We start from the raw sequence: 61,201 nt of genomic DNA, 5'->3' as shown, positions 1-61,201 counted from the left end.
GGAAGGCCTTCCGGGACCAGCGCCGGTGCTCCGCGGGCTCCCCGCGGCCTCCGCTGGTCCCTGGAGGCCCTCCAGAGTCTCTGGAGGGCCTCCAGGGACCAGCGGAGGCCGCGGGAAAGCCGCAGAGCAGCCGGCGCTGGTCCCTGGAGGCCTCCAGAGGCCAGCGCCGGCAGCTCCCTCCCTCCCTCGCCGCGAGGCCGCCGCCGCAGGCCCGCAGGACTCGCCGCCGCTGGACTCTCCGCCGCCCTGGAATCAGGTACAGGGGCCGAAAGCGCGGGGGGGGGGGCGGGGGGCGGCCTTCCTTTCTTCCCTCCCTCCCTCCCTCCCTCCCTTCCTTCCTTCCTTCCTTCCTTCCTTCCTTCCTTCCTTCCTTCCTTCCTTCCTTCCTTCCTTCCTTCCTTCCTCCTTCCCTTCCCTTCCTTCCTTCCCTCCCTCCTCCCTTCCTTCCTTCCTTCCTTCCTTCCTTCCTTCCCTCACTCCCTTCCCTTCCTTCCTTCCTTCCCTCCCTCCTCCCTTCCTTCCTTTCTTCCTTCCTTCCTTCCTTCCCTCCCTCCCCTCCCTCCCCCCCTTCCTTCCTTCCCTCCCTCCCCCTTCCTTCCTTCCTTCTTTCCTTCCTTCCTTCCTTCCTTCCTTCCTTCCTTCCTTCCTTCCTTCCTTCCTTCCTTCCTTCCTTCCTTCCTTCCTTCCTTCCTTCCTTCCTCCCTTCCTTCCTCCCTTCCTCCCTTCCCTTCCCTTCCCTTCCCTTCCCTCCCTCCTTATGTTCTTATGTGACACAGAGTGTTGGACTGGAGGGGCCACTGGCCTGATCCAACAGGGCTTCTCTTATGTTCTTATGTGACACAGAGTGTTGGACTGGAGGGGCCACTGGCCTGATGCAACAGGGCTTCTATTTTTATGTGACACAGAGTGTTGGACTGGAGGGGCCACTGGCCTGATCCAACAGGGCTTCTGTTATGTTCTTATGTGACGCAGAGTGTTGGACTGGATGGGCCACTGGCCTGATCCAACAGGGCTTCTGTTATGTTCTTATGTGACGCAGAGTGTTGGACTGGATGGGCCACTGGCCTGATCCAACAGGGCTTCTCTTATGTTCTTATGTGACGCAGAGTGTTGGACTGCATGGGCCACTGGCCTGATCCAACAGGGCTTCTCTTATGTTCTTATGTGATGCAGAGTGTTGGACTGGATGGGCCATTGGCCTGATCCAACAGGGCTTCTCTTATGTTCTTATGTGACAATACTGACTTTGGTGGACCCAAGCACTGATTCAGTGTAAGGGAGCTTTGTGTTTGTGACTGGAGTGGACAATACTGACTTTGGTGGACCCAAGCACTGATTCAGTGTAAGGGAGCTTTGTGTTTGTGTCTTCTGGTGCAATTTTGTTCTCAGATCCTGTATTTACTTCATCAGTATATGGGATAAGGCACTTTCTCAACTGTGCTGCATAATGCAGCCTATTTATTTTGTCCTGTTTGCTCTGTTGGCTCTATCTGCGCCACCTTCATCACTTTCGGGGTGCGGATCCCCCAGTGGGGTGGTCTCCCGACTCCCCTCCGCCGGCTGTTTCTGATAGCCCTGCGCCCCCTCTTTCATTTGATATGTGTCCCGTGCGGGTGCCACCCTCCCGCCGGGAGATGCCGCAAAATGAGCCCCCTTGAGGCTTATGGCGGCAGGGCTCGGGGGAAGCGAGCTAGACTGCTGTTCTTTTGAGGGGTTATAGAGTGTTTCGAGCCCGTCCTGTGGCATCGGTCCCATCATTGTAGGGCCCAGGGGGCCGGCGCAGCAGCCTGCTGAAGCAGCCTGTCGGTCACTTCCGGGTTCCTGTCCTGCATCTCGACCTGTGTTATTAGTGACAGGCTGCTTCGGCGGGCCGCTGCGCCGGCCCCCTGGGTCCCACAACGATGAGACCAATGCCACAGGGACGGGCTCGAAACACTCTATAACCCCTCAAAAGAACAGCAGTCTAGCTCGCTTCCCCCGAGCCCTGCCGCCATAAGTCTCAAGGGGGCTCATTTTGCGGCATCTCCCGGCGGGAGGGTGGCATCCGCACGGGACACATATCAAATGAAAGAGGGGGCGCAGGGCTATCAGAAACAGCCGGCGGAGGGAGTCGGGAGACCACCCCACTGGGGGATCCACACCCCGAAAGTGATGAAGGTGGCGCAGATAGAGCCAACAGAGCAAACAGGACAAAATAAATAGGCTGCATTATGCAGCACAGTTGAGAAAGTGCCTTATCCCATATACTGATGAAGTATATACAGGATTTGAGAACAAAATTGTTTCCGGCGGTGATATTTGGGGGATTTTTGGGGACGTCACAGGAAGTGCTGTGAAGTCACTTCCTGTTTCCGGCAGTGGCATTTGGGGGAAATGATGTCATTTGGGGGAAGTGATGTCAGAGGAAGTGATGTCACTTCCCGTTTCCGGCAGGTGACGCGGGGGAAATGATGTCACAGGAAGTGGTGTCACTTCCTGCTTCCGGCGGTGGCATGACATCACCGGAAGTGACGTCACGCTTCGCGCGCGCACACCCCTACCTTCCCCCCCCCCCCCAGGTGTCCCTGGCTGGCCTTCAGACATTATGGTCACCCTAGGTAAATGGAAGCTGTTGCAGTTTTGCACCTCTCATATTCTGTTTGCTAAGCTTGTATATGAGAGCTTCCCGATGCATAATGCTCATTGGCAACAAGCAGACCTGTATTCCTTTTGAGTTTCTAACAGCTAATTAAAGCATGTTACTCAAAAGCAGGGGTGTCGAACTCAACTGTTATGAAGTCTGGGTCTGACATAAATGAGACCTTGTTGAGCTGGGCTGGGCCGTGTTGGGCCCTGCCATGTGTGTACCTATTTAACATTAGGTAGCAGAGATATAAACATTTTTAAAGAACACAGACAAACATGACTAAAGATTAAAAAAAAAACCTTAAAAAAAGCATGTGTAAAACATTAGCACTTGGTCTTAAAGGTGCTTTCTTTGTATTTCTCCCATGGGACCCAGGGAACTGGGCAAAGGAAGCTCTGCTCTTTCCCTCCCACCCCATGGTACCAGGAGAGGGAGGAGCCTCAACCTATTTATTTATTATTTTCGATTTATAGCCTGCCCTTTCCAAATAGATGCTGAGCGGGGTAACAACAGTCAATAATACAAGGTTAAAATCAGATACATATAATAAAACAATATACAATAGAGAAAATTGAAGTTTTGCTCTGTAGCTCCTGTGCAATTGAGCAAACCTTGCAAAGCAAGTTGAGATGCAGAAGGAAGCAAGAGAGAGGGAGAAGGAAGCAGACAAGAGCCAGTTGCTTTGAGGCCTGATAGGAGTCTTCTAGGGGACTGATTCAGCCCCCAGGCTGTATGTTTGACACCCCTGCTCTAAAGGAATTGTACTTATTACAGTTCAGTACCAAACACATTTAGTCAAAAGTAGTCCACCTTGATTTCAATCACACTTTGTTTTAAAGAAAATATGTTTAGAATTGCAACCTAAAGATATATTCAGCTAGTCATTTCTCATTTTTTGTTTCTGTGCTGTTGAATCAAAAAGCAAATGGGGAAGGTGTAGAAATTAGGCACCTTGGAAAAGCACATTTCTCTGGCAGTGGAACAGCTCCCTACTATGTATACAACCAGTTCATACAAGGCACCAGTGGGAATAGAAGTGATGGCACCTACCATATCAGATAGCTGGGAATGCATTGTGGACATGTTTTCCCTTCCAAATCTGTCATTGATATTTTTAGATAATCTCATCATAGAAACAAAGGGGGGGGGGGGACACCAGTGCAACAAATAGACAGGGCTTGGCTACAAGCCACTTTTTATTGTTGTCTGGCTTTATTGAAAGCCATTCTGGGCTAAAGAATGAATATAAAAATAAGTAATGTAACTGGGAGGAAACATCCAAATAGATCCTCCACATCCTCTGTGCTGCTGCCATCACTCTTCCTCAATGTGTGGCAGGGATATCCTAGTGAGGACAGGTAAGAACAGTGAGTTCAGTGTATTATGTGGGAACACCTGATTCTGATTGTCAGAGCTAAACAAATATGGATCTGGTTGGTGCTGGAAGTAAGTGGGAGTCCACTAGGGCCTCATGTTTGCTGCTCTAAGATCTCTGAAAGAAGAGCTGAAGAGACCAGCCCATCTGTTGATTGCAGTCTGAACATTAAGCTTCCATTAGATTCCATAAGATGAAAATGACAAAAAGGTCGGGATAGAGCCTTTATTTCTGTAACCTCCAGGCATAATACCCTCTTCTTGTGAGGGCTGCAACTTTTGAACATTTCAATTTGTGCTATTTTGAGTGCTTTGAAAATGTTTTAAATCAACATTCCTCACAGGTGCCACAATGCCTACCCCTGGATTTCCCTGACATCCATTTGTTTCTTCCACAGAGCCAATTTTGGCTTTTCTCTACCTTAGTGTAACCCAGGAGAACCCAGGAGGTATTGCTTTTGTGTCTGCAACGAGTACCCATTCAGAAACACCTGCCTCTGTCACTGGAAAAGGCTTAGCCTGCAACCTCCCAACAATATGAAGCCGGCTTTTGTGATTGCACCTCATGGCAGCTATTGTCGTCATGTGTACTCCCCATCTTCAAAGCTGCAAAAGCATCCACAGGTTATAAAAGATCAGGGGCCCCTGATTTAAATCAACTAAAAGGGAACCTGTTTAAAAGAAGACTTTGCTATGGGTGCTGTAGGAACAGTTATCTTGGTCTCCCTTCCAGCTTCCCCTGATATGACCTCTTAAGTTGATCAAGATATTTCAGCTGTCCATACATACACAATTGATATCACAGCCCCAAGGTCAAGCAATCAATGCAAAATAAGCTCCATATCTATGAAGCCTCCATATCTCCCTGCCAACCCTCAACAGCCTATATGCTACCCTTGTCTTCTGTCATTTTTCTCAGCCCCTGGTGAATTACCTAAAGGAAGCATTTTATTAAAACTTTTGTCATTAATATAGAACTTCCATGCATCTGAGAGCTGACAGGGTAAATGAAACACTGCCAGAAGGTGTTTCTGTTTTCTAAGTCTATCCAATGCTGAACCGTCCAGACTGTTGCTGTTGTTTTTTTGTCTTGCTTAGGCCTGCTGTGAAAAAAAGAAATCCATGTAGAGAAGTTTCTCTGACCTGAAATGTTTGGTGACATTCATTTTTCAGCAAAAATACTTCTTTCCAAACTGTGTCTCCTGGTGTTCCAATCTCCAATGTGTCCATTACCACTAAGAAGTCTTAAACAATTATTAAGGCCCTCATAAAAATCTTCCATCAGTTTATTTATAACCAGTCAGTGGCGGAATAACTGAATGGACTTTTGGTGTAATCCAGCAAGGCAGTTTTTTGTGTTGCAATGTCTTAAATCAGACCACAAGCTTTTGCCTTTCTTTTTATCCCTCTATCACAAACAACAGTATGTTAATTAACCATAAATCCCTGGTGTGAAACAGCCTAAGGCAGTTGTTAAACAAACTGTAAACTGCTCCTTACCATGTATCAATCAATGAAAGACTGGCCCCTTTGCCCAACACATTCCTAGAATGTTTTTTTAAAGCAGGAAATAATAAAGGAAAACATCAATAAGACAGACATTGTGCTTGATCATGCTGTGGATGGACCCATTTCCTCAGGATGCCATAAAACCAGTCCACTGGACATGGGTCAAGCTCCATTTCTACCACCATTGCTACATATGAAGTTGGTGCCACATAGCTATCTGCCTCCTGGGATTCCTCAGCATTTCTTCCCAGTGGTTCTTCTCCATGCCAGTGGCATGCAAGCCAAGACTGCACTTGCCTAGTAAGTGGTTCTGCCCATCCCCATCCTGGCTTAGCATCTCCAGCTCTACACTGGAGGCACACAGCAGATCATGGGGCACCTCAAACATAATCATCTCATTCCAGACTGGGTTGATCTTGTGCTTGGCACGCTTTGTTTGCTTCTTTTTCAGCTTCAGGGACTGGTGCTTTAGAATCACTTTCACAGATATATCTGCAGGAACAGGGATGACATTTGGTTAGTCATTTCTGCCTAGCTGCCTAAAATCTTCATGGTTATTGGTAAATGCTAACATACACTAGCATAAGATTTTAGCGGATAAGAACCAGGAAATTACTATGAAGGCTGCAATGTTTGCTGTACAAGCCATAAGACTCCGTAAACAACTAATTGATAAAAAACATTTAAATGTTTATGAAATATTTTAATTTATGTTTTATAACTAGAAATGGAACTGAAATTTTATGTATAATATTTTGTATTGTGCCCAAGTTCAATTGTATACTTTTTTTAACACCACTTGTTACCTATTTTCTTTCTCTTTGGATGGATCTCTGACTGTATTAAACTTGACTTGACTTGACTTGACACTAGCACAGTAGCTCTCAGCCACTGGTACAAGTACGACTAGTGTGATGCAAAAGTAGTCTAGGTAGGTTACAGATTTTTCATAACAATCACAAAGCATTCAGTCTCCATGTCCACCTGCAAGTGTTATGAGCCATCTTCAGCCAGACCTACCTGCCAGGGATTATCCATTAAAGCCATCGCAATAAAATTGACTTCCAACAATGCTACTGCATTTTCGTATGTCCTTAAAACTTACTGTAAATGTTAAATTTCATAACAAAATGTCTGTAAACATATGCAGGTCCTTCTTGGGAAAGTTCTGTAATGGCAGGACCCAGGTTCTTCGACAGAGTGATTGGTGGGATGTAAGATATTAAATTAAGAACTATTGCTCTAGCATACATACAGTATAGCATATATTATTATGGCAAGTACTTTTATCTATTACATATAATTACACACACACATTGTACTTGTTATAAAACCATACATGGTGTTGAACATGGGACCTTCTGCAAGCAAAGCAGGTGCTCTTTCACTAAGCTACAGCCCTCCTGACTTGAAATTTGCCAGCCAACATTTGGTGCTATATGCATTAAGTACATATGCATTATCTGCCCTGACCTGGATGGCTCAGGCTAGTCCAGTCTCATTAGAACCTGAAAGCTAAGTGGTTAGTACTTGGACAGGAGTCCACTAAGGAAGTCCAAGATTGCTCCATAGAGGCAGGGAAGGGCATATCACCTCCAAATATCTCTTGACTAGAAAGCCTTATGCAGTCACCATAAACTGGCTGTGACTTGATCACGCTTTCCACCACTACCCTGTGCTGGATACTTTTAAAGAAAGGCAAAAGGTGAATAACAGCATTCAGTGTTCAAACCACTTCATATTCATTGTTACAGCATGTGAACACAGGAAGGAGATTCAAAGACTTAATTTGCAGAAGTTAGAGAAAGTTGTTATTATAAGCGGTTATGCTGACAAATGGAGAATATTACAATGCACATTGCTATGTGGGGTATGGCAACATGGTATTTCTGAAGCTCCGCTTGGAAACAGGGCAGTTCTACGTAGCATGGAAGGATGGCTATGGCTCTGGGTTTGCCTAAGACCCCCTTGGATGGCTGAACGGAGAGAGGAACCGGAAACATTCTAACTCACAGCTTACTCTGGTCTGCAGCATTCAACCAATACATATTTTATATTTCACTCACCCTTCCCAAGAAGCTCTTTCAGCTGTTTGGAATGAAGATTCTTAGCTTTTATGAGTACCACAAGCAGCCGGTTTGCTGCAGGCAAGTAGCTGATAGAAAGGAGAACTTCTCCATAGCCTGTATCAGGCTCCTGAGATGAATAAGAAAAGAATGGAAAGTTCATTTTCTAGTTTTATCTATGTAGATGAAACAACTGAAGAATTGTGGCTGGGGGTGGGGTGGGGTGGGGTGGGGGGAGTTCTAGTGGAATCTGCCTATAAAGTATAGCCTGTTACTCCCCTTTCCCCATTTTTCCCCCATTTTTTGCTTTAAGTTCCTGGCCATGTTTGAGAGCTATTTTTGAGCTGCCACTTCTTTAAGATAGGCCTTTTGAGTGAACACCCCCCCCCTCCCAGTGCTATTGATTTTTCTAATATTCCCTGTCACCCCTTAATAATTGACCTTACAAACCTGACCTCTGGCATGATGATTCTCTTATTACCAGACCCTCTGCACATATCCCAGAATAATCTGATGATAGTTTTTTTTTTTTCTCCTTGGAAATCAGTATTGCATCCTGAAAGGAACAGGAGTCAACTGGTGAAAGCAGAGGAAGGGAGAAAGAGCATGTGTATGTTTCAAAGGAGCACAAAGGAATTGGGACAGAAAAGGAAACAGAAGAATACAATTATATACTGCCTTATATAAGGAGAGAAAGCGGAAGAAAGAGCATGTTTATGTTTTAAAGGAGCAGAAAGGAATTGGGACAGAAAAGGGACAGAAGAAATACAATTATATACTGTCGTAACTTAATTATACTGCCTTAACTTAATCTTGTTGCAGAAATCCAAGTTTACTACAAATTGCAATACCAGCTATACCAGAAGGGTCACTGTGAGCTGATGTTCAACAAAGGGGCTTTAACTTGAACTGATCAGTTGTTTGGAGAAGGAGATGGTTATCCCCACTCCCCTGCCCATTGCTTGGGCTAGGGCTAGTTGGGCTATGGGGATGAGATGGGTTCCAGACATTTTACCTTAAGGATTACTCAGTTTGATGGTTCAGACACATGCAAGTGTCCCGCCCCCCAATGAGAAACATAAGTGAATTTTCTAAATATTAGTAGCTGTCAGTAATACTGGTATCTGCCTGGAATAACCCAAATTCACTTTTAAAAAAATCGTAGCCACAGAAATATAAATGAATAAATCAAATGCTTTGATTAAAAAGAATCACTGATGAGGCTTTTTCCTCATGACTTCAACTCAAGAATTGAATGCTGTCATAACTGCCTCCCAAATCTCACCTCTAAGCAGCTGTCTAGAATCTCTGTAAGGAATAATGCTTTTGTTGAAGCAGGAGATGGAAGGCATTGTTCAGAACTGATTGAATGCTCTGGAGAGCTCTGTTTCATATCAGTAAAAGAATGATTTCATAATAATTGGGGAAAAGAGAGCCAAGCTTCAAGGAACTATCAAAAAGGATGGGGAAGGATGAAATAATGCAAGATACACATGCATGATTATTTGCAAATCCAATTATCAGAGAGATGGATTTGCCACCCTGTTTATTCTGTGTTTCACTTTTCTATTAATGCTATGGAGTCCAGTTGCATCAGACTCTGAAAAGGATGTTACAGATCATAATGACTTAATACTAAGGCCGAATACGGGAAGTCCACATAGCATCTTCTCCATTATTTCTGCAGCACTACCCACCAGAATGTACTCCTGTACAAATGTCATTGAAATAATGCTCAAGACACTCCCATTCCTTCCAAGAGAGCTTGTACGGGAGAATTTTACAATGGATTGTGTCTGATGAGTCAGATCTCCCTCCCTCCTTTCCTCTCCTCCACCCCCATTCTGTACTCCTCTATGGTTCCTAATATATATTGGCTGAGGCAGTTGCATGTCTTATGGTTGAGCCACCCATGTACAACTCAATTTCAACTGAGTCTACATCACATCACAGAGTCAGAATCATTTAGATGTACCAGCACATCAGCTATACTTTTATTATTAATAAGCCAGCAGGAAAGAATGTGGGGGCCTTGATCCCCTATGATGCTTGCAGTTTCCATTACATGGCAAGCACCATTCTGTGTCTGCACCAGAAATGAATGGCCTTCTCAGGCTAGCTGTGAGCTCATCTCTAGGGACATACAGACAAACTACAAGAAGTCTGGCTCCCCTCCCTCCCCCTTCACTCCACAATGTTGCAGGGATATGGCCATCTTTAAACCAATCCAGAGAACCTCATTTCTGGAAATATAACAACAAAAGCATCTCTCTCTCTCTCTCTCTCTCTGATCATCCCCACTCATTCTCTCCTCCTCTAGCTCTTGATGAATGATTTAGGATGTGTTGAAATTCTCTGACTAATGGCTGGCTCTCCCAGGCTCCAAATGACGCAGACCCAGCTTTCTCTGCATATCTTCTGTAGCAATAACTGGGGCACCACTCTGAGCCTGTTAACCTGCTCTTTTCAGAGTGAAAAAAGAATTTCTTCCTTGTCGTCTCTATGTGGGTGGCTGTGAGGAAGGCTGAGCGTACTGCAGAACAATGTCGCTATCAGCCTCTCAATATAATTGGATATTATCTGCAGTAGTTACTATGCACAGGCAGCTTCTTGGCTTTCTTGGTATTTTATGTTCCCAGAGACCATCTGCTGAACTGACAGATGCCATCTGTTTCCAGTGGTGAAACTGGCTACCTACTAACTCTTAGTCCAGTTATGAATAGTAATTTGCCATGGGAGGCATTTTGTCCTGGCCATCACAAACATCTTTTTAAGAGGAGGAAAGAGCACCCTGGAAGTTATCTAACTATATTCTCTCTCTCTCTATATATATATATATATTCTATATTCTATATATAAGGCCAATGCCATGCTGGGAATTATTAGAAAAGGAATTGAAAACAAATCAGCCAGTATCATAATGCCCCTGTATAAATCGATGGTGCGGTCTCATTTGGAGTACTGTGTGCAGTTCAGGTCGCCGCACGTCAAAAAGGATATTATAGCATTGGAGAAAGTCCAGAAATGGCAACTAGAATGATTAAAGGGCTGGAACACTTTCCCATGAAGAAAGGTTGAAACGCTTGGGACTCTTCAGCTTGGAGAAACGTCGACTGCGGGGTGACATGATAGAGGTTTACAAGATAATGCATGGGATGGAGAAAGTAGAGAAAGAAGTACTTTCCCCCCTTTCTCACAATACAAGAACTTGTGGGCATTCAATGAAATTGCTGAGCAGACAGGTTAAAATGGATAAAAGGAAGTACTTCTTCACCCAAAGGGCAATTAACATGTGGAATTCACTGCCACAGGAGATGGTGGCGGCCACAAGCATACTTTGAACAGTTCCACAGGGCCTGCAAGACCATCCTTTTCCGAATGGCCTTCACCGACTAAAGAGAGAGACTGCTAAGCAAACTTACCATCTGTATAATAGCACCAACATATTTATATTAATTTTATTATTTTAGAATTTTAATAGAATTTTAATTAAACTCTTAAATTAGTATTGTTAAATACTGTACAATGTATGTATTGACTTGTGTTGTTAGCTGCCCTGAGCCTGCTTCGGCGGGGAGGGTGGGATATAAATAAAATTGATGATGATGATGAGCATAGCCACCTTCAAGAGGGGTTTAGATAAAAATATGGAGCAAAGGCCCATCAGTGGCTATTAGCCACAGTGTGTGTGTGTGTGTGTGTGTGTATGTATATATATATATAATTTTTTTTGGCCACTGTGTGACACAGAGTGTTGGACTGGATGGGCCACTGGCCTGATCTAACATGGCTTCTCTTATGTTGTTTTCTTTCAGTTGATGATTGAATAGATGGTTGATAGCTGCCTCAAGCCCTGCCCAAACCCAAGCCTTTGCCTGAGTTTCTGCACCTAAAATCCCACCCTTCTCAAGGCTGGGAAGAAAAAATGCAGTAACACTATCTTGCTGTCTACATAAACCTTCATTCTCTGCTGGGAAAAAGCCCCATGGCAGGAAAGGAAAGAAAAATGCCTAGGCAAGCAAATACTGTCATGAGAACTGAAGGGGAACAAAGCATTTCAGCAAGCAAGCACCATTAAAAGAATAGTTTGCACAGCTGATCGACACTCATGTTGCACTAATAAAAGGTTGGGTTGAGCAAGAACAGACTTTTCCACACTTCTTCCACATTTCTAAAGAGCACTAAAAGAATGGAGAGAATGGAAATGAGCTGAGCTGAATCTTGTCAGGATTAATTATAACTAATGTTTTAACAAATGTTCTTCCTCACCAGGGGTCATTTTGTAGAAAAAAATGGGTGGTGGAGCTCATCCAGGGATTGTTATGCAGCTACAATACTATTCAATGGACAAGGAGGTGGAACTCTTAGAAGGAGGAGGAGGAACTCTCAGACAGGTTCAGGAGTTGTGCTTCTGTGAGCTCCCACTGAATCTGAGGCCTGTTCCTCACCAACATTTAAATTCTGTTTTTTTATGTTTTGTGTGTTTTTAAAAATTGTTTTTAATTGCTTTAATGATGTGTTGGTGGATGATTTTAATGGTTTTAAAATGGGATTTTATTAAATATGTTTTAAATTGTTAGCTGCTTTGGTGGCCTTTGTAAGGGCAGAAAGGCAGGACACAAATTTTGCAAATAACATATAACAAGGCAATGTGTGAGCACGTACTGCACTCCCTTCCCTCTCTTAATGCTCAGTCCTCTTTTTCACAGAGTACTTAATATAAATACCCTTACTAATTATGTCCTTTTGAAGGAATATCGCTAAGTTAGGAATGCAAGGTCAACATTTCAGTTAGTCTAAGGGCTCCGATGTTTGGATCCAGACTAATTTTTCCATTAATACTAGACACTTCCAACAGTGGAATGGCTCTTTCCTGCCTCCTTCTTCAAACTACTGCCCAGTCTCCCCCAAATGCTGCAGCTGGGGGACAAGGACTATTTGGGGGGATTCAGTGGACTGCAGCAGGAGTAAGGAAGCAGAAAGTTCTGTTTCACTGAAGGAAGTATCTTTCATTAATAGAAACCAAACTTTGGTCTCCAATGACCCAGTCTGGTTCCATGCCTTCTATACCCAGCATATTGTCCTCCCCTATCCTAAGAATGTTATTTATGTCAATAAAGTCTTACTGAAGTTCATTGATCAATTACCTTGTCAGGTGTTTTCAGCCTCTCCCACTTCACTGTTCCATATGGCTCCCCCACATTAGCCAGACTTGGTTTAATTTCCCCAATAATGCTGTGCCTAGAGAACTTGTCACAGTTTCTCAAGGTGAGTGTCAGCACACCCTCAGATAGCTTCTCCTTCTTTAATGGGAATAGAAGGGCTTCCTCCCAGATGATGTGGGACTGCTTCTTTTTCAGCACAGTCTGGGCCTCTCTCATGCCAGACCCACTCACCCAAGTGCCCAGGATGTAGTAGTCACAGCCATTGTTTTGGTCTCCTGCTGTCATTTCATACATAACTGTAAGACCAGGAAAATAATTAAAACTGTATGACCAGAAAACATTGCAGTGCCAAAAATGCTTGAATTGCATTCCATTCTGAACTCAGTTTTCTGATTTAACGCAAAAAAGATGTACACCTTTACAAAAGAGGTAGATGTCGGCTATAAAGTGCAGGGGTGTTGAACTTATTTGTTATGAGGATGGGATCTAACATAAATGAGACCCTGTTGGGCTGGGCCATGTGTGTCATAAAATGTAATGCCAGGTAGTGGAGATATAAGCTTTATAAAGGACACAGACAAATATGATTATTTTTTTTAAAACAGTAGTAGCATTCATTGGTCTTAAAGGTGCTTTCTTTATATCTTTCCCATGCAATCCAGGGAACTGCGCAAAGGAAGCTCTGGCTCTTTCCTTCCCTCCCCAGGGGACCAAGAGGGGGAGGAACCTCAGCCAATAGAAGGAAGAGAGGCTTGGTTCAGTAGCTTGGAAAAGCCAGCTATTCCTCCCCTCAGCTTCCTCCCCAAGGGAAGAGCCTTAGCCAATGGAGAAAATAGAGGTTTTTCTCTGTAGCTCCTGTGCAAGTGAGCAAGCCTGGCAAAGCAAGCTGTGATCCAGAAGGAAGCAAGAGAAAGGAAGCAGACAACAGCCAGTTGCTTGGGGATCTGACAGGAGCCGTCCAGGCACCTGATCCCCCCCCCCCCCCAGCTTCATGTTTGACCCTGGTATAGTGGTATTTTTGGAAACTGCTGTAATTACTACTGCTTGGTGGCATTCACATTTCTAGGGTTTTTTTAGTGGCTTGGAGATTTTATTGCTTGCAGGGAACCAATGGAACTGGAGTTAACTTAAAACCTGAAATCTTAGATTCAAATCCTGGATGAACTTTGGATTCACTGAGTATCTTAAAGTCCCATTCTAAGCTGTCCACTGAAATCTGTGGACTTAAAAGGGTGTAACTTGGCTTAGGATGGCATTATTTAATCGTCACTCTCGTCCAGCCTGTTAGCCTCTTGTAATACCAAACCTGAGTCAGAAATAGTTTGTACTTTCCATATGAAAATTCACTAGGATCAATGACATTCAAGGACATAGAAACACCTTACCTTCAAGGGAAGCCACACATAACACATCTTTCTGTTGGTCATAGCCAAGAGAATAGTGAATCTGTGAGATCTGGTTGCAGCCAGCAGCTGTCTCAGGACTCAGGCGTTCAGTGACACACACATCTTTCATTCCACCTGCAATCCACACCATTGTGTTAAGAAGAAGAAAGGATTTCATACGTGAGTCAAATGCACTATTTGGCTTCATTGTTTTATTTTTGCTTTTTGCTATGGTCAAATACAGTTCCATCTTCAACAATGAGACCGATATTTTGGAGCAGTCTTGCTATTAATGGTACTAAGAACTGTCTCAGATTTGTCCAGGACTCTGGGTTAACTAGAATTATCAAGGTTGTAACTGAGGCCCAAACATACTATTTCCAAACAAAAGGAAATTTCTGGAAAAACCTGAGCCTACTTTAGCAGGGAGGGCGGGATATAAATCCAATAAAATAAATTAAAAATAAAATAAATTTAGTGTACTTATACACAATCCTTAGGACACTTTCCTGGGAGTAAGCCCTATTGAATAAACCATAGTAGAATTCAGAGTAGACCTGCTTAAGATTGCTCTCTTAGTAAAGTCTGATAGCTCATCAAAACTGGTTTGGCACACCCACCCACTGTTGTGACAAAACTGGAATTTTTATGTTCTCCCTCCACTAATTTTATATCTTGAAATTTCAATTTGAGAGCCTGGACTATTTAAACTGCTATGGAAAAAAATTCTCTCTGAATATTTCTCTACTGTGTGTCAGTTTAGTAGTATCACCTAATCACATTTGGAGCACTCTTCATAATGTAATGCCACAGCACTATCACAACATGCAACGATGTCATTACATAATGACAGCATGCAAATTATTTGGCATAACAATAGAAGTGTCCTATTTTCCAAATTAATGACTACTGCATAGAAAGTCAAAATTCAAGAAAAACTGGAAACAAATGCAAGTTTGACACAGAATAGTGAAAAACTAAAATAGATCAGCAGTAAAAATACTTATTTATTTTTCAAGGTTTTATTTTCTTTAAGAATGATCATAAGAATTCATTACTATTTTCTATAGATGTTAATTATCTAGATCTTAATCCTCCTTCCTTCTAGAGTTAATGTGTGGCATTCACTTCTGTCTTTTTTTTAAAAAAAAAATCTATGGCTGTTGTGAAGGCCAGTGGTGGGTGGTGATGCAATGTGATTTCTGCCAAGTGCTCTGAATGTCAAAGTGAAGAAATTCAATGAAGTGTGGGTAAATGTCAGGAATAAGATTTATAGTTCTGGTTACTAGAGTAGCATATAGTGTGGAATCACCATTTCCATGTGGCTCCACCAGGCAACAGAGTTTTACTCTTGCTGAGTGTGATTTTGCTACTCCCATTTTCAGGCCTGGCACTGAGGTTTTCAGTGCCCCAGGCTAAAATTTGCCCCTTGCCCCCTCCTTTTTAAAAAACTTTTGCACCCTCCCTCCCTTCCTTTCGTGGTGCTGCAAAGCAGCACCGCACTCTGTCACCCCCCCCCACTTATCCTCCCCCCCCTCACTCCGTTGCGGACTGCAAGCCAGTGCCGCACTCCCACCCCCCTGCTGCCATTGCTGCCACCGTTACCGCCCTCTCCTTTGGCACGATCACCTCCCCCCTGCCACCCTCCTCCCATCATGGCGCTGGAAGCCAGTGCCACGCTCCAGTATGGCAGCCTGCAATCTCTTTGGCCCACAATGCCCCTACTACTATGTGTGAAAGACCACACTTTCATTGACAGGGTCTGGAAGTGATAATAGACATCTACCTATTTTATGTAAGTTGGCAGCCCAGAAGGTGTCTGTTGGGATTCAGGTTTCTGACCTCAAGGAGCCAGTGTTAACAAGAGAGACAATTATTACTAGATATGACATTTTTGTACCGGACATGACTGATCCTCTTTGGTTAATCCTGATGAGTCTTGTGACAAGTTGATTGATCCCAGTGAATTGGCAGATCAAGGGGTAACTAACTTAGATACTGACAATTTGGCTAGAAATGAGGAATCTAGGTTGGTTGAGTAAAGTTTAGGAGAAGGGTTTAGTGGGAGAAAGAAGTATGGTGGATATTGTGGGAGATGATGGCAAGGAGGTTGGATGTGGGGTGAGGATGATTAGATAGATAGATAGATAGATAGATAGATAGATAGATAGATAGATAGATAGATAGATAGATAGATAGATAGATAGATAGATAGATAGATAGATAGATAGATAGTAGATAAATTTATTGTCATTGTTCTCAACAAAAAGAGAGCAACGAAATGAGGTGCTCTTCCACAAAACATACCAACACATCAAACACACATATTCATATTCATACCATTTAAATACATCTAAAACCATTTAAACATTAAAACCATTTAAATACATCTAAAACAGATAAACATTCATAAAACCATTAAAACCATTTAAATATATCTAAAACAGATAATCCTTCATAACCTTGCATTTAGCCTAACCACAGCACTTGGATAGAAACTGTCCTTAAATCTGTTTGTCCTAGCCTTCAACACTCTATATCGTCTACCTGACGGTAAGATCTCAAATAGCAAATGGCCCAGATGTGAAGGGTCCCTTAGGATCATTTGTATCTTCCTTTTACATCCCATATTATACAGATCCACCAATGAGGGGAGAGAACATCCACAAATCTTTTGTGCTCTTCTCTTCACTCTTTGGAGCACCCTTCTCTCTGCTTCCGTGCAGCTCCCAAACCACGCGCAGAGGCAATAAGATAAAATGCTCTCAATGGAACTACGATAAAAGGCAACCAGCAGACTCCCTGACAGTTGTAGTGATCTTAAGAGTCTTAAGTAGTATAGTCGTTGCTGGGCCTTTTTCTCTAGAGCTAAAGTATTTGCCCCCCATGTTAGATTCTGTTTCATGGTAATTCCCAGAAACTTCCATTCTGTCACCTGTTCTACCATAACACCATCAATAAACAACGGCTGGATGTCTAAACTATTCTTCCTGTAATCCACTATAATTTCCTTCGTCTTATTTATATTAAAAATAAGATTATTTACTTTACACCAAAGGGACAGCTGTTGAACTTCCCTCCTATACGCAGACTCATCATCCTCAGAGATGAGCCCTACCAACATTGTATCATCTGCATACTTAATGATTTTGTTACTCAGACTGCTAGAAACACAATCAGACGTGTAAATAGTGAAAAGAAGTGGACTCAAGACACATCCCTGAGGGGTGCCAGTATTTAAGATCTTCACGGAGGAAATATATCCATCCATTTTAACCCTTTGTGAACGACCTGACAAAAAATTCAAAATCCACTCACATATAGAGTCCGACAGCTTCAAATCTTTAAGCTTAAACAACAATCTATGGGGTGATATTGTATTAAAAGCAGAACTAAAATCTACAAACAACATTCTAACATACGTCCCCTTTTTATCCAAATGCGATAAAGCAGTATAAAGAACAGTATTAACAGCATCCTCAGTAGATCTATTTTTTTAGAAATGTGGAAGATCATTGTGGGGAGATGATTGGGAATAGAGTTAGGGGGGTTAGTCAGCTGGAGAATATGGAGTTTGTGGTCTGTCTACCCAATGATGCTCCTCCTTTCCTGATTTGTGGAGAGTTTTTTCAAAGCCTTCTTGGCTCTATTTGCACATGGAGAGTCATCATTGGAGTAGTGTTGTTCAGTATGCTTGTAGGCAGGGCTCTTTTTGTAGCAGGAGCTCCTCTGCATATTAGGCCATGCCCCCCTGATGTAGCCAATCCTCATGGAGCTTACAGTAGGTCCTGTACTAAGAGTCCTCTAAGCTCTTGATGAATTGGCTACATCAGGGGCCATGGCCTAATATGCAGAGGAACTCCTGCTAGAAAAAGAGCCCTGCAGTTGTAGGTTTTGTGGTAGATGGAATAGCAAGGTGTATTCAATTCTAATACATCTTTTGAAGTGTAAAGGAAGTGATCCTGTAAGTTTAACTGTGTAGTGCAGGGGTGGCCAACAGTAGCTCTCCAGATGTTTTTTGCCTACAACTCTCATCCTGGTTGGGGCTGATGGGAGTTGTAGGCAAAAAAAAAATCTGGAGAGCTACCATTGTCCACCCCGGTGTAGAGTGTAAGTCTGGTTTTCAGACCCAAGTGGCTTGTCTCAGCATAAGAGGCATGCCTATCCTGTGGTTAGGAATGAAGAAAGAAAGACAGAATTAAAGAAAGTAGAAATTTCTAGGAGAGGTGATCATAAATGTTCTGGTCGAGAGAAAGAGATTGAGTTTCTTGTGTTTGAACAATTTATTGGTAGCATATGGTTACAAAACTTAACTATTTCTTAATTTTTTTTCCCTCGCATTAACCCATATGACATTTCCATCCTCCCTCCCTCCAATGTTGACTTCCCCGAGGTTATAAATTCAAAATCAATATTAAAGGCACTTCTAACTGCTAAAGTTCAATGTATATATTCTTACTACTAAAAAATTGTCCAATATTTCTTTACTTTCCAAGTTTTCTCCATATATCCTTTAAATTTTCTCCACTCCCTTTTGAATATCTCTAAATCACAGCTCTCAAACTCTGTGTGAATGTAATTCTGACAAGGGAAGTTTGTGGAAGAGGCATTAAAGAATGGCTTTACAAACTGTAGAAAATGTGGTGCACACTTTGAATTGCTTTCCCACATCTTGGGGCAATGTCTAAGTGTTCAGAATCTAAGGATTCTGCATCATAACAAGATGCTGCTTGTGGCAGAAGCAAGAAAGCTTGATTGGAAGGTTTACCATTTGAGAACGGAGGATAATCAGTTGAGGAAACCAGATTTAGTCTTTGTTCGGGATCAGAAAGCATTGGTGGTCAATGTTACAGTAAGGTTTCAATATCATAAACAGGGTTTAAAGGAGGTGGCAGTGGAAAAAGTGAATTACTATTGTGGTTTGAGATCTCTGATACATCAATTGACTGGTGCAACGGAAATCAAATTTGTGGGATTTCCAGTTGGAGCCAGGGGAAAAATGGAACAAGGAGAACTTGCTTATTAAAAAGCCTGGAATTGTCAGCCCCTCAGAAGGATTTGGGTGGTGAAACTAATCTCAAGGTGTGCCTTGTTGTATTAAGTCAGTTTATATTTATTGCATATCTTTGCTAATTCTGACTTTCTGGTGAATGTATGGTAGACTTTTTTTTTATGTAGCTCTTTTTTTGTTGCATATCCCCCCCCCTCCTTTTTCATTTTCAGTTTTTAAATAAATTTTGCACTTCCTTCACTCAGTGGAGAATCTCATAATGATTACCTTTCTGATAATGCACATACCATCTGGTGCAAAACATCATGGATCATGTGTGTTATACTGTGATTGGCGATTGGTCTTTAAAATCATGGATGAGCCATGGACAACTGACCCTAGTCATTAACTCGATATGGGGGCATTTCTGCCCCAAAACTTAAGTAGCCAAATGACTCATCATCTAATAAGTCATATGCATGAATGGATGAATGAGATTCCCACTTTCCCTACCTACTATCTTGCAAAACCACAGCCAAGGGAATGGGCTTGGCGGAATCAGCAGGGAAAAAAGACCCTGTTGAGCTTGACTCTAGTCTGGCACTATGAAGAGACATGAGAGGTGTAGAATAAGTGGGAGCCCCCCCACAAACCACTGGTGAAATAACACTACTCTGATCATTTTATCCCTTACCCAGTGAGGTGGGGAGCAAGTCCCGAGGGGCTCTTACTTCTGGCACCAAGTGCCCAGCAGGGGAAACAAGCAAACAAACAAACAAACTATGGCTTCATATAATACTTCTTTGGTCCTAGGCACATAATCTTTTGGAAAAATGCATATCCCAGTGGATTTTCTCCTACTTTATCTTTGAACATTTAATGTGCATATCTTCTTCATGAACTACTCTTTGAGAATTGCAAGTCTAAAGACTTTTTGTTTCATGGAAGTAGTTTAATGGCCCACATTTGATATTCTACTGCTCTTAATAGATATACTTTGTATCACCGGAAAATCAGAATCATTGATAGTCTGCTTTGCTACATATTCAGACTTATGTATATTTCATAATCCATGAGATCACCAATCAAGAGCAGAATATAGCACCTAGTATATAGTTGCACATTCTGAAAAACCTTACTTGTGCAGGCAACATCTTAGAAACCTATGGATATTGACAGATTCAAAATACAATCAATGAAGCATTATTTGTAGAATGGACCATCCTCCCCCCACACACTTCTTCCTGTCAGAGTCCAATGTGCCACCTGGAAAAGTGACCAGGAAACACTCAGTAGAAGTGCTATGTTTGATGTGAGAGTCAGCATCAGATGGCAGGATCAGTGAAAATCCCTTCCCACTCTCTGCTGGTGAAGGTACCCTTCTTCTAACAGAAGACAAGCTTTGGGTCCAACTCATTATATGGAAGAGGCTCAGATCCCCACATGGAGCTAGTGAAGCCCTTCAGGGATCAAGGATGAAGTTCTTCAGCATCTATCACAATTCTTCTTCCATACTATCCCAGCAGCTCTTCTATTGGTCACCTATTTCCAGTATTGATGCTCTTCAGTACCTGCTGTACTCCACCTTCATATTCTTCATAAAACATCTCTCATAACAGAATTTCCTGGTAATATAAATTGTTTGAAGAATGCAAATAAATGCAGATATGAAGAAAATGTTGACGTGGAAAGAATATACACAGCACTATGCCTAGCAATCTATGGCAACATCCTCTCCCAGTGCTTATTGAAAAACTTTACTACTTTCTTCCTTGGTTCAGCACTAAGTAGTTGGAGTGTTGGCACTGTGCCCTGAAGAAGCTGGAAAATTATATTTCAGATTAAAAATAAATTTACATATAAACCATGCAGAAGCATCACTATGTCTGCTGGAAAAACCCCAAGACAACATAACAATTGGTATTGTCACTGGAATAGATTGCATTGTTAAAAGGATGACTATGGGTAGGGATAGAAATCAATAAGGGTGATGAGCCATCAGGTGGAAGTGTGTTCTGATGTGACCAATTACACAGAGAATTTGCTTGAGGCTCCAAGTTTCAACATCAAATACTGTTAAAAGGCTTGATAGGTCAAATATTTGCAGTGAAGCTCTAAACTGATAGTGTTAACCCCACACCTAAATCTAAGCTATAGTAAGGTTTATTACCTTACCAGTTGAACACATCTATGCTAGGATTAGCCAAAGAGGAAATTCAGTGCGGCCACTAATTTTAGTAGGAAGCAACAATATATGGCTTGGCAAGCTGCATACCATTTTGAGGGAGAACTAATTCTTCATTGACTCGTATGTTTATCCTTTTCTCATCTAGAGCAGTTGGTTTCCCCTTGGTTATTTCTTCTGTTGTCTTCAAGGTGTAATCAGTGTAGTTAACAATTTCTGATGATGTCACAATTGGCTTTGGGCCATAGATGTGGGGAAACGTTAGGATTGTTCTTGGCTGTACAGGTTCTGCTGTCCTCTCAACACTGAACTGAAACAACAGCAACAAAAAAACCCCATCACATTATTCTTATTGTGTTAGCCTAGAATTTCTCACAAGGATAAAGATATATTCTTCAATATAGTGCTCAACAAGACTAAAGCATCTCTGACAAAATAATTCAGCAATCAAAGAAGTTTGTCTAGCTCAGAGGTGGGGAACCTACATCCCAAGAACACTTGGTGCGGCCCTCGGGGAATGCTGGACTGAACCAAGCCATGTGGCAGCCTTCCTGGGGCCTGACTGGCCAGTGAGGATTGTGGGCCCCGCTGCGCTGTGCAGCAGCCTCCCCAGGGCCAGGCAGGGATCACAGGGCCCAGATGTGCTGTGCGGCAGCCTCCCCGGGGCCTGGTTGGCCGGCCAGAATTGCTGCATGGCCTAGAAAAGTTACTGTCACAGTTCAGTTTGCACTTGATTATCCCAGATGGTGTGGCCTAATATGCTAATGAGTGTGTGACCTAATATGCTAATATTAGGGGATGTGGTCTAATATGCTACTGAGTTCCTGCTGGGCTTTTTCTACAAAAAAGCCCTGGACCTATGCCTAGGGCTGTGGGCCGTGTGCGTGTGTGCCAGATTAGGCTCTCCCCACATGACTTCAAATAGAAAAACAATTATTTGCATTAATTTTGCTGGCCTGAATCATTCTTCCTCAGCGGAGCACTGTTTTTTAAGTTGATAGTTTTTAATGGCCCGCAAATGATGTTATAAATGCCCATATGGCCCTTGGCAGAAAAAAGGTTCCCCATTCCTGATCTAGCTCAATGCACTGTACTCTGTCTAGCACTGGCTCTCCAGGATCTCTGGCACAGAAAAGTCTTTTCCAACAGCTCAGCTTTTACCAGAGAACCTCTATTTGCCAGTGATTGAACTTGGGACCTTTTGCAAGGAGAGCATACCACTGATTTGTAGGTCATACTGCTGTTGAGAACTGTGGTGGAAAGAGAAAGCAGCTTTTCTAAAGTAACCTAGGGCATTTTGCAGCTGAGATGAAATTTAACCCAATGACCTCCTGGATCACAACTAAGTCTCAGGCAGCCAAATCCTGACTTACATGGAGACTGGCTGCTTGAATATGGGCTCAAGTGAGGTGCCGCTAGTCCACTTCCTAAGGACTTTGGCACACTTGGGCATTTGGGGGCGGGGGCGGGGGGAGAGAAGAAGCATAGCTTGCTGCATGTGAAACTGTCACCATGTTAACTCCACTGGAGTGCAGACTCCCAGCTAGCGGCCAAGGTGGAGGCAGCAGGAGGGGTGGGGTATCCCTAGGCTACTGGATTGGACAGTCTGGTGCAGGCGCTTTTGCACATGACACTCAGGAGTGGGGAGAGGCAGCCCCAGAGAAGCTTTGCCCCTCCCACCCCGCCCCCTGACAGAGAACTGTGCCCATTACAGACAGGCGTCAAAGTCATCTGCTTTCCCTGCATGCCAGCATGGGACATGGGCATTCACCCGGTGAAGAATAGAAGTCTGCCCCCTGCTAAGGCTCCCCCAACATGGCCTCTGAGACCCTCCGTGTCACTGTGATGCCCCCTGCTGTGTGCATGGAACTCCTGCCCCTGGGGCCACAGAACACAGAGTAAGAGGCACCAGCCATGCTCCCATTCCATTAGAGCCCCCCCCCACTGAAGGTTGTGCCATGAGCACAACAGCCCTGTGGGGTTGGCAGCCATCCCCCATCCAGCTGCACAGCAAGGTGGCTCATAGTCTCTTCCCACTCCCCTGTCCAGCCTCATGGCAAGGCAGCTCATAGGTTCCTACCATCCTCCCCCTCCCCTGAAACAAGCGAGCCTGGCCTCCAAGACATTCCCCCGTGGAGCCTACTGACAGAGTGGCAGAGGGGGTGAGGAGGGAGAGGGGCACAGGGAACATTCAGCAAACACCAAGCAGGAGAAAGAAATTAGGGCATATCTCAGACTTTATTGTGCTGGAACCAAGTGCAACAGCATCCCAGGTACAACTTGGACAGTCTTGCAGGGTGTGATGCTCCACTTACAGAGGAGGGCAGGAAAAGCTGACTGAGTGGGGGGGGGGGGTGAATTTCCACAAACAAAAGCTCCCACCTGGAAAACAGAGACCAAGAGCACCTGAAGGGGTTCCCAGAGTGCTTGCAAGTCATTAGCCCTGGCAGCTGCAGTGTGAGTCTGTATTTTGGCAAGGGACAGTCTCTGGCCTACCTCCCCACAGGCATCAGAGCAGCTGCCAGACCACCCCCCTCCATCTGGTGCCCTGCCAGGGGTGGGACCAAGGCAGAGGACAGACGGAGGGGGGCCTTCCAGTGGCATGTAGGGGCCGTGGCAACTGCCCCCTGCCTGAACTCGCTGCCCAAGTCAAGTGCTGGAGACACTGTCACTCTGCCCAGCTTTGAGCAAGGGGAGGGGGGAGGCAAGTTTGAGGTGTGCAGTCATACTTACCTGTCCATGTGCGACCACCCTTGAGCGGTGAGCCTCTGGGGGTTGGGTACCTTTTGGGACTTTTAAACGGGAGAGGTTAGCCACAGAGGAGAAACTTTGCTCTCCTCCTTGCAAGTCAAAACACTCACTCAGTAATTTCTAAGTGCCCTCACTGTGCAGCCTCCACCACCAAAAGTTCCACCTCTTTGTCCATTGAATAGTATGTGCAGCTGCATAACAATTCCTGGATGAGCTCCACCACCTATTTGTCAACAAAATGACCCCTGAGGACCAGAACCAATGGGTTGAAATTAAATCAAGAGTTTCCGGTTCAACATTAGGAAGAACTTCCTGACTGTTAGAGTGGTAACTCAGTGGAACAGGCTTCTTCGGGAGGTGGTGGGCTTTCCTTCCTTGGAGGTTTTTAAACAGTGGCTAGATGGCCATCTGACAGCAATGAGGATCCTGTGAATTTGGGGGGAGGTATTTGTGGGTTTCCTGCATTGTGCCTGGGGTTGGACTAGATGACCCTGGAGGTCCCTTCCAACTCTACAATTCTATGATTCTATTGGTTTGGTGTGGTGGTTAAGTGTATGGACTCTTATCTAGGAGATCCGGGTTTGATTCCCCACTCCTCCACTTGCAGCTGCTGGAATGGCCTTGGGTCAGCCATAGCTCTTGCAGAGTTGTCCTTCAAAACGCAACTTCTGTCAGAACTCTCTCAGCGCCACCCACCTCACAGGGTGTATGTTGTGGGGAAGAAAGGTAAAGGAGATTGTGAGCCCCTCTGAGACTCTGACATTCGGAGTGGAGGGCAGGATATAAATCCAATGTTGTCTTATTAATATTACTACATTGTAGTATATAATAAAATAATTATACAACTCACGGCCCAGTTGCTAACAGGTCATGGACCAGTACCAGTCCACAGCCCGGGGGTTGGGGACCCCTCGTCAATGGGATATGCCAGCATTTTCCTTGGTGTAACTTTACTTTACTTTATACTTTACTTTATTCGATTTATATCCCGCCCTACCCCACCGCCCTACCCCACTTTACATCTCTTGTGGGGGGCATTCCCAGGCTGAAAGGTCTTAGGATGCCAACTAATGCTAGCCATGCCCAAGGGGCCACCCCCAACAATGCCAGCATGGCTGCCTACACCCCAGTCGTGCTGCAGGCTGAGTGCAGCACCTCTCTGCTGGCAGCCATGGGTGGGCATATGCTGAGGTGGCCGTAGTCGGGTGTAATTCCCATTTGTGCTGGCATGGAGGAACTTAGAATGGCGCAACTCACACTTACCCCGATGTAGCAATTAGTTCGCTTCCAAAGCACTTTGCCCTCCCCTCCTTAGGATTGTGCTGTTAGCCTCTTAAGCTGCACTAGCTCTCTTCCTCTTGTATTTTTCTGTCTGTTACTCAGATTGTAAACCATTTGGGCAGGTATCTCAGTGCCTTCTATATTCTTCTACGTATCTGCTAGTGTCAAGCGAGTGGATCTCAAAGTAATCAGTCCTTGATTTGAAACAAAGTATGATTTATTCAATAATCCAGGTTTGAGCTGAGGATTGGAACTGATACATAGTAACAGTGAAAGGCATACTTAAAGGTGACACATCAAAGCGTTTTCTAAACAAAGCTACATTCTCTAAACAATGCTACATTCACATGTGAAGATTCACACGGCAATCTCTTATGTCTCTTGTGGTTTCCTTCCTTGAGGTCAGCCTGAGAACCATCCCTGGAGGTGCTTTATCTTCAAAGAGCAAATTCTTGCATTTGTTAGTAAAAGCGAGAGGTGCAAACTACCCCCTAAATATTCCCTGCTTTGATGTGCCCATCTTGACTGGTTAGTAACAGTCATGAAGCTTCACAGACACATTCAATGGCAATATTTCATTAGCATTAGATTATAGAAAGAAAGATTCACATTGCTCGACATACTGCCCCCCTAAGCTCGTGCTAGGGGTTTGTCTGGGTGAAGTAGGTAAAATCTTTTGAGAAGGAGGGGAGCCCAGAGGTCTGAGGATTTCACCCACTCATCGCAGCTGGGAGGCACCAAATAATATAGGACCCCTTTCTTCATCTTGGCATCCAGCACCTCCTGCACCTCATGATGACTCTGACCCTTCACTTGAATAGGTTTGGGCTCTGGAGGGTGGGGGTGCCAAGTCGTAGCCCCTGGATCTTTCCAAAGAAGGCTGCAATGGAAAACAGGGTGGATTTTACTAAACAATTTAGGCAGTTCTAGTTCCACCGTTACTTTGTTTATCACTCTCTTTATTTTGAAAGGACCCAAGTATTTATAAGCCAGCTTCCGAGACGTCTGTGGCAATGACAAGTTTTTGGTGGACAGGAACACTGTATCCCCCACTTTAAAATCCCACTCTGGGGAGTGCTTTTTGTCAAACTGGGCTTTGTAGTCCCTTTTTGCCATCTCTAAGTTGTCCTGGATAACTGCCCAACCCTTCCCCAGAGTCTCCCACCATTGCTGGCAAGTAGTGGGTGGAGCCCCGTTGTTGCTGGGTAGTAGGGGGAAGGGTTTTCCCTCATAGCCGTTCACGATTTTGAACGGTGTGGCCTTCGTGGAGCTATGGAGACTATTGTTATAGCTGTATTCAGCGAAGGGGAGCAGCTCCATCCAATTTGACTGTTGATAGTTCACATAACAACACAAATATTGTTCCAGAAGGCCGTTAACTCGTTCCGTCTGCCCGTCCGTCTGTGGGTGATAGGCAGAGCTCAGCCCTTGCTCCATGCCCATCAACTTACAAAACTCCCACCAGAAGTTGGCAACGAACTATGGCCCGCGGTCGCTAATGGCCTTGTCTGGGAATGAGTGGACTTTGACCACGTGTTGAAAGAATGAAGTGTGCTTGCTTTGAAAATGTGTCCACCACCACTAGAATCACAGTTCGGCCCTGGGACACTGGTAGCTCCACTATGAAATCCATAGACATCACTGACCAGGGCTGCTCAGCCGTAGGGGTTGGCTGGAGGAGACCGGGCGGCTTCCCCCCCACACTTTTTCATCATTATACAGACCGGGCATGAGGCCACAAATTTGGAAATGTCCTTTTTCATGTGTGGCCACCAGAATTTTCTATTGACCACGTGCAGCATTTTCACATACCCAAAATGACCAGATATTTTGCTACTATGGCAGTGCTGTAAAACCTCTCAGTGAAGGGTTTTTGGGACGTAAAGCTTTCCAACCAGATACCAAAACCCTCCGGCCCCTTTTAGGAGTCCCTCTGGCCTTTCTTCTCCCTTGCGCTCAGCCTCTACAATCAGTCTATTACCCCCCCATGGCTCCACCGCTGTTTTTTTCCCTGAGTGGGTGGTCACTACTCTCGCTACAGCTGAAGGGGGATGAGGGAGTCTACCACCTCCTCTTGCTGGCTTTCATGCTGTGGCAGCCTGGAGAGCGTGTGGAGAAACGCCATTTTAGTCAGTGGTGGTGCTTCATTTGGCAGGGGTCAGTAAATCCCTCAGCAGGCTTTGTAGCCTTCCCCTCACTCCCCCCCTCCCTTCCAGAGCCAAACCAACAACGCTAGGGGGAAAATCTCCTAGAGAGGCAGGAAGTGCTTTTGTTCTTGGCATGTGTGTTAGCAGGCAGAGAAGGGCAGTTGGAAGCCAGCGCTCGAGCGAGCATGTGGTGAGCAATGGAGGCTCCTGCCTGGGAGGCCCCAGGCAGGCAGACTAAGTAAGTAATTCACAAGACAGGGCAAGTTTAGATCAGGGCCAGCAGGACGCGTTTATAACACATTTTGTTTGTCAGGCTGTTTGCTGTGCGTGTGCTGTGCTGTGCTAACCTTTTAAACGCAACTGTTTTTGTTTTGTTTTTCTGTTCCTATCTTTTTCTCTTTTTAAATAAATATATTTTTACTGTTTAAATGCTGGCAGTCAATCTCTGTACCACATAGATCCCCAAACCGCTTTAGACCACGCTGTGTTGAGAAGGGGGCCCCGGGGAAGGGAGAAGGCATGCAGTTGGATAAGGTGCCAATCCTCCAGGGGTGCCCCAAAGAAGTGCTGAGGTCTCTGTGAAACCCAAGTGCAGGGTGGCAGAGGACCTTGAGGCCTGGCCTCACAGCTGGAGAGGGGGATTGGGAGTCCTGTTCCTCTCAATCTGAACCCCGGGACTGAGCAGGTGGTGGCAGCGCGCCCAAGGGGCAGGAGGAGAAATAGCTCCCTCCAGGAGTTGGCGACTCAATAGGGAGCTGACGGGACCGGGTCTGAAGGCAGAATCGGGCCGGTTCCGTCACACTTGGCGGCAGCGGTGGGATAAGAACAAACAGAGAACTTGATTGGCCAGGCATTTTTGTTTTTTTTTATATGTGCAAGCACCCAGAGGAAGCAACAGCGGTTTTGTTTTATTTTCGGGTCAACTGGAGTAGGGAAAGTTTAGTTAGTTAGGATGGAGCGTGCTAAGAGGCTGGAAATCCTGGAGATGACAAAGCCACAGCTCCAGGAAGAGTGTGCAAAGCACAAGCTGGAGTGTGACAACATGACTGTAGTAGATATGACAGACCTCCTGTTGGAGTATCATAAGCATGCAGGGGCACCTGCAAAAGTGCCCCCTACCCAGTCAGAAGCAATTTTGCGGCTACAGATGGAACTGGAGAGAATGCGTATCGAGGCGGACCGAGACCACAGACGGGAGGAACGAGAGAGAGAGGAACGACAAGCAGAGAGGGATGAGATCCGCAGACAGGAGGAACGAGAGAGGGAGCTGAGACGAGCTGAGATCCGCAGACGGGAGGAAAGAGAGAGAGCTGAGATCCACAGACGGGAGCAGGAAGAGCAATGTCGCCATGAGCTTGAGGTGCTACATCTGGAAGCTGAACTAAGCAAAGAGATCCAAGTCACCCCCAAGGACTTTGCAGTGTACCAAGAGGGAGAAGACCCCTCCATATACCTCTCCAACTTTGAGAGGGCAGCCAAACAGTGGGGGATTGCAGAGGAGGACTATATGTCTCACCTCTGTAGCCTCCTGACTGGAGAACTCTCAGCCATCTATCACAGCATGCCTATGGAAGATGGGGGGATAACTTTTGCGGCCTATAAAGCCACTGTATTTAAAAGGTTTAAACTGGGGCCAGACCACTCCCGAAAGCAGTTCAGGGGTTTGGCTCCACAAGAAGGTAAATCCTATTCTGAATGTGGGGTAATGAAGGAACAAACAGTTCCAGTGTTATTGGGCCAGGATTTGTTGGTTGGCCAGTACTCTATCAATGCTGTAACCTGCAGCCAAACCCTCAGAGGAAAGTGGGGGGAGGAAGGCAACTTTAAGGAAGCCACCTCACCACCAACCAGGGAGGGGGAAATAGCCCAGGTTACTGAGGACGAAGAGAGGGCAGTCACCCAGGAGGGGGAGGACCAGCCTATCTCAAGCCCTGGAGTAGGGTGTCCCCAAGGGGAAGAGGGGTGTAGCTTTCCCCAAGTGCAGCAAGAGGCTGTCGATGTTCCTAGCAAGGAAAGGAACCTGTCTAGCATAAAGGATGTGCATGCTGAAGAGACCAAGGTGGAGAGTGGAGATTTCACAGGAGGTTCTGAGAGCAGTCTGCCTGAAAGTTTTTCGACCCCGGAATATGTTTGAGAGTGAAATCAAACTTAGCAAAGAATCCCGCCCACTGGATCTGTTTTTCAGTCAGTTTTCTGTGCCCGGTGAGCGCTTCCAAGTCTTTATAGTCGGTCAAGATGGCACTCTAGCCCCTTCTAGCCATGACTGCTATGTTTTCAATGCGAAAGTTACTGCGAATACTTCCTTGTCCCACACCGACCAGTTGCGCTGCTCATGGGAGAATTTCTTGGAAATGTAAGCACATGGTCTCAACTGCCCTTCTGAATCTTTTTGCATTAATATTGCTCCTATGGCCACGTTAGAAGCATCGCATTGAACCACGAAGGGCTTAAGCTCATCCGTGTGTGTTATGACCAGCTCACTAGTAAACAAGTGCTTGAGTTTGTCAAAGGCTTTCTGGCAAGCCAGGGACCATTTCAATTTAGCTCTGGACTTTTTCGCTTCGGGGACCTTCCCTTTGATTTTTAATAAGTCTGTCAGTGGCAGCATTACTTGGGCGAACCCCTGAATGAACCTCCTGTAAAAATTTGGAAACCTGAGGAAGGATTGGAGCTGTCTACGTGTCCTTGGAGGTTCCCAGTCCAGCACCGCCTGTATTTTGGCTGGGTCCATCGCCAATCCTTTCCCAGAAACCCGGAACCCTATGTAGTCGAGTTCCTTTTTGTGAAACTCACACTTGGACAGCTTAGCATACAGCTTGTGCTTGTATAAAGTGGTGAGCACTTTTCTTACTAACTGGACATGGGAGGGTAAGTCGTTCAAATAAATAATGATGTCATCCAGGTACACCCCACCCCCCTTGTACAGGTACTCTCTTAGGACTTCATTGATAAAGTTCATGAACACCCCTGGGCCCCCCCATAGTCTGAACGGCATTACGAGATACTTGAATTGTCCCATTGGAGTGTTAAAGGCGGTCTTCCACTCATCCCCCTCCTTAATCCGCACCCTAAAGTAAGCATCCCTTAGGTCCAATTTGGTAAAGATGGACCCTTCTGAGACAGTGCTTAGCAGATCCTTGATTAGGGGGATGGGGTAAGCATTTGACATCGAAATCCCGTTTATCCCGTGAAAATCTGTACAAAGTCTAAGACTCCCATCCTTCTTTTTCTAGAAAAGGACGTGCGCGGCATGTGGAGCGGTGGCCCCTCTTTAGGTTTTTGTCTATGAACTTTTGCAGTTCCGCTTTCTCTGCCCACCCCATCGAATACAGCTTGGCCTTAGGTAGCTCCTAGCCAGGGATGAGTTCGATGGCACAATCGGTGCTTCAATGCGGGGGCAATTCGCTTGCCTCCTCCTCACTAAACACCCTGTGCAAGTCCCTGTACTCCTGGGGAACAGATTGGATCTCTTCCACTGACACGCACATTTTTTCATTCCTGGGGGGTGAGTTGGGTCCCCACTTCTCTGACCAATAGTGGTTTTTGCACCGGTTGTTGGTGAAGTCTATGGTCTGCGTCTACCATTGTATGTCCGGCTGGTGCCTGGCCAGCCACCCAACCCCTAGTACCACTTCAAATGATGAGGAGGGGGTGATCACGAAGACCTCCACGTCCCAATGCTCATCTATCCCCACCGGCAATCCCTGAGTCTCCTCTATGCAGGGTTCTCCTCGCATTATTGACCCATCCATCTGCTTGAACTGGATTGGGTGGGGTAGGGGCGATCGCGAAAGTCCGAGAGCGTCCACCAATCTTGGGGTGATAATCTCTCTCGTGCACCCCGAGTCAATCAGAGCTCGGGTGTGCATGAAGCGATAAGCTTCAGGTTTATCAAAGTCAAAGGGATAAAGAATAAAGATCCAGTTATTCTCACCCGTAACAGTGCCATTAGATCCATGACCTGCCTCCCGGCACCTCTCAGTGCAGGTCGCTCTCATTTTCCACCGGCTTGATCCCCCACGACTCCTCACTCAGGTTGTCTAAAATTATAGTATCCTTGTCAAGCACCATCGAAGTTGTGGTGCTACTGAGACTCGATTCCTTCGGCTTGATGGGGGTCTTCTTTGGCCCCGCCACTGTCGGTTTCAAATTAAGGGGGGGACTCGAGGCTTCTTCGGGCAGTTGGCAGGAAGATGGTCGGGGTCACCACAGCGGAAGCACTTGCAACCTGTGTTGGGCTTGGGGTTCCCCCTTGGGTCGTTCCCTTCTTTCCATCAGTTTTGCCTCCTTGCCGAGCCTCACGTCCCCCCTTTCCACCTTGCTGCAGTTGTTGCTAGAGGGCCATGTGTTTCATGTTGGTTTCTACTTCTCCTGCCAGCTGCACCCAACCCACCAGCTTTGTAGGGCGAGCTTGCTGAAGGGCGCGATCCAGGAGGCTGGCGTTGAGGCCACATTGGTACACCTCGATCTTCATCATCTCGCTCCAGCCGCAGACTTTGGCGCATTGTGCCCTGAAGTCGGCGGTGTACTCTCTCACCGATTTTGACCCTTTTTGCATATCTCGCAGGGCCGTGATGGCCTGGGTATCCTGGAGAGGGTCTTCATACTGAAGTAGTAGGGCTTGTAGGAAACCGACCACACTATCCAGTTTGGGGCCCTGGGTTTCGTACAGGCTCACGTACCAGTGTCTAGCGGCCCCTTTCAGTTTGGATCCGAGGTAGTCTACTCTGCTCGGGTCGTCAGGGAAAGTGTTCCCCCAGTAGTGCATGTAGCTGTTTGCTTGTATGGCAAAGTATTCTACCTCCTCAGGGTTGCCGTCAAAGGTGGCATCCATTTCCTGACTCCGTCCGAAGTCTCATGGTCCTGGGAGCCCAGGCCCGGGCACCGGTCCTCCGGGTGGGGCCGGGACCACTGGAGGAGCCGGCGCTGCTGGCAGGCCTGCTGGGGCCGTTGGGGCAGGTGGAGCGGGCATGGGCGGCAGAGGCGCTGGCTGCAGAGGTGCCGGTGTGGGGGGAGCTGGTGGACTTCTCCCGAAATCTCGTAGCCGCACTCAGTCGATCTGCCGCTGTACTTCCCAGGCTATGAACCTGGCGTTCGCCTGGATCTCGTCCCGCAGTTCTTGGGCCATGGTCGCCATTTCCCCCCTCACTTTCTTTAGAATATCTTTCTCCTTGGGAGGGCTCCCATTCTCCTCCTCCGACTTCAATCCGCGGCCCCGGTCATCGTCTGACGTTGGTTCTCCTCTCTCATTGTCCTCCCGATCCGGGCAGTCATTTCCTTTTCCCCCAGGGTTGCCGCTCTTTCCCCCCTGGCTCGGCCTCGTTAAGAGGGTCTCGTGGCGTGCCGGAGTCTCATCCATCAGGGTGGTGGAGGTTCGTGGCTCCCACTTCCGCGGGGTGATGAATAACTCCTGGATGTGTAGTGGGGATCCATGCCCCGACGATGTGCCAGGGGAGAGTTTTCACTCCAGTTAATCCAAAGGGTTCAGTGGGTTCTCTGTTATCCGGAACTTTTCAGCCATCTGCTTAAAAGTGGCCGGTTCAGATAAACTCCAAATATGGGATCAGTTCCAAAATGTCAAGTGTGTGGATCTCAAAGTAATCAGTCCTTGATTTGAAACAAAGTATGATTTATTTGATAATCCAGGTTTGAGCTGAGGATTGGAACTGATACATAGTAACAGTGAAAGGCATACTTAAAGGTGACACATCAAAGCATTTTCTAAACAAAGCTACATTCTCTAAACAATGCTACATTCACGTGTGAAGAATCACACGGCAATCTCTTATCTCTCTTGTGGTTTCCTTCCTTGAGGTCAGGCCTGAGAACCATCCCTGACAACCATCCCTGGAGGCACTTTATCTTCAAAGAGCAAATTCTTGCATTTGTTAGTAAAAGCGAGAGGTGCAAACTACCCCTTAAATATTGTAAGTGCTCTGCGACATCAAATGAAGGGCAGGGTATAAATCCTATTCTTCTTCTTCTTCTTCATCATCATCATCATCATCATCATCATCATCATCATCTTTTCTTTTTGTCTTCTCTTCTCCTTTTTGTGGAATTGCACTAACTATATTTTCTTTGCCTCTCATGCACTGCTGGATCTGACCCACTCTCCATAAGGATAAAATGCTCTTGCTTACCCTGGGATACTTCCCTGCCATTGGTTGTTTATAACTAACCTCTCTTTTGACAATGTAAAATATTGCACAAGAATGTTTTATTGCAAAGAAATATGACAAAGCTAATTTCCCCCTTCTTCTTCAGCCCTTTCTCTGTCCATTTTTTAAAAAAAATTCAGACAGCTTGCAGGATTACCCAGTTAGACATATGTGAATTTTTTTGGCCACTTTAAAAAATCAGCTTCATGATTGGCTAGTCCTTGTGCCAATGGACGCTGTACACAAAGCCTCTGACTTGCAAACCAAAAAGAATGGGTTCCTCAAGCTCAATTCTTCACAGTCAGTTGTATTAAAATGGGGTGAAAGTAGATCAGCCACAGGTTTACTTAAGCCATGTACATTTGGATGTACTCTAAAACAGATAAGCAAAGCCCACATGTGTTTTAATGTCCCTAGGCTGGGGTGGGTGGAGGGAACAGAAACAAAAACACTCACAAAAATTAAGAAAATTAATTGATGCACCATTAGTCACAAGATCTGGCCATCACTGCAATAAATACAGTCCACAGGTGCCTGAATCTTCCTGAGCCCTTTAAAAAACATTTTTAAACAAAAAAAAATTAATGAAACAGAGATAAAATAGCCCAAGCAAATTATTGTTTTAAAAGGCAGTATAACTCACTCTTAAGAGCTTAATAGAGCACAGACATACATAGCATCCTTGAATGCTGTATTTACTGAATGAGGAAAATGGCTCCTCATTTGCACTGAGAATGTTGTATGCATCAATCTTCGGGTGCTGTGGGAGGAGGATTCATTTGGTACCCTCCATATAGAGAAGGGTTGGGAAAGAAGGGATAAGAAAATAAGAAGGACCCTGCTGGATCAAAGCAGCTATCCATCTTATCCACCATCCTGTTACACACTGCGGCTACCTAACAAGGCACAGAGGTTAAGACTTTCCCCATTGTTACCTCCCAGCACTAATATTCAGAGATTTACTGCTTCTGGATATTGAAGGTCATGCTTCCTTTGGAAAGTCCATCTCTAAATGTGAAAGTCCTTAACAAAACTGATAAAACCAATCAAAGCAGGAACTCCAACTGATACTAATAAATTTTCTCCCATTCTTTCAAACTACTTAGCATGACAAGTTCTAGAAATATGGACACTGTTCTCTTATTACAGTCACAGTAAGTGCTAGGAAATTCTATTTCAAGCTTAAACAGAAAGAATGAGAACATCTTCCTAACTGTAATGAATGGGTTTTATTAAGCTTTGCTGTCTTGTTAATAATACATGCAGGCAGAGCCATGCAAGAAGCATGCTTTGGAACCAGGTCATTTGAATACTAATCTGCATATCTGTTTAGAGACTTTTGATCCCCAAGATATGGCATTAAGGTATGCCAGAAGAATAGCTCTTTCAAGCCTCAGACTGAGAACACTCTAGTACTGAGAACGGAAGCAAACAAAGCATCCTTGGGTGTCCTGCCAGGTTGAAAGACAGTGTGCAAATGTTTTCAGTAAAATATGTAAGTAAATTCCTTAGGCTATTGTCTGCACCTTACTAAAATAAACAACATGTGGTTTGTTTATTTATCTACAGTCCATCTACTGTATTCTGCTCTTTTATCCATTATCTTGTGTGACTCAGCCCTAAAGCAATTGCCCTGCAGCAACAGATTGCAGATTTGTAAATCCTAACCTAATCCCAGTTCAGAGTATGTGCTATCATGCTGATGCAGTCATAATGCAAGAACTACCTTTACTGGAAATGTATTTAGCCACAGTTATGTTTAAGTGATGTAAGCTCAGCAAGGATCTCCTGAGCATCAGTAAGAATCATTCATGATTCAGGAACAGGGATACACAGTGCCCCAGTGGCAAGGTGGATTACAGCACTTAGACCATTCCTGAAGCAGTGAAATTCTGCACATTGATGTTTTTAAATCTGCACATTATGTGAAATTTTCCACAGTAGATTTTTTTTCTCACCAGGCTAAGACTTGAAGTTTTCTCCTTCTTACTGTTTCCACAAGTTTTGTTTTTTTAAATCTTGGGTACGAACTCACAGTTTTTAGTCAGGAAATCCTAGAGGCCAGAAAGTTATTTACCTGCCATATATACATTCCAAGTTTCACTCATGTGTGCTTGCCCCACTTACCTCATTCACTCTTCTCCAGATGCATTCTCATTTATTTATTTTTTTATTGCATTGTTCAACTGTCAATATGAGAGGTCTGACATGAGACCTTCCCTGGTCAACCCAGGGCTGTGGGAAAGAAGTGGAACTTAATGTTTCTTTGTAAAAACCATTCAATTCTGAAATGGCTTTTCAGAACACAAATTACTATTTTAGAAGCACTGGTGTTTGCACTTCGTAAGTTGTACTGGGATCCATTTTTTGCCATTTCATGGTCATGGAGGGGGTCTGTGGTTGAGGCGCAGTGATGGTTGTTAATCTCTTGCATTTCGCACACAGTTGGACTAAGATGACCTACTCTCTGAATCATGGATGCTATGATTCTAGGCCTTGAGTGTGTTAGTTTCAATGTACACTTGTGACACCCATGTTTATGCTATGGGGAGACAAAAAAAGAAGGGGGAAGCAAACAAAAATAAAAGAGTGAGGCACTCACACTGATGGAGGGATGCATTTAAAATTTAAATGGATAACCTTGAGGCAGTAACATACATGGCCAATCAAAAAGGTGCTTCTGCATAGCAATTGCATTACAATGCTACCATGCATGCTTGAGCAAAAAAAGAGAAGGGGGAATGGTTGTGTCAGTGGGCACTGCATGCTGGGAAACAAACATTCAGAGTTACTATGGAAATCACGTGATGGGTCAAAGCCTCACTCTAAACATGAGAAATGCTGTGGAAAAACCTACTTCAGAACTACTGCTGCAGACTCATGGCATTGAGTGGGAGTCCAAAGTGATGCCAATGAGGGATAAATGGATATTGTGGATGGTCATAAGAACATAAGAGAAGCCATGTTGGATCAGACCAATGGCCCATCCAGTCCAACACTCTGTGTCACACAGTGGCCAAAAAATTATATATATATATATATATATATATATATATATATATATATATATATATATATACACACACACACACACACACACACATATATATATACACACTGTGGCTAATAGCCACTGATGGACCTCTGCTCCATATTTTTATCTAACCCTCTCTTGAAGCTATCTATGCTTGTAGCCGCCACCACCTCCTGTGGCAGTGAATTCCACATGTTAATCACTCTTTGGGTGAAGAAGTACTTCCTTTTATCTGTTTTAACCTGACTGCTCAGCAATTTCATCTAATGCCCACGAGTTCTTGTATTGTGAGAAATGGAGAAAAGTACTTCTTTCTCTACTTTCTCCATCCCATGCATTATCTTGTGAACCTCTATCATGTCATCCCGCAGTCGATATTTCTCCAAGCTAAAGAGCCCCAAGCGTTTTAACCTTTCTTCATAGAGAAAGTGTTCCAACCCTTTAATCATTCTAGTTGCCCTTTTCTGGACTTTTCCCAATGCTATAACATCCTTTTTGAGGTGCGGTGACCAGAATTGCACACAGTACTCCAAATGAGACTGCACCATCGATTTATACAGGGGCATTATGATACTGGCTGATTTGTTTTCAATTCCCTTCCTAACAATTCCCAGCATGGCATTGGCCTTTTTTATTGCAATTGCACACTGTCTTGACATTTTCAGTGAGTTATCTACCACGATCCCAAGATCTCTCTCTTGGTCAGTCTCTGCCAGTTCACACCTCATCAACTTGTATTTGTAGCTGGGATTCTTGGCCCCAATGTGCATTACTTTGCACTTGGCCACATTGAACCTCATCTGCCATGTTGACGTCCACTCACCCAGCCTCAACAGATCCCTTTGGAGTGCCTCACAATCCTCTCTGGTTCTCACCACCCTGAACAATTTAGTGTCATCTGCAAATTTGGCCACTTCACTGCTTACTCCCAACTCCAACTCCCAACTTCATTTATGAACAAGTTAAAGAGCATGGGACCCAGTACTGAGTCCTGCGGCACCCCACTGCTTACCGTCTTCCACTGCGAAGACTGCCCATTTATACTCACTCTCTGCTTCCTATTAATTAGCCAGTTTCTGATCCACAAGAGGACCTGTCCTTTTACTCCATCACTCTCGAGCTTACTAAGGAGCCTTTGATGAGGAACTTTATCAAAAGCTTTCTGGAAGTCAAGGTAAACAGCATCTATTGGGTCTCCTTTGTCCACATGTTTGTTCATAAAGAGATCAGTCCTGTCATTCTTGACAAGTAAAAATTAACAGGAGTCACAGCAATCAAAAACAGTCTGTGGGGTGCAATAGAACCTCGGTTTCAGAAGAGAAATAGGTCTAAAGCAGAGATTCCCAGCCCTGTTGAGGCTGAGGTCACTTTTGGAATGCTGAGGGGTAGTGAGTGTCAGCACAAATTGCCTGCCATCAGGTGGAGGTGTTGGTAGGATCAAAATCACGCATTCTGTTATGATTTCCAGAAGAATCAGGTTAGCCTTCTTTAGGCATTAAGTATATATCTTAACTATATATATGAATGACATCATTTGAGCAGTAGTAGATATGGTTTCTGGAATGGGTCCCGTATATAATCCACAAAATACCTCAAGCTTCCATTGCCAGTGTCATATGGAATACCCATGCCATCCTCTCTAATGCATCAATCTACATCTAATGCATCAAGTGATATCCTGTTCTTATGGCTTGAGGAAAGGGGACTGACTCCATTGTGATTGTTGTTTATTAGAGTTTCCTCCTAAACCAAACCCATTTGTTTATATGCTGCTGTATCATTTGTTTCTCTCTTGTCTATCCATGATCAGACAGTTACTTTTCATTGCTTTTTAAAGATAAATCAGGAAAGATTTCTAACCATTTCCACCAGTCTTGCACTTCCCTGTGCCTAGAATATAGCTCTCAAAGCACCGTCAGAGATGGTTCAAATCTTCAAGCTTCAAGGAAGTGCTGGTCAGTCATCCCACATCTAATACAACATCTGAACTGGGTGCCTAGCTTGTATCCATGGATATATCCATGTAAGATATCTAGATTCTTTCTCTGGATGTTACCTTAGCAGTCAGATTCCTGTCTCCAGATCATCCTTAACATGCTTAACAGTCCTTTGAGTCTGGTTCAAGATTCTGATTACTGTTTTGATTTCTGTGATTTGTTGTCACCAAGTATGATTTGGCAAAAGTGTACATTCAAATTGATTATTAATAGAAGCATATTTTGCAAATTGTAAAAGGAGTCATAGATGCCTGCAGATAATAAAATGTCCCACATAATATTACACATGAAAATAGGCTCATTTTAAAAACACATTGTCTATTTTTAGATCTGATCATGAAGTTGGTTATGATTCATTTCTGGTCTTTGAATGGGCTGGTATAAATGGCTAAAGTTTCTACATTTTATACATTGGTGTTTGCAAGCAGCACAAATGTTCAGATATATGCTTTTGGCCTTATTGGAAGTCAGTGTATTTCTCTGTGTTTGCATTGTATATCTTATATCATATAAGTAGAACTGGGATAATTTTGAAAATCACTACACAGATATGAACTATTATTATTGCTATAATTTCTTACCAAATTTCTTACCAGACACTCCACTAGGCAATGCATTGATGTATAACAACTGACAACCCCCATGAGAGCCATACAGAAGCACCATGGGGACCAATCCACCCCTTTAGCTGCGTCTATTTATCTTTATTGTGCCTACTGCAAGCTTTCCTTCCCAAATAGTGACAGCTGATGATTTTAAAAGAAAGACTCTTTCTTTTGTGAATGGAAATGTCACATGTGAAAGATCTGTGTACTTAAGGTATAAAATATAAGGGTCCCTATCAATCTATAGGGCTTTAAGTTATCCTTCTGCTCTCTTCTCTGGGACTAGCAAAAATGAAGGCAATTGTATGCTAGACTGAACAAACATAAGCTGAATGAATACAACCTTCTCATTATAAGCCAGGCTCTTTTCAAAATAAAAATGCAAAACCAACATTTTTTTTTAACAATATAGCTTGCCCACTGTCAGACTAACTGAGTCCCTTATATTGACAAGCCTGAAAATATCTGTTTCAAATAATGTTATTTTTCCACTGATGGGGGACAGCTAGAATGTAAGTGATGGGCGGAGGCATTGGTAAAAACAGAAATGGATGAAGTACCTCCCACACGATTGGAGACTCTGACTCTAAAACAAACATTTGGGAGGAAGGTTTGTTCTGGGCAAAACAGAAATGTTATTTATTCCAAGAGAAAATATCGGAACCATGCAGGAAAGTTGTCTTCTGCCTTCAGTAACAGACTGAAAGCTACTGCAAATGTAAAATCACAGGCAGATCTTTTGTGTCACTCGTCACACCAAATGCAAGACAAAAGAGTAAATTCAAGACTAAAGATGGGATGTAATTAGATTACTTTAATGCGTGCCAGGTAGCATGAATGCTGTGGCCTGATCTAGAAATAAGGTTGCAATTTTATGGACACTTCTGGGAAACAAGCCTCCTAGAACTTGGAATGCATAGACATTGTTCCTAATCTCAAGTACAACAGAATGGCTCAAAAAGGATAGGAAATAGTGGTAATTCTGCTATTTTCTGGGTTCTTTTTAAAAAGGACAATAGCTCATGGGCTTTCGTGAACAATCTCTCTTTTGTGGATGTGAAATTAGGATTGTAAAGCACTTTGAACATGAAAAGTTCTGAATATTAGAGCTGACAGGCTGCTTAAATTTTGCTGAAGATAATGGGATGGTGACATAAAAAGCTGTCATAGACCACTGAGCTAGTATGATGTACTCCTGCTACCAGCAAGTCTCAAGAATGGGGCAGAGCTTTTTCCAAGGCCTGCTAGAAATCCCTTTTTAACTGGAAGGACTGAACCTGAGATCTTCAGCATGCAAAGGATTTGATTTATGGCTGAACTATACCCTTGCCTTTAAAAAGGTCCTGTAAAATATAGGACTTCCCCTAGGTCACTGAAGACTTGTGCAGACAAGAAGGTCAAGATAAAGCATGCAAGACTGCACCTGTTAACTGTGGACTTCATAATGACTATAGCATGGATATTCAGATATGGGTAATCCAGGTTCAATTCCTCCACTCAGCATTGAGGATCATGAGTGACCTTTGCAAGTAATGTTTGTTGAAAGATGTTGTGGAGCTGAAATGTCTCTCTGAATTCCTTGGTGGGTGAGTTACAAGTTACAATAATCACAGGTTTTTGGAGACATGGTATTTGAAAACTTGGCCAGAACCTGGAACATGATCATGAACATATCTATGAGCATGAAGAATGAACAGATTTCAGTAAGCTAATCTTGCATGCTTGTGTTGTTGTTGCTAGAACTGCAGAGCTTTGTGCCTAGTCAACATCATAGCCTTGTTCTACATTCAGGGACATCTGGCAAAAATAAGTCATTAGAAAGTAGTAAAAATAGTATCACATGCTTATGAGCAAGGATATAGCCAACAGTAACACCAACATAAACAATATATCATTGCAACCACAAAGCATAACATTTCACAATATTTTATAGCCAACCTGAGGGCAGGTTCACAAATTCTATTATTCAGGTAGAAATCCCTTTAGCTCCTACAAAGTAACTAACAGTGCAATTTTAATCAAAACTATACTATTCTAAGTCCTTTGAAGTCAAGGGATTTAGAAGGCTGAAACTCTGCAAAAGATCGCACTGCTAGAATTAGAGCTCTATATTCAAAATACCTAAGGATGCAAGGTATTATTTACTTCTAAAGCATTCTTCAATGGCCAGTGAAATAGGCTGTGAACATGATTTTTTCTGATCAGCAACCAAGACTAAGAGAATTATTCACCCATGCCTGTTTAACAAGTCAGTGACTGGGAGAGAACATGAACCCTTATCTTTAAGGTCTGACTCCCAATACTAATGGTCTACCCTCATTCTCTGACATAGTTTATATGGTTATTCCGTTCTTACTCATAATTCATCTAAACACTGAAATGCTTCAAAAAGATTTGGGAATAGCTGAAATTGTACTCTGGCCCTTGAGTTCAGCTCACAAGACAGGACAATAGTAGACTCACCACCATTATCCATATGTTTGTCATTATTAGGTTTCTAATGATGTTACTGCCTTGTCTTGAAATCTCCCCAAACATATCTTGATATGTCTCACATATTTCCATCATTTACCATGCCATATATCATATGACAGTTTTAAACACTAAAACACTTTTCCTATGCAGCAAAAGCATATATGCATGAAGATGGAAAGATCAATAGGTATTATAAAATATTCAGATGCAATTACTATGATTTGATTTTTTTTCTGCCTTAAGTCCAAGGTTTGGTTGTATGCAAATGAAGCTGGTCAGACCACCCAGACAGATGGTGATTTCTCCCTGTCTTTGCTATCACTGACTTTAATAAAAACAAAGGCTGGCTGTTGCTTTGAGAATGCCACAAGCCACCTGAGCCCCCTTTTTCTCCTTCTGTCTTTTTTCTGCTGTGAAGTCTTGCTGTACCCAGAAACCTTACAAGCATAGCTATAAATCACATTATTACGCACTGTGCCTCTGAATCTAGGGAAGAATAGCAGAGTGAATTCAACAATGTGTTTTACCTGCTGGACTGTCTGCAGAATTCTGGGTTTGGCATTTTCAGTGTCCAGGTCCTGCTCCTTGTCTGAGGGTCCTTTTCCAGGTCGCTTACATTTGCACAAGCAGGTCAGTCCACATAAAGCAAGGATGCTGGTAGCAGTCCCCAGGGTAGCTCCCAGAGCAATCACTGGGACAGACAAAACCATTGTCTCCGACTAGGACCCACAACTTTATTCAAGCAGCACGATTCTCATTCATGTCTTTGCAGATTTCAGCCTCTTTGGAAGAGTGCAATAGATTCTCTCTGGCAGTTCCTAGAAAAAAGTGATTCACGAGAGACTAATGACTTACTCTTCTTTTGTAAGGCAATCATATAACCTCCCCATTCTTCCTGGTGGTATTTGTAGCTTAATACTCCAGGAAAAACAAGCAGGAATAGAAGAAGTAGCCGTTCTAATGCCTGCAGTCCCTTTAAGACTGCAAGCAGGCAGCTTTCATTGAAGCTCATTTCCTGACTCCATCAGGAAAAGTCTGATGTGCGATAGAGGAGTCAGACGTCAGCAAGAAGGGGGTGGATCATGCTAGCCAACTCACAGAAAGTGCATCCAAACCTGTTAAGCAACCCTGTTGTTGCTTCAGATGCAAAATGTGTTTTAATGCTACCAAGTTGGGGTGGCTTTTTTCAACTTCAAAAATTCATGCTAAAAATGATAGTAATTTGCCTTGCTGACAGCTAGGTTCAGATGCCCTCCTTTCATCTAGAGATAAGGATATAACAGGTGATTTCTCATGCCTTTCTAAGAAAAATTAGTCCAGCCAAATCTGGCTAAAGTCAACATAACTCCACTGTGGGGACCAGAGCACATAAACATATTGTTCTTCCTTTGGTGCAGGAAGGATCTGTCTGTATTCCATAGGATGTAACTGGCTGCAGGCATAATGCCCAGTTCTATGCCACAGTTACTGGAGCTAACAAAGAAGCTTTATCAAAGATTTCAGGTTTTCATGGCTGGTAACATCATTAGGGTTTGTAGAATCTTTCGGGATCAAGTGCCGTGTTCTACTGGAGAAAGTTTTCCTTCCAGACGTTTCGTTCTCAGCTGCGGAGAACATCCTCAGTGGCGTTGCAGCCGGAGCAGGCGCTCTGACCTTCTTGGCTGCTGTGCATTGAGTGGGGCCAGGGCTGCTGGAGAGCTGCTATTTGTAGGCTGGAGGGGGTGTGATGAAAGGGCAATTGGTTTGTGGATGTGCCCATTGTTTGGTGGGGCTTCCTGGAAGGGTAGTGATAAGGAAACTGGCTGTTGAAACTGGCTGGGTGTACATATGACATCCATATGAAAAGTGAAATGCCTTTTTCTTATAGAAGAATATTTGAGTCCAATAGCACCATTAAGACCAACATAGTTAAATTCTGAAGAACTGTGCTTGCACATGAAAACTTATACTCAGAATTTAACCTTGTTGGTCTTAAAAGGTGCTACTGGACTCAGACTTTGTTCTGTCGCTTCAGAACAACATGGCTATCCAACTGAATCAGTCTTCATGGAAGGTGTTTTCCTTATGTAGAAGAAGACAACAAGAAGAGATTGGATTTATATTTCACCTTTGCTAAGAGTCTCAGAGCAGTTTACAATCTCCTTTCCTTTCTCCTCCCCACAATAGACACCCTGTGAGGTAGGTGGGAAAGAGAGAGCTCTTTCAAGAACTGTGACTAAGGTCATGCTGCAGATGCATGTGAAGGATTGGGGAATCAAACCCAGTTCTCTAAGATCTCACTTAACCACTACACCAAACTGGCTCTCAGGGGCCACCAAGATGGCTATCCTCCTCTCCTAGACAAACTCAATATAGCCTAGTACAGCACCCATCACATAATTCTAGTGGAATTAATTTATTGAGGTCACCTGTTTAGTAGAGGAAATTTTGTCTGATGCAAAATTCCCTAGTTCAGGGTATAGTGAGAAGCTACATGATGCAGCAGCCTTCAAGAACCTGAATCTGGTAAGTCGGGGTGTGCAAAAAAAAAAAATAATTCAGAAATAATCAGATTCGGAAATATACAGGGCCAAAATATTCTGAATACTGTATGTTTCCAAATACTGGTACTCGGAATAGCCGTATATATGGTAGATGTACAGCTATTTCCAAATATACGGCCCTGTCAAGCATCAATATTTCTCAAAAATCAAGCTTTTGTTCTTTAATCAAAAGTTGCTTTATTGTTAAACTCCATAGCTTGCCCAAGGACAGACTCCTTGGAAGTAATGACATACATAGCATTGCATAGTAACTTATAGGCATGCTTCAAATGGAATGGTTACAGATAACTTCAAAAGAATAACATAAAGTTGCAAATTGAGTTGAGGGTTCAAAGGCTACTCACTATATCTCTTTATGACTAAAGAATGTCAGCTAATAAAAACATCTCCCTTTCTCACACATTCTTTGGGAATCAATAAGACCTGGCTGTGTGAATCTGGGGGAGAGGCACTCTACACTGTTAGCACAAGGTTACTCTAAACATCCTGGGTCCAGATGGATTTGTTATGCATCCTTTGGTTAGAAGGAGAAAACGGGGGGGGGGGGGAGAGCGTGAAGAGTGTTCTGCTTTGTATCTGGCTTGTCTGCTGAACACCATTAGAAGTAGCATATAGAAATGACATGCTTGACAGGCCCTATTATACCCTAAGGGCCATTGAAATCAATGGCAAAATAGGGTATATTGGAAGCCACCTGGAGGGGAGGGGGTTTGAGAGAGAGCCCCCAAATTTGCAGGGTTTCTGCAGGGGACTCTACCCTACACACCCCTCAAGTTCCAAAAAGATTGGGCCAGGGGGTCCTATTCCAGGGGCACCCAAATAGGGTGCCCCTATCCCACCGTTATACCCTATGGGCCATTGAAATCAATGGCAACATAGGGCATAATTAGAGGCTACTGGGGGGCAGGGGATTTGAGGGAGAGCCCCCCAAACTGCAGGGAACCCACAGGGGACTCTCCCCTACAAAACCCCCAAATCCCAAGAAGATTGGGCCAGGGGGTCCCTGTCTTTGGGCTCCCCAAAAGGCCCATTGCCACCAATGCTGGGGAAAGCCCAATTAGCCACTTCCTTCACTATAATTGCTGTGGGGAAAGTGGCTTTGGCCAGAGAGGGGTTTGAGGGAGAGGCCCCAAAACTGCGTTATTTGGGGCAGGGCAGCTTCAGGGGACTCCCCCGCATGCAACCCCCCTGGCCCTCCTGCACCCATCTGTGGGCACTCCAAAAGGAACACTGTTCCCAATGGTGAGAAAAAACCAATTAGAGCCACTTCCCCCACTGTAATGGTCGTGGGAAAAGTGGCTCTGGGGAGCAGGGGGTTTTGAGGAGAGCCCCCCAAACTGCTGTGCAGCGATGCTTGCTGCGTCAGACGAGAGCATTTCTGTGTGGTTCTTGAAGGGCCCAAGAACCTCCACAGTCTGAGAAATGACCACCCAATCCTCTTGGGTGAGATGGTTCTCATCCTGAAAGACCCTCGTCTCAGAGACAAAGGCATCCAGGGCTGCTCTCTGCTCCACCATGTGCTCCAGCATGGCATGGAGTTCCAGTGTGTGCTGACGTCACCAATCAGGCAGTGCCTGGCACACCTGTCAGTGTCTGTTTCTCACGCAGCAGATACGAGTCCGTATTGCTGTGTGAGAAGTGACCCGTGATGTGCTGACACTTCTAGAGCAGAAGTCGATACTCATGGGTCACGGCTAGATACCAACGATCCTGGCTTTTTGTCTGGCCCAATGCATCCTTAACCATGAGGTGGAGAAGGTGGGCCATGCAAGGAAGGCGTTTCAGGCCCTGACGCTGGAGAGCCGCCTTGAAGTTGGAGCCACCGTCAGTCACCACAAAGCCCGGGGCAATGTCCCCGCTGCCTACTCATCCCTCTAACTGCCGTGAGAGAATAACTCTGAGAGTGCTTCGGCGTGCAGCAAGGTCCAGTGATAGCTGGCCTGGCGGTCCTGACCCTGCCTGCCGCTAGTGCCACCCCCACCCTGCAGCTCACTGGGTTGCCACCAATGCGCAGTCAGGGAGAGATATCCCTCGAATGCATGTTGGGAGCTCCAGATATCTGAGCTGAAATGAACAGTCCCCCCGGCAGCACGGGACAAATGCTCCTTCAGCACAGATCTGGTCGCCTTGAAAACAGCTGGCACAATAGTCCTGCTAATGGTGGTTCTCGCAGGAACTTTGTACCAGGGTGCCAGGTACTCAAGCAACCCTAGCACCCCAGGATTCTCAACCACTGAAAATGGAAGCCCCTGGGTGACCGACCTGGCAAGGTTCCAGGCGATCACCCTCCTGCCGTACCTGATTCCCCCTCTTGGCACACAGGTGCCACCCCCACCAAACATCTCAGGCAGAGATGGCTGGCTTTCCTGCCTTGTCACGGAACTCTCCTGGAGAGCTCTGGAGGTAGTCATGATGGGATGGACCTCCTGGCTGGGTGGTGTTGGCCGCTTGGGCAGCCCAGCACCAGCCTGCTTCTCCCCCTTAAGAAACTTCCTGGTGGTGCTTCCGCAGGTGGTTCTGCATCCCCCCCTGGAGTCAGTTCGGCAGGGTCCTGCCCATGACTGATCCAGGCCCTGCACAGCTGGCACTGCGCATAGTGTTGATCCTCCATAAGTCAGAAATGCTTCCAGACTTCGGAGGTGTACGGATGCCCAAGCTGACCGGCAGCTTGGGTGTCCGGAGTCACCTTCTGTGAGGTGCTCAGGTCAGACACATCGTGTCTTGGCATGGCATGAGGGGCTGCCCGCCAGGGGGAAGTGGGCGGGGATGGAGGCACCTCGTGTGTCTCCATTTCTTCCCCCTCCACTCCATGCGGCCTCCCCTCCTGGCCATCCCCTGAAGGACTGCTGGTCCCTGAAGGAACTGAAGAAGGGGGCTGGTCCTCCTCAACCAGCTTCTCCTCCAGCTCCTGCACGACACTCTGCACCCTCCTTGGGGTGATCGTTTTGGACAGAATACTGTCCCCAAAGCTCATCTCCAAGGAGGGCTGCTCTCGCTGCCCCTCCTCCGGTTGCTGAGACCAAGCAACATCATTTGGAGGAGAGACTGCCCAAGCAGCAGACCTCTGCTCAGTGCCAGCACCTAATGGCACCTCTGCTGCGGGTGCCCCAGCAGCAGCCTCGATGAAGGGCCCAAGGCGGGCCTTCTTCTTCATCACACCCCGGCCAGAGGTCGGAGTGCTGGAAGGTGGCTGTGGAGTGGCCCTATGCACAGGTGTGTGTGGGGGAAACTGGGTCCTTCCCCTCCCCTCCACCCCTCTAGTCTTCTCCTTGGCCTTGCCCCCAGGACCCCTCTTCTGTTGCCTGTCACTTATGTCACCCTTGGCCAGTCTCACACAACCTGAACTGAGATTGGGTTTTTTTACAAACCTAACTCTCTACACTGTACCCTGAACCAACAGGTGCCCTGACTTCTTTTAAAAAACCCTCCCACCAAAACTTGTTTGTTTGGTTTTTTGGTCCCTAACCTGTCCTTCTTTGGGTTGGGGTAGTAGTAGTCTGGTAAAGTTTAGGAGACTAGGTGATCCTGCCTCTACCTGGCTACAGTTTTTAAAAGGCTACCTTGAGATGAAGGCAATCCTTGTTATATCCTCCTAGTTAAACCTCTCCTAACTAGATCCTGGGACAAACCAGATTTCCTTGCAAACTAGAAATCAGGTGTCCCCTATAACTAGAGAGAAGCTGTGGTTTACCCTATGGAAATCTAAGGATGCACCGGCTTTCAGTGGCTGAAAGCAAGATGAACTGCAACCCTAGTCTTTTTAAAAGGGAGCCTGATGTGGCCTAGTAGTCATGCTGCCTTTTATGAGAAACCTAAAATCTTTTTAAATTGGCCCTATCTGGGCTAGTTGAATTTTGGAAGAAGATAAAGCCCTTAATTGGATTATTTTTTTTTTTAAATTCCAAAAAACACAATCCCTAAAAACACCCTTATTAGTGGGGCAGCTATTTAGTAGCCCTAGCCAAAACGAAAGCACCCACAGACTCCAAAAATAACTCTATAAAACATGAAGGTGACCCACCCCACACAGCCCAACCTCCACACCAACCAGAGGTAATTAAAAAAAAAAATGTGACAGAAAGAAATTTAACTTTTAACACACACACCCCAAGCCAGAACCAGGAAAAGGGACAACAGGACACAATGCAAAACCAACAGCAACAGATTCAAACAGATCACTGAGAAAAGACCAAGAAACTCAACTGTTAAAAAGTGACCTTTTTAACATCAAAAACCTCAGGCCAAATCAGTCAACAACACCCCCCACCCCAAACCAGAACCAGGAAAAAGAACAGGACACAATGCAAAACCAATAGCAACAGATCCAAATCACTGAGAAAAGGCCAAGAGGCAAAACTGTTAAAAAAGTGACCTTTTTAACAATGAAAATTAGGCCAAACAGCGCCCCCCCCCAAGAACCAGAACTAGAAGAGAAAAGGAACAACAGCAGCACAACACAGCAGCAACAATTCAAACACAGAATCCTTTTAAAACAGTAAAAACCTTGACTTTTAACAATACAGGAACTTTACCAACCCCTCCCCCCAAAAAACCCTTCATCCTAACCCCAAGAAATCCAAGCCACCCAAATCAGGAAAAGTAAAAGGACACTGCACTTTTAAAAGTCCTCTCACTAAAGTAAGATATAGGCAAATTGGCAAAAAAACCCACCCCAGACCCCCACCCCCAGCAGAACCCCCTAACCCCAAATAAGCTATCCAGTACCCACCCACCCAAATCTGGATGTAAAGAGACTCTGAGTCTTAAAAAGACCTTTTACTAACTAAAATAAAAATAAGAACCCCAAGACCTTAGATGTCTTCTCTTCTCCAGGCAGGTCAGGCAAGGCTGAGAGAGAGCAGCAGCAGCTGAGGCCAAGGGCCAGCACAGCACAATCTCTCTCTCACACACCAACACCAACACAGCAGCAATGGAATGGAGTCCAGCCAGGCAGACTCCTTAAAAAGGTTTGCTGGCCCTACACAGAGCAGTTTCAAAAAATACCACTGCTCTGTGATTGGCCAGAGAACACTGTTTACTTGGATACCCAAGTAAACAAAAGAACAACAATGTTGCTGATGGCTGGGGGATTAGCCCAGCCACTAGCTACACAACAGCCCTGTAAAGCATGCATTTGCAATGCATTTTGCAAACACATGCTTTGGATTGGCTGCTGGGGCTCCTCTCCCCCTCCCCTCCCTCCCTGATCCCAGGGAGGCTATGGGAGAGGCGGGAAAAGGCTTCCAAAGGTGGGAAAAGAGACAAGCAGCTCCCCTGAGGCTGCAGAAGCTCCTTTTCTGCCTTTTCTATGGACTTCCATATGCTTCCGAATATTGATTCGGAAGTATACGGAGAGCCATATACGGCTCCCGTATTATGGCTGCAGATTGGATTCGGAAGTATATGGCTCTGTATACTTCCGAATCAGGGATAATTCAGAGGTTTCTTCAGTTCAGCTGAATTGAATACACACCCCCTACTGGTAAGAGCCTAGATTGGTGACTTCCTGGGAGCCCCATGGAAGCTGTCTTGAGCACCTAGCTGGCAGAAAAGCAGAAAACAAACATTATAAAAATGAAGTTTCCACAAACAAAAGAGGAGATGGGAAACATTTGTATTCTGCAGGTGGGAGCTCACATGATGGAATGTTATCAGGGACAACGACACCACAAGATGAGCCTGATCCAGCATCCGGAGTGCCCAGACCCACGGCTCCTCCAGTGGCATTAGCAGCAGACCTGCCTTCTAAAATAGACAATCTGGTCAATATGTCGGCCTGCAAAGCCAATTTGGAAACCTGCCTTTTTTTTGAAACCTGCAAAGGTGGAAACCCGGACGCCTGCTCAAGAGCCCGCAGCCTCTGAAGGATAGCTCCTCCTCCCCCTCCTCATCCGGAGATGAAGGGGGCGGAGGACGCTTCTGCAGAGGCTTAGGAGCCTTACGTGCAGGCTGCTTACCCTTGACTTTCCTGCGCCTTTCCGCTCAGACATTCTCCCACTATTGAGGAATGACAAACCAACCGTCGATAACTAAAGCAGCACCTAACAATAAAATATTAAAAGTGTAATTATGTTTTATTGGTTTTATTGGTTTTTAACTTGTGAAAATGAATGTTGTGAGCTGCCCAGAGTCTGCTTGTGGAGAGGGCAGGATAGAAATTTAATGTAATAAATAATAAATAAATAAGTAAAGAAAACTGGGATAAAGTTTCAGTTGCCCTAGACTGTACATAATTTGTCTGAGCAGAGTATGCCTTGAAATCTACCTGCTAAAACAACAGAGAGGAAAGTATTTAGCCTGGCCAAAAGAAAACCCTTCTGAAACTTTTGGGACAGTCAGTTGATGAAAATAAAATGAAAGGGTAGAAGGGGGCACAATATCCATCCTTGGACCAAGGGAGGCCAGATTATGTGCTACAGGGCCTTCTCTGTGGCAGCGCCTATTTTATGGAATGCACTCCCAGAGGCCACAAGAGCCCCGCAGGATCTCACCCAATTCCACAGGACCTGTAAAACCGACCTTTTTCAGCAGGCCTACAGTAACTAATGTGAGAGGAGCTGCCACTGTTATGTCGCTGAATACTACCATCCATCTATAAGACACTTAATAGAGCAATTACAGAGAATTAATAACTGAAATGAAGCTGGACTGCCTATGTAGGAAATTTTACAGCACCATTTTTTAGTTTAAATTATAAATTGTTTATATGTATCAAAGATTTCAGGTTTTCATGGCTGGTAACATCATTAGGGTTTGTAGAACCTTTCGGGCTCAAGTGCCGTGTTCTACTGGAGAAAGTTTTCCTTCCAGACGTTTCGTTCTCAGCTGCGGAGAACATCCTCAGTGGCATTGCAGCCGGAGCAGGCGCTCTGACCTTCTTGGCTACTGTGCATTGAGTGAGGCCAGGGCTGCTGGAGAGCTGCTATTTATAAAAAGTCACAGAACAATCAGCACAGTCAACAACCATCTTCCTTATCTTCACACCCCTTCCAACCCTCCCAGCAATTAACACAGAACACAGAACAATGGTCACATTCAACAGCCAATTTCCTTATCACTACCCTTCCAGGAAGCCCCACCAAACAATGGGCACATCCACAAACCAATTGCCCTTTCATCACACCCCCTCCAGGGTTTAGGGACTATAATCAACTAATTTACCTTTAATTTATTGGCAGTCCTAGTTAAGATTCTAAACCAGGGTGTCAAACATGAGGCCCAAGGGATGCATCAGGCCCCCAGAGGACTCCTATCAGGCCTGTGAGCAACTCACTGTCATTTGTTCCCTCTCGCCCCACCCCCTTTTGCATCATTTATTTATTTATTTATTTACTTTGTATTTATATCCCATCCTTTCTGTGAACAGACTCAGAGCTTGCTTTGATAGGCTTGCTCAATTACAGGAGCTACAGAGCAAAGCCTCTATTTCCTTCATTGGCTACCTAGCTCATGAAGCAACTTATGTACAAAAGCTCACAATGGCCAGCCATTTCACGTTTCCCCCTGGATCTTAGGTTCAAATAATTGACCATGAGATTTCTGCAATGAATGTCAATAAATCAAAAGTAGGTTTGCAACTTACTGATACACACCTGAACAGTATACTCAAGATTGCTGCAGCACAGACATTATCTCTGGGTTTTGATGCAATAATTCAGAGCAAGAGGTGTCAGTTATCAGAAACTGTTAAATAAACAAAATATTGCAAGAGTGTTAATCCTTTAAGCATGTTTTATTTTAAGGTTTTTTTTCCTAAAATCTTTAACTGTGCTTGTCTGTGTCCTTTGTAAAGTTTATATTTCTGCCACCTGCCATTACATTTTATGACACACATGGCCTGGCCCAACAAGGTCTCATTTATGTCAGATCCAGCCCTCATAACAAATGAGTTTGACACCCCTGTTCTAAACTGTTGTTTTTTCATGTGTTTTATAACTATTTTATTTATGTCACCTTGAGTGCTGCAAGGTAGAAAGGCAGCTAATAAATGTTTTAAATGATAACAACAACAACAATAGGGCTTTGAACAAGTGAGTACAGTTTGCACAAGAGTGCCTGTTTGGTTCCTGATCTGAGTATCCATAACAGAACTGTTGTCTTTTTAAAAAACACAGTTTCTCCTTCATTTTGGACTCAGATTATAAAGCAAGCTACGTAAGGTGTGCCTTTTGTTTTCTTCTCTGATGAATGTGTCAGCACAAGAGTGAATGTGTGTCTGAACATATAAATACTTTTCCAAAAGAATATCTCATTTGTAAAATACTGCCACTGAGAGGTGATGAACAGTACTTTTCTTTCCTTGAGTTTATAAAATACAGTGCATGTTCATGTTACCAATAAGTCATGTGAAAACAAGAGTCTGTCTACAGAAACAGAAAAATCAAGGGTATGTCTGACATATAGGTACTCCTCATCCTTCACAAACTCCACCAGGAACCTTCATTCTCAGTTTCATCATCCTTATAGCCAGTATTGCTAGACTTGGATGATTACATTATGAGCTTTCGATGTTCTTCTCACATGATTGATTATGCTTAAGCACCCACTACTTCAGGTCACATCCTGCTCACAAGCAAGGAGTCAATCACTCACCAAGCTATTCAGATGCATCTAAAAAATGCAGTTGTGTTCATTTGGGTGATTAGACTACTTTCTCTGTCTAGTTGTCACCTGTCACCCTACTCCCATCTGCCATCACCATCTCCAATTGTTAAATGGTGCATCATTAAAAGGGAAATAAACATGAGATGAGCTGAATCTTTTCAGGTAAATGTTTCTGTTTGTGATCCCTCCCTCCCTCTTCCTTCTTTCTTTCTTTCTTTCTTTCTTTCTTTCTTTCTTTCTTTCTTTCTTTCTTTCTTTCTTTCTTTCTTTCTTTCTTTCTTTCTTTCTTTCTTTCTTTCTTTCTTTCTTTCTTTCTTTCATCTATCTATCTATCTATCTATCTATCTATCTATCTATCTATCTATCTATCTATCTATCTATCTATCTATCTATCTATCTATCTATCTATCTATTTTTGTATCCCACCCTCCCTCCAAGCAGGCTCTGGGTGGCTTCAGTCTTCCTTCCCCCAGCAGCTCCTTCTTGGGAAACTCTGTGCAGTACTGGGCACAGTGGGGAACCCACAAGGACTTGTGGGGTGCACTTCACTTTCTCCTGTATTCCCCTCTTAACACCATTGTCACTTTTTCTTCTTCCTGGCAGTACTCAACTATTCTTTTTCTGCTTTCTTTTTTTCTTTTCCACACACCAACCACTTAACCTTTTATTCACCTCACCATATTCAACAATATTTTTATTCATTTATAAACCACCTTTCTCTACAATGTGAACTCATAGTGGCATATACCATTCTCCTTTTCCTCATTTTTTCTCACAACAACCCTGTGAGGTAGGTTAGACTGAAAGTGTGTGACTGGTCCAAGGTCACCCATCAAGATTCCATGGCAGAGTGAGGATTTGAACCTGGATCTCCCAGATTCTAGTCTGAAACTCTAACCATCACACTACACTGGTTTTCATGAAGTGGCTGTTGTTCAACAATAACAAGCAGCTGGGACTTGGTGAGTCAATCAACCATTGCTGTACTTCACTCTGAGCCCCCAAAGGGGGAATGGACGGAATATAAATAAACTAATAATAATAATATGTTAGCAAGTAGCCTGCTGGGTGTTGGTGGGCCTGGCTCTGATGAGTACTGTTGTAGTTGCCTAGCAAAAGCCACTAAACAGCCACTGAAATGGCATTCACAGGGTTTTTTTGTTTGAGCAGGAACACACAGAAACACAGTTCCAGCTGGCTTTGTGTCAGGGGGTGTGGCCCAATATGCAAATGAGTTCCTGCTGGGCTTTTTCTGCCAAAAAAAGCCCTGGGTGTTCACATACATCATGAGTTCTCAACATCGTTCCCATAGCAATCATTGACACCTTTTTTTAGAAAGTGGGTAGGGCCAGATAGGGCTTCTGCCTAGCAATGTTTCTGATTGACTGTTCGCTATGCAGATTTTTAAAAATGTTGCTACAGCAGCACCTGCCACCACAGTACAAGGATCTTCGCTGTGTGACTGAAGGTAAGCTGTGTGACAAACTGGGCCTGGTGGCTCCTGGCTCTGCATATCCCTCTTGGGATTCTGACCTGAAGGGGCCATTCCACTCTACTTCCTCAGGATATTTCTGCCACCACTGTCCCGGTCTTGAGGTCTGGTTAAGTGGCACAGCCTCCTAACCTTTTTCTGGTGTCTCTAGGTACCCGCCTTGGGGCTTCCCAGGGACCTTTGGGACTCTCCTGGAGAGTTAGCAACTGGCCTTTTACCACTTTTCTCCTCCCTGCCCCACTTCTAGCATTTCCCAGTGGTTGGGGAAGCTATGTAGTACAGAAGGACTTCACTCTTTCAACAATCAAAGGATTTATTTAAATCTCACAACTAAATATAGCCATATCATAAGTGAATGGAAGAAAAAAAACAATGTAGACAAAAACATTTAATCTCTCTCCCTACTCTAAACTCATGCCCTATCTAGGTGGTATTCAAGGCAGGTACCTTACTTTGTGGGGTAAGATGGTCAAACATATCCTCCCAAATGGCCACCATCTCTGGCCCAGGAACCAGGGTTGCCAAGTCCAATTTAAGAAATATCTGAAGACTTTGGGGGTGGAGCCAGGAGACATTAGGGGTGGAGCCAAGATCAAGGCTGTGACAAGCATAATTGAACTCCGAAGGGAGTTCTGGCCATCACATTTAAAGGGACGGCACACCTTTTCAATGCCTTCCTTCCATAGGAAATAATGAAGGATAGGGGCACCTTCTTTTGGGGCTCATAGAATTGGACCCTCTGGTCCGATCTTTTTGAAACTTGGGGGATATTTTGGGGAGAGGCACTAAATGCTGTACTGAAAATTTTGTGCCTCTATCTCAAAACACAGCCCCCCCAGAGCCCCAGATACCCACAAATCAATTCTCCATTATTTTCTATGAGAATAAATCTCCATAGGGAATAATACAGTTCCCAGCAGACATTTCCCTCCCCTCCCCTCCCCCCGCTTTCTGATGACCCTGAAGCGGGGGGATGGCCTCCAAACTGGGGGATCCCCTGCTCCCACCTGGGGATTGGCAACCCTACCAGGAACAGGGCTGTAACTGCCTCTGTCTGTGGCAAGCTGCAACCAACAACTTACTGGCTTCCTGCCCAAAAACTCAATAATATAAAGAGCAGTTTCCATACTATAGCATTCTGGGGCAGATCTCCTCTAACCTTGATAGATTTCCTATCCTCTCTAGGGAGTTGCCCTCAGATTACTGTTTGAAAACAGGAGGGGAGGGGGGAATGAGGAGGAGATTAGGACAAGCCCAATCTAAAGTTTGACAGTCTCCTCCCATCCAACCCACAGACAGTAGACTTTGTCCACTAGACCTTGAGAAAAGGTAATATAGTAAGTGAATACTATATTAGCAGAGAATACCCTGCAGGGGGAAGCAAAGACAAGTCAAATAGAAATGTAGCCTCCCCCTACCTCTCCCTGCTAAGTGTTATCCATCATCTGTCTCCAGACTGCTACTCTTAGGGCAATGTCTTTCTCAGACGTAGAACAGAACTGGCAGCTAGTAAGGTAGTTAGAACCCTATCTCTGTCAAGTATATTAGTTCCTGAATAAAGCTTTCTTTACTCTGTCATCAGTTGGTGTGGTAATTGCTGTGAAATTTTTACTGTAGAAATAAAATAACATATTGTATTTCCTGTAAGCCAGTTTTCCAGTATTTGATATTGTTACCACAATAAGATAGTGGTTTGTTATCCCATGTGAAGTTAGCTAATTAATGTCACATACAATGTGGAGATGAAGCTGGAATTATGGTGTAGTGAATTTGCAAAATGTGGGGTTGGTGGATTTGCTAGTGGAAATCCTTCATCTTGCTGCAGGAGCTCTATGATGATTATATAACTCATCAAGGCTGCTACTGCATCACCTTCAAAGAAGACTGAAAATGAGTCAGGGAATCTTAGAATTGTTTCCTTTGAAGAACTTTGCTAGATGACAAATTTGCAACTATTTTGAGGAATATCTTGGAATGTATACATTTCAGTCCACTCCCCCACCCCCCTCAAGATTGCTTAGGTTTCTTGACTTCTTCTGGGACATCAAGGATAGATTTTTGCTTTCCACTGAGACAAGCAGCTTGGCTCAGTTCTCAGTAATCTGAAGCTATTGAACTTTCAGCAAGATGACAGAGGCTAATGAACCTTTTTATTAGGCTCCAAAACTAGGGGTGTGCATTCAGTTTGGCCGAACCAAATTACCCCAAATAACAACTGATTGGGCTGTATTCAGCCCTGAATACAGCTGGATCAGATTCTCTAATGTTATTTGGGGGCCAAATAAAGCTGGCTGAATACCACCGAATCAGTATTCAGTGGCATTCTGTCACTTTTCCTACTGTAGTCACTGTGGGAAAAGTGACTCTGGGGGAGAGGGGGTTTGAAGGAGTGTCACCAAATTTGCAGGGCACCTGCATGTGCTGCTCCCCACCAGAACCTCCATGTTCCAGAAAGATTAGACCAGGAGTTCCTATCCTAGGGGCACCCAAAGAGTGTCATCATTCCCTATGGTGGGAAAAAGTACCTTAGGCAACAGTCAGGTTTTCCTAGAGAATCTGTGCAGTGGAATGTCAGCTGTGGTGAGGTTGCTTGCTTGCAAGGAGCATAATAGTGCTATGTGTCCAGCAGAAGAAGGTCAGTGCAAAAGGATTCCCCACAGGTGTGTGTTCTGTAGGACTGTGCAACTGTTTTGCATATAGAAAGTCCATGTCCCATCTCTGCTGCTTAGCACTAGTGCATTCAATGCACTGGTTCTGTGCTGCAGTCCCTTCAGAAAGCCCCCATCCCAATTTGTGAATCAGTGAGATTCTCTAATTTGAACTAAAGTCCTGTGTATTGCACTGCCACTGCCACAATGGCACTTGTTCTGCTGGGTACATCGTACTGTTATGCTCCTTGCAAGCTATCCTGCAAATCTGATGCCTCTCCCGCAAACCGCCTCCTTCCTAGTGTCCATTTTCCCACTGTAATTACAGTGGAGAAAGTGAATGATTGCTTCCCCTCCCCACACCATAGGCGGAAAGGACCCATTTTGGGTGCCCCCAGAACAGAGCACTGTGTTCCAATCAAGTTGGAACTTTGGGGTTCTGTGGGGAAGAGGCTCCTGCAGCTTCCCTGAAAATGTGGGGCCTCTCCCTCAAACCCCCTGCCCCCTCAACTTTCATTCATTGTACCCTATTTTGCCATTGACTTCAATGGCCCATAGGGAATGATGATGGGATAGGGACACCCTCTTTGAGTACCCCTAGAATTGGACCCCCAGATCCAATCTTTTTGAAACTTGAGGCTTCTGTGTGGGAGAAGCTTCTGCAGTTACCCTGCAAATTTGGGTCCTCTACCTCAAACTGCCTTCCCCAGGTGCAATTCATTTTGCCATTGACTTCAATGGCCCATAGGGTATAATGGTGCTGTATATTCAGGATTAGCCAAATATCTCCCGTATATTTGGGAATAGCTAAATCTGGTATTCAGGGATATTCAGCCCTCCCAAATATCTTGCCCCTGAATAACCACAAATCCAGATTTTACTGGGACTTTTTTTGCACACCCCTGTCCAAAACCTTAACTCCGTAGGGGCATTTGGAAGTACTGCTGCGAGATAAGATTCATCTCACTTCTTGTCAGAGGTTGTTCATAAGTGATCTGTATCAGCACTGGGCTGGCCAGATTGGACTCCATCGAGAAATATGAGTAACAGGCACTCATGTGCTGAGTGCCTATACCAATAAGGAGTGTCTTTAGATACTTTGTTGTTCTTTCTTTTCTCTCCCCCCACACCCTTTGCTTTTTAATTTTCTTTTCCTTCTGGACATTGGGTATTTTACCCCATTACTGCTATATATAAGGACATATATCTACTTAAAAGAACCGTGTGTAAAAATCTGCTTTACTTAAGTTTTTCACCAAGATTGTAATAAACCATTATTCAAGTTAGTTGGGCAATTTGTGTTGCATTTTGAACTAATGAGAAACATAATTGGTAGACCAACACGATTTCCAATTTATTTCCATTACATTAGTTACTAATGTATTTCTGTGATTGGTGTTTGTATCCTGGCCTTGAAGAAAGGAGCCCACTTTCTTTTTGGGATTTTGGGACTGTGGTTTGAGCTATGCTTTTTTTGGACTTTGGAATAAAGTTTTTTTCCTCTTAATTTTATATTGCCCCTGCTGCATTTATATATATTTTATTTTGGGAGTAATATTTTGGGGGAGGAGAACTGGATTATTCCATTTTTTCAATCTATTTGGTAGTCTTTGCTGCCATTCAGTGGAATTTACAACTACTATATGCAGTGGAATTCATAATACATTGTTGAGCTTGTTTTTAACCCATTTATTGGATTTTTTAATTGATGCCAACTGAAAGTCTGATGCCTTGTGAAGATGCTAAGTGAAGATCTGAATGTTAAGCTCTGAACAAGACAATAAGAACTCAACATAATAACTCATTTTCAAACACTACAGAAGATGCATCAATGGCATCAATTTGAGACGCAAGCAAAGCTTTCATGAGAAGAAACCTTACAGTGATATCTTCTAAGAAAAAGAAAGACGGAATGGAAAGAACTACCAAAACAACAACAATAATAATAAATTTTTTTTATATCCCGCCCTCTCGCCTAGGCAGGCTCAGGGCGGCTAACAACAGTTCAATAAAATTATACAATATAGAATATACAATATAAGGTGATTTAAAACAACATTGAAATTATACATTAATTTAAAACAACAATCTAAAACCAGTTCGAATGTCTGGGTCATTCCATAATTTAAACGGCGGTGATCTTCCTGATGTTATTCTGTACACTTATATTATGGCAGGGGTCACTAGATAAATCATTGGTGGATTAAACAGCCATCCTATCAACGTCTACAAAAGCCTGCTTGAAAAGGATGGTCTTACAGGCCCTGCGGAATTGGTCCAAATTCCGCAGGGCCCGTACCTCCTCCGGAAGTTGATTCCAAAGGCACGGGGCTATAACAGAGAAGGCCCGTGCCCGTGTACTCTGTAATTTTGCCTCCTTTGGCCCAGGGATAGTCAGCGTGTTCTTCCCTGCTGACCTCAGTGCTCTTTGGGGAGAGACGGTCCCTCAGGTAGGCAGGTCCTCGGCCATATAGGGCTTTAAAGGTGATAACCAGCACTTTGTATCGGACCCAGTATGTAACTGGCAGCCAGTGCAGTTCACGCAGCCCCGGCTGTATATGCTCCCATTTCGGGAGTCCTAATAACAGCCTGGCCGCTGCGTTTTGCACTAGCTGCAGCTTCCGGGTTCGACACAAAGGCAGCCCCATGTAGAGGGCATTGCAGTAGTCTAGTCTTGAGGTGACCGTCGCGTGGATCACTGTTGCCAGGTCCCGGCGCTCCAGGAAAGGAGCCAGCTGCCTTGCCCGCTTCAGGTGGAAAAATGCCGACTTGGCAGTGGCCGCTACCTGGGCCTCCATTGATAGTGAAGGCTCCAGTAGGACTCCCAGGCTCCTGACCCGGCCCGCCGCTTTCAGCGGCGCACCGTCAAAAACCGGGAGAGGTATTTCCCTTCCCAGAGCGCCGCGCCCCATGCAAAGGACCTCTGTCTTCGTCGGGTTCAGCTTCAACCCACTCAGCCTAAGCCAGGTTGCCACGGCCTGCAGTGCCCGGTCTAAATTCACTGGGACGCAGTCAGGCCGGCCATCCATTAGCAGATAGAGCTGGGTGTCATCCGCATATTGATGACAACCCAGTCCAAAACTCTGGGCAATCTGGGCAAGGGGGCGCATGTAGATGTTAAATAACATCGGGGCCAATAGAAAGAATCAAAACATTGGAAGGCCAGCCTATAAAAACATCAAATAAAATGGTTCTAAAATAAAAACAACTGAAAATACAATTAACTGAATCAGAGAAAAATCAGGGTGGGAGGGGGGAAGATTCACCAAACAAAAATATTTTGAGCATTCAAATAAACCTGGACATTATCTGGCTTATTGTTTAAGACAAGAAAGTGAAAAAAACTGGAGTCAAAAAAGCTAAATGAAATTTCCTACCATGAAAAAGAGATACATGAACAATTCATTTCCTTCTTTGCACAACTTTACAAAAAAGAAAATTTAACTGGGCTTGGACTAGATGAGTATATAAAGGAGACATTTATATTTAAGTTCACAAAGAAAGATAAGGACATTTTGAATCAAAACATTACTGCACGAAAGACTTTACAAGCAATAAAGAGACTGAAAAAAGATAAAGCTTCAGGCCTTGATGGTTTATCAGCAAAATATTATAAGTGTTTGAAGGATGAACTAATTTTGCTGCTGCAAAAAGTGATGAATCAAATAAGTAATCTGAAGCTATTGTTCTGTAAAAGCATTTGTTCTTTTTTGCATTATTCAACCTTTTTATTTGATAAATGCCATAAAATGTATATGTGAAGACAGCTTGTATTCATTTGTTACATTATACTTTTCTCCCTCTAAGGAGCTCCAAGCATCTTCAAGATTCCCAGTGTAAAAATTTTGATTCTAAGCAGGACTTTTTCTAAGGAGGAATGCAGTTTTGGCTGGCTTGGCTAGGGCTCCAGCTCCAAAAAAGGTCTCTGGAAGAGGGAAGGCACTAGGCAGCCATGCACTCCCAGACTGCGCACTCTGTCCTTTCTGCTACCTCCAGCCTCCAATGGGCTTGCGAAGAGAGTGAGAGATGTGGAGCTGCCCAGGAGTGCCTCCAGGAAAAGCTGGGCTTGTCACTGTCCACTCTGCCACATGTGGCTCTTTGTCTCTGGCCATGTTGGAGGGGGCAAGGTCTCTCATTCTGCTGTGTGATAACACACATCAATG

At 44.5% G+C, this 61,201-nt stretch overlaps 1 protein-coding gene across 1 annotated transcript; it reads right to left on the bottom strand.

Moving 5' to 3' along the window:
• Positions 1-5,546: 5,546 nt before the first annotated feature.
• Positions 5,547-42,794, bottom strand: LOC132590481 (synaptotagmin-13-like). Its single transcript, XM_060263390.1, has 6 exons — positions 42,279-42,794; positions 21,391-21,610; positions 14,126-14,260; positions 12,723-13,036; positions 7,576-7,705; positions 5,547-6,001 (listed from the first exon to the last, which is right to left on the bottom strand). The coding sequence occupies exons 1-6, from the start codon at positions 42,459-42,461 to the stop codon at positions 5,697-5,699; spliced, it is 1,287 nt and encodes a 428-aa protein (XP_060119373.1). The 5' UTR covers positions 42,462-42,794; the 3' UTR covers positions 5,547-5,696.
• Positions 42,795-61,201: the final 18,407 nt, after the last annotated feature.

Source organism: Heteronotia binoei, unplaced genomic scaffold (assembly GCF_032191835.1).
Source record: "Heteronotia binoei isolate CCM8104 ecotype False Entrance Well unplaced genomic scaffold, APGP_CSIRO_Hbin_v1 Chromosome633, whole genome shotgun sequence".
Classification (NCBI taxonomy): domain Eukaryota; kingdom Metazoa; phylum Chordata; class Lepidosauria; order Squamata; family Gekkonidae; genus Heteronotia; species Heteronotia binoei.
This window is presented reverse-complemented; position numbering and strand designations above follow the sequence as displayed.

Excerpts from the sequence above, each read along its gene's own strand:
- LOC132590481 (XM_060263390.1), bottom strand. The coding sequence starts at position 42,461 with ATGGTTTTGTCTGTCCCAGTGATTGCTCTGGGAGCTACCCTGGGGACT. Across the intron at positions 14,261-21,390 it reads ATTAGTTCTCCCTCAAAATG|GTGGAATGAAAGATGTGTGT; the intron begins GTATGCAGCTTG and ends TGTGGATTGCAG. Across the intron at positions 13,037-14,125 it reads ATGTGTGGCTTCCCTTGAAG|TTATGTATGAAATGACAGCA; the intron begins GTAAGGTGTTTC and ends CTGGTCTTACAG.